This window comes from Zea mays, chromosome 5, assembly GCF_902167145.1.
Source record: "Zea mays cultivar B73 chromosome 5, Zm-B73-REFERENCE-NAM-5.0, whole genome shotgun sequence".
Lineage (NCBI taxonomy): Eukaryota > Viridiplantae > Streptophyta > Magnoliopsida > Poales > Poaceae > Zea > Zea mays.
In genome coordinates, this window is record NC_050100.1 from 78,133,954 (window position 1) to 78,204,102 (window position 70,149).

The 70,149-nt window shown below is 47.8% G+C and overlaps 3 protein-coding genes, 1 long non-coding RNA gene and 1 pseudogene across 10 annotated transcripts; 1 reads left to right on the forward strand and 4 right to left on the reverse strand.

Annotated features, from left to right (window-relative positions):
- Positions 1 to 20,947: 20,947 nt before the first annotated feature.
- Positions 20,948 to 22,085, reverse strand: LOC111589318 (chaperonin-like RBCX protein 1, chloroplastic; annotated as a pseudogene).
- A 1,495-nt stretch (positions 22,086 to 23,580) lies between these two features.
- LOC103626587 (uncharacterized) lies at positions 23,581 to 23,996 on the reverse strand. Its single transcript, XR_553016.2, has 3 exons — positions 23,905 to 23,996; positions 23,735 to 23,796; positions 23,581 to 23,631 (listed from the first exon to the last, which is right to left on the reverse strand). It is a non-coding gene; the product is annotated as an uncharacterized lncRNA (long non-coding RNA).
- Positions 23,997 to 50,290: 26,294 nt separating this feature from the next.
- Positions 50,291 to 53,368, reverse strand: LOC103626588 (uncharacterized). Its single transcript, XM_020537684.2, has 6 exons — positions 53,271 to 53,368; positions 52,420 to 52,547; positions 52,125 to 52,205; positions 50,809 to 50,886; positions 50,538 to 50,668; positions 50,291 to 50,463 (listed from the first exon to the last, which is right to left on the reverse strand). Exons 2-5 carry the CDS (start codon positions 52,543 to 52,545, stop codon positions 50,543 to 50,545), a joined length of 411 nt encoding a protein of 136 aa, XP_020393273.1. The 5' UTR covers positions 52,546 to 52,547; positions 53,271 to 53,368; the 3' UTR covers positions 50,291 to 50,463; positions 50,538 to 50,542.
- A 525-nt stretch (positions 53,369 to 53,893) lies between these two features.
- Positions 53,894 to 58,814, forward strand: LOC100273833 (Phosphatidylinositol/phosphatidylcholine transfer protein SFH8). 2 transcript variants are annotated; one of them, XM_008683263.4, is made up of 15 exons: positions 53,894 to 54,279; positions 54,409 to 54,520; positions 55,493 to 55,790; positions 55,902 to 56,001; positions 56,102 to 56,368; positions 56,459 to 56,536; positions 56,617 to 56,718; positions 56,801 to 56,850; positions 56,937 to 57,036; positions 57,161 to 57,259; positions 57,367 to 57,483; positions 57,651 to 57,777; positions 57,862 to 58,265; positions 58,452 to 58,526; positions 58,622 to 58,814. In XM_008683263.4, the coding sequence occupies exons 2-15, from the start codon at positions 54,487 to 54,489 to the stop codon at positions 58,649 to 58,651; spliced, it is 1,881 nt and encodes a 626-aa protein (XP_008681485.1). In that variant the 5' UTR covers positions 53,894 to 54,279; positions 54,409 to 54,486; the 3' UTR covers positions 58,652 to 58,814. The 2 variants fall into 2 exon arrangements, with proteins under 2 accessions (XP_008681485.1, NP_001347392.1); NM_001360463.1 differs by having other exon boundaries at positions 54,064 to 54,279; positions 57,868 to 58,265; positions 58,622 to 58,813.
- Positions 58,815 to 59,708: 894 nt separating this feature from the next.
- On the reverse strand, positions 59,709 to 63,363 carry LOC100502156 (uncharacterized). Of its 6 annotated transcripts, none has more exons than XM_035958781.1 (8): positions 61,951 to 63,355; positions 61,778 to 61,855; positions 61,579 to 61,680; positions 61,433 to 61,482; positions 61,261 to 61,354; positions 61,054 to 61,155; positions 60,224 to 60,934; positions 59,709 to 60,110 (listed from the first exon to the last, which is right to left on the reverse strand). In XM_035958781.1, exons 1-8 carry the CDS (start codon positions 62,632 to 62,634, stop codon positions 60,093 to 60,095), a joined length of 1,839 nt encoding a protein of 612 aa, XP_035814674.1. In that variant the 5' UTR covers positions 62,635 to 63,355; the 3' UTR covers positions 59,709 to 60,092. The 6 variants fall into 6 exon arrangements, with proteins under 6 accessions (XP_035814674.1, XP_035814673.1, XP_035814672.1 ...); XM_035958780.1 differs by having other exon boundaries at positions 59,709 to 60,128; NM_001363206.1 differs by having other exon boundaries at positions 59,853 to 60,113; positions 61,951 to 62,551.
- Between the last annotated feature and the right edge of the window lie 6,786 nt (positions 63,364 to 70,149).

The window sequence follows — 70,149 nt, forward strand, 5'->3', positions numbered from 1 at the left end:
ATCGCAGTAGGCCTCCATCTTCGGGTCGCGGCAGTGGGAGTTCTTCATGACTTGGTCGATGACGAGCTGCGAGTCACCGCGAGCGTCGAGGCGTCGGACCCCTAGCTCGATGGTGATCCGCAACCCATTGACCAGAGCCTCGTACTCAGCCACATTGTTGGACGCTGGGAAATGGAGGCGTAGCACGTAGCGTAGGTGCTTCCCGAGGGGCGAGATGAAGAGGAGGCCCGCGCCGGCTCCTGTCTTCATCAGCGACCCGTCGAAAAACATGGTCCAGAGCTCCGGTTGGTTCGGAGCCGTCGGTAGCTGGGTGTCGACCCATTCGGCTACGAAGTCCACCAAGACCTGGGACTTGATGGCCTTCCGAGGGGCGAACGAGATTGTCTCGCCCATGATTTCCACTGCCCACTTTGCGATCCTGCCTGAGGCCTCTCGGCACTGGATGATCTCCCCCAGGGGGAAGGATGACACCACAGTTACCGGATGAGACTCGAAGTAGTGTCGCAACTTCCGCCTCGTCAGGATCACAGCATACAGCAGCTTCTGAACTTGTGGGTAGCGGATCTTGGTTTCGGACAGTACCTCGCTGACGAAGTAGACTGGCCTCTGAACGGGCAATGCATGCCCCTCTTCTTGCCTCTCGACCACAATCGCGGCGCTAACCACCTGGGTGGTCGCGGCGACGTAGACCAAGAGGGCTTCTCCATCAGCTAGAGGCACCAAGATAGGCGCCTTTGTGAGGAGCGCCTTCAGGTTCCCGAGAGCTTCCTCGGCCTCAGGGGTCCAAGCGAAGCACTCGGCCTTCCTTAAGAGGCGGTACAGAGGCAGACCTCTTTCGCCGAGGCGTGAGATGAAGCGGCTCAGGGCCGCGAGACATCCCATGACCCTCTGTACGTCTTTTAAGTCCTTGATGGGCCCCATGCTGGTGATGGCTGCGATCTTCTCCGGGTTGGCTTCGATGCCCCGCTCGGAGACGATGAACCCCAAGAGCATGCCCCGGGGCACTCCGAAGACACACTTCTCGGGATTGAGCTTGACGCCTTTCGCCTTGAGACATCGGAATGTCACTTCAAGGTCGGAAAGGAGGTCGGAGTCCTTCCTCGTCTTGACTACGATGTCATCGACGTAGGCCTCGACCGTGCGGCCAATGTGTTCGCCGAACACATGGTTCATGCACCGGTGGTACGTCGCACCCGCATTCCTCAAACCGAACGGCATGGTGACATAGCAGTACATGCCGAAGGGTGTGATGAAAGAAGTCGCGAGCTGGTCGGACTCTTTCATCCTGATTTGATGATACCCTGAGTAGGCATCGAGGAAAGACAGGGTTTCGCACCCAGCAGTGGAATCCACGATTTGATCGATGCGAGGCAGAGGGTAGGGAACCTTCGGACATGCTTTGTTGAGACTAGTGTAGTCTACACACATCCGCCATTTCCCCCCTTTCTTTCTCACAAGCACAGGGTTGGCAAGCCATTCGGGATGGAATACCTCTTTGATGAACCCTGCCGCCATTAGCTTGTGGATCTCCTCGCCTATCGCTCTGCGCTTCTCCTCGTCGAATCGGCGCAGAGGCTGCTTGACGGGTCGGGCTCCGGCCCGAATATCCAGCGAGTGCTCGGCGACATCCCTCGGTATGCCGGGCATGTCCGAGGGACTCCACGCGAAGACATCGGCGTTCGCGCGGAGAAAGTCGACGAGCACTGCTTCCTATTTGGGGTCGAGCCCGGAACCGATCCGGATCTGCTTGGAGGTGTCGCCACTGGGGTCGAGGGGGACGGCCTTAACCGTCTCCACTGGCTCGAAGTTGCCGACATGACGCTTCACGTCTAGCACCTCTTTGGAGAGGCTTTCCAGGTCGGCGATGAGGGCCTCGGACTCGGCGAGGGCCTCGGCGTACTCCACGCACTCCACGTCGCATTCGAACGCGTGTTTGTACGTGGGGCCGACGGTGATGACCCCGTTGGGGCCCGGCATCTTGAGCTTCAAGTAGGTGTAGTTGGGGACGGCCATGAACTTCGCGTAGCATGGCCTCCCCAGTACCGCGTGGTAGGTTCCTCGGAACCCGACCACCTCGAACGTCAGGGTCTCCCTTCGGAAGTTGGAGGGAGTTCCGAAGCAGACGGGGAGGTCGAGTCGTCCGAGGGGCTGGACGCGCTTCCCGGGAATGATCCCGTGGAAGGGCGCAGCGCCTGCTCGGACGGAGGACAGATCGACGCGCAGGAGCCCGAGGGTCTCGGCGTAGATGATGTTGAGGCTGTTGCCCCCGTCCATAAGGACCTTGGTGAGCCTGACGTTGCCGACGACGGGGTCGACGACGAGCGGGTATTTCCCCGGGCTCGGCACGTGGTCGGGGTGGTCGGCTTGGTCGAAGGTGATGGGCTTGTCGGACCAGTCTAGGTAGACTGGCGCCGCCACCTTCACCGAGCAGACCTCTCGGCGCTCTTGCTTGCGATGCCGAGCCGAGGCATTCGCCGCATGCCCGCCATAGATCATGAAGCAGTCGCGGACCTCGGGGAACTCTCCTGCTTGGTGATCTTCCTTCTTGTCATCGTCGCGGGCCCTGCCACCCTCCGCGGGTGGCCCGGCCCTATGGAAGTGGCGCCGAAGCATGACGCACTCCTCCAGGGTGTGCTTGACGGGCCCCTGATGATAGGGGCACGGCTCTTTGAGCATCTTGTCGAAGAGGTTGGCACCTCCGGGGGGCTTCCGAGGGTTCTTGTACTCGGCGGCGGCGACAAGGTCCGCGTCGGCGGCGTCGCGTTTCGCTTGCGACTTCTTCTTGCCTTTCTTCTTGGCGCCACGCGGAGTAGACGCCTCGGGAGCATCTTCCGATGGACGGCCCTGGGGCTGCTTGTCCTTTCGGAAGATAGCCTCGACCGCCTCCTGGCCAGAGGCGAACTTGGTGGCGATGTCCATCAGCTCGCTCGCCCTGGTGGGGGTCTTGCGACCCAACTTGCTCACCAGGTCGCGGCAGGTGGTGCCGGCAAGGAACGCGCCGATGACATCTGAGTCGGTGATGTTGGGCAGCTCGGTGGCGCTGCTTCGAGAATCGCCGGATGTAGTCCCGGAGAGACTCTCCCGGCTGCTGCCGGCAGCTTCGGAGGTCCCAGGAATTCCCGGGGCGCACGTACGTGCCCTGGAAATTTCCGGCGAAGGCTTGAACCAAGTCATCCCAGTTGGAGATCTGCCCCGGAGGCAGGTGCTCCAACCAGGCGCGAGCGGTGTCGGAGAGGAACAGGGGGAGGTTGCGGATGATGAGGTTGTCGTCGTCCGTTCCACCCAGTTGGCAGGCCAGGCGGTAGTCCGCGAGCCACAGTTCCGGTCTCGTCTCCCCCGAGTACTTTGTGATAGTAGTTGGGGGTCGGAACCGGGTCGGGAACGGCGCCCGTCGGATGGCCCGGCTGAAGGCCTGCGGACCGGGTGGTTCGGGCGAGGGACTCCGATCCTCCCCGCTGTCGTAGCGCCCCCCACGCCTGGGGTGATAGCCTCGGCGCACCCTCTCGTCGAGGTGGGCCCGACGGTCGCGATGATGGTGCTCGTTGCCGAGGCGGCCCGGGGCCGCAGGCGCGGTGTTGCGCATGCGCCCGGTGTAGACCGAGGCTTCCCGCATGAATCAGGAAGTCGCGGCATGAGGTTCCGAGGGGTATCCTTGCCTTCGGGAGGCAGTGCTCTCGGCCCGTCGGACCGCGGCGCCTTCCAGGAGATTCTTGAGCTCCCCCTGGATTCGCCGACCCTCGGTGGTTGATGGCTCCGACATCGCGCGGAGGAGCATCGCTGATGCGGCCAGGTTCTGACCGACCCCACTGGATGCGGGTGGTGGCGTGACCCTGATGTCATCGGCGACGCGGTGCTGGAGACCCTGGGGCAGGTGACGTATTTCTCCGGCCGGGGGTTGGCCCGCCCATACCTGCCCGACGTCCCGGCGGATCGGCTCAAGCGCTCTTGCTCCCTCATCGAGCCTGGCCTGCGCCCCGCGGACTTGCTCGAGCTGTGGGTCGTAACCCCCCGCCGGAACGGGGACCACAGCTAGCTCCCGCGGGATGTCAGCGCGAGGCACCGGCCTAGGGAGATCACCGTCCTCCGGCATGCCGAGACGATTGCCTTCGGAGGGACCCCCTAGCTCGACGTGGAAACATTCGCGGCTTGGGCCGCAGCCCTCGTCGTCGAGGCTGCGGCTACCGTCGGAACAGTCGGAGAGGCAGTAGTCGCATGCGGTCATGAAGTCCCGCATGGCACTGGGGTTGCCAAATCCAGAGAAATCCCAACAGATGTTGGGATCGTCGTCTTCCTTGGAGCCAGAGGGCCCGTAGGTCGAGACGTCCGTCAACCGGTCCCAAGGCGACCGCATGCGAAACCCCACAGGGTTTGAACTCGCCTCTACGAGAGCGCCCGCCAAAGCAAGGTCGCTAGGCGGGTTGAGGCTGAGTCCAAATGACGTAGGATGGGAATCGGTCGGTACCTTTTGGTCGTCGAGTGGCGATGAAGTCACGTCGAGGACTGACTGCACCGTCGCCTCAGGTACGAGGGCGACGTCCTGCAAGCTTTTCGCAAGCGCGCTGGCGTCGTCCACTTGCTCGGGTTTGGCGTGTCGCGGGGAGACGGCGCTCACCTTCGTCTCAAACGCGAGGTTGACGCCCGACGCGCCCCCCGTTGGGGCGCTAGGGACGTCGACTCGCTCGACAGCCGACGAGGCGCGGCCTCCTGCTTGGCCTTGGTTGCCCCGCCTCCTCCTCCGTTGGCGGGGGAGAGGACGGGGCGAGCTCGAAAGTCGTTCTTCCACCACGCGGGGAAGACGTCGTCGATTCCGCCGCCGGAGGGCGGGCTGTCGGCCGCCATTGTCGTTGTCGCGCGGCGGTGGAAGGAGTATCATGTCGTAGCTGCCGTCGAAGGACATGAACTCAAGGCTCCCGAAACAGAGCACCATCCCGGGTTGGAGAGGTTGCTGGAGACTGCCCATCTGGAGCTTGACGGGAAGCTGTTCGTCAACACGCAGCAGGCCCCTACCTGGCGCGCCAACTGTCGGCGTTTCGAGACCGGGGGTCCCTCAGGCCGACGAGTGAGTGTCGCGTTCCCCAGCCCAGATGGGTCGAGCGCGTGGGCGAGCACAAAGGGGGGAGAGAGCGAGGCGGCCGGAGTCCGGTGTGAGAGAGGTGGGAATCCCGCGGCCTTCGTGTTCGTCCCGCGCCCAGGTCAGGTGCGCTTGCAGTAGGGGGTTACAAGCGTCCACGCGGGAGAGGGAAGCGAGCGGCCCCAAGAGAGCGCCTGTCCCGTCCTCGTCCCCGCGCGGCCAACCCTCTCTAGGAGGGCCCTGGTCCTTCCTTTTATAGGCGTAAGGAGAGTATCGAGGTGTATAATGGGGGTGTAGCAGAGTGCTACGTGTCTAGCGGGGGAGAGCTGACGCCCTAAGTACATGCCAATGTGGCAGCCGGAGAGATCTTGGCACCCTGCTGGTGTGATGTCGTGGCCGTCGGAGGAGCGACGGTGCCTGGCGGAGGGACAGCTGTTGGAGCGGTCGAGTCCTTGCTGACGTTCACCTGCTTCCGTAAGAGAGCTGAGAGCCGCCGTCGTCACAGAGCGTGCGGGGCGCCATCATTGCCTATCTGGCGGAGCTGGCCAGATGGGACACCGGTCTTGTTCCCTGCGGCCCGAGTCAGCTTGGGGTAGGGTGATGATGGCGCTTCCTGTTGACGTGGCTGGCCTGCGCCCTAGGCTGGGCGATGTGGATGCTCCTCCGAAGCCAAGGTCGAGTCTGTCTTCCATGGCCGAGGCCGAGTCCGAGCCCCTGGGTCGGGCGAGGCGGAGGTCGTCGGCAGAGGCCAGGGTGGAGTCCGAGCCCTGGGGTTGGGCGGAGCGAAGTTCGTCGTCTTCTAGGGCTGAGCCCGAGTCCGAGCCCTGGGTCGGGCGGAACAGAGTTCGCCGTCTTCCGGGTCTTAGCCCGAGTCCGAGCCCTGGGTCGGGCGGAGCGGAGTTCACCGTCTTCCGGGACTTAGCCCGAGTCCGAGCCCTGGGTCGGGCGGAGCAGAGTTCGCCGTCTTCCGGGACTTAGCCCGAGTCCGAGCCCTGGGTCGGGCGGAGCGGAGTTCGTCGTCTTCCGGGACTTAGCCCGAGTCCGAGCCCTGGGTCGGGCGGAGCGGAGCTTCCTATGGTGCCTTCGGCAGGGCCTAACTGCCTGTCAGTCTCACTCTGTCGAGTGGCACTGTAGTCGGAGTGGCGCAGGCGGCGCTGTCCTTTTGTCAGACCAGTCAGTGGAGCGGCGAAGTGACGACGGTCACTTCGGCTCTACCGGAGGGCGCGCGTCAGGATAAAGATGTCAGGCCACCTTTGCATTAAATGCTCCTGCGATTCGGTCGGTCGGTGCGGCGATTTAGTCAGGGTTGCTTCTTAGCGAAGGCAGGGCCTCGGGCGAGCCGGAGATGTGTCTGCCGTTGGAGGGGGGCCTCGGGCGAGACGGAAACCCTCTGGGGTCGGCTGCCCTTGTCCGAGGCTAGGCTCGGGCGAGGCGTGATCGAGTCGCTCGAATGGACTGATCCCTGACTTAATCGCACCCATCAGGCCTTTGCAGCTTTATGCTGATGGGGGTTACCAGCTGAGAATTAGGAGTCTTGAGGGTACCCCTAATTATGGTCCCCGACAGCTGTGTACATGAGTTTCTGATCCTGGCACGTACATGGTTCGCATTCGGTTTGCCTTCCAAAACCGGGTGTGACACAACCCATGTTAGTCTTAGCAATTAAGCAAGTATATAGTTCAACTTGATTACCATTAAAATCCACTAAGTATAGCTAACCATCTTGATGAGGACATCACTTCTATACATACAATGAATGGACCGATAACACGATCTCGTGCACGACAGCTAAATCTCCAGGTACGTTCTACCCTAGTCAATTGTGTTTCAGAGCTTACGCTTGGGGCCATAGATGTTTTGATGATTGGGTACCTTGGAGAGGACCAGCAAGGACTTGAGAAAGGCCAAGGTATTGAGGAGGAGCAGCAAGGGCGGCCACAATAGGAAGGAGATCAAGTCCGACTCGGCTGCGACTCCATCTCGAGTTCCAGGACCAGTCTGCACTAAAATGGACGCCCAGGATGCATCCGGACTCCGATTGCGACGGACTTGATATGGTTGGAAAGATAAGGAGATTATCTAACCAACCCAATTGGTTCCACCTTAAAATTCATCTGGAGTCAACGGCAATCGTCGAAACAATTCAGCGTTCAGATTCTGTTTTGGTGTTGCGACACCGTCTGTTGGGCCGTGTATCGCGTCGAAGCCCATTAGGGGCGAGTCCAGGGGTCACGCACACCCTAATACTCTATTTGTTCAGCAGCCGCCGCCACATTAGGTTTTGGGGTTTTTCTTAGATCAATTCTATCATCGAACAGTGTCACCGTCATCGGTTTGTGAGACCCCATCCCGTGATCAATACAATTTTGGTTGTGTTTCTTTCCTGTTCTTGCTTGTGTTCTTGATTGCGCTTGCAGGGATAAGCCTTCGTGGCGAGGTCACTCGTGTGTCACGGGTCATAACCAACGGAGCCGTGGTGTAGTGATTGCGAGGAACCGTTCGCTCGGAGCCTTGGATCATCAACGTCGAGATCTCCATTCAATCAAATTATCGCATCTCACGGAAGATCGGGCCGCGTCTACTATCAATTGGTATCAGATTTCCAGGTTGCCCGTGAGGTATAATCCTACCTTTAGATTAGTTTTGTTTCATCCCATAGTCCACAAAAAGTCAAAAAAATAAAATTACGATCAGTTTATTCCGACCTAAAACCATCGCCTTAGCCTTTGCACAATTCAGTTTTAGAGTCCGCAGTTCTGAGTTCGTGTTCTAGGTTGAGTTTGGTTGTTGGTTTAGATTTGTTTTAGTTCAGTTTGATTCTGTCCATCCGCTTTCATCCTACAAAACCGACCCTATCTACAAAACAGATCCTATCTCTAAAACGACCCTATCCACAAAACAGATCCTATCTCTAAAACCGACCATATCCATAAAACAAATCCTATCTATAAAAACGACCCTATCCACAAAATAGATCCTATCTCTACAACTGACCCTATCCACAAAATAGATCCTATCTCTAAAACCGACCGTATCCACAAAACCGAACCCCCACCCTTCCAACACCTCGCTAGAAACCCTGATTCGGAGTCCAAACTTAAAACAGCCGTAACTTTCGCCTCGAAACTCGAATCGGGCTCATTTTTTTCAAATCGCACAGAATTAAATTTCGCATCCGATTCTTTCCGGCATTGCCGGATTCGCTGTTTTTAAAATTCCCAAATTCGGCTTGGAAATAGGACTTCTCATTTTCTAAACATTTATTCCGATTTTAGGGCAAACTTGTAGAAATTCTAGAGGACGCGTCATTGCACAAAAAAATCTAAAACTTGGTGTGTTTTCTTCTTATATGTTGCTGCAAAAGAGAAAAATATAAAACAAATATTTGAAGAAAAAATCAAAAAAAGAGAAAAAAGAAAAAGAAAAGAGTAGCACATAAACAGAAACGCCAGTGTTCTGTGCACCTCTGTCATTATTTTGCCCCAAGCCTGTTTCTTGCTGCACCTAGATACTTGTACCTCCTTTCTTGTGCCTTGGTCCAACTGTTCTATTACATTTTCTAGGCCAGCAACTAGGACGAGTACTTGGAACACTTATTCAGCATTGCTATATGTTACTGACTTGTGTGCCACATATATATATATTTAGTCAGCCTTCCCAGAGCCCCAGCTTTCTCTCGAGCAGAACAGGTACTCCTTTGCAATCACACCCACGCTCGTTGGACAGTCACACCGGTCACTGTTTGCCACCTGCAGTGCTGGTAAGAACCTTGTAAGAGCGGGGTAAGACACTTCATAATTTGTATTCCACCACCTCCACCACCATCCTGAGAGATAGTTGTAGGATTCACATTGTTTGTTGCCTTTTTGTCTCTGTTTTGTGCTAACAATGATAGGACCAAAGAATCAAATGGACAAGGACAAGGGGCCTAAGCTTAACGACGATGAGTGTGTCTCTCAGATGGAATTGAAGGAGATGATGCGCGCGATGACTGAAGCTTTTAAAAAATACCAGGACTCTACGGCGACATCCTATGAGTAGCTTGATCGATGAGTTGCTGAACTTGTTACACGCATGGACGTACTGGAGGCTCGTCCCCCACCACCAACTCCAGCCCCAGCTCACTCTACTGTGGACGACGACGACGATGTTTATGCATCGTTGCGACAACACCTCGCACGTAATCGACAAGGTATGGGAGGTAATGGTAGACGACGTCATCATAATCCTGAACCATACCATGATCCATTTGCTAAGATTAAGTTCTCTATTCCACTGTTCATGGGTTCTTATGATGTTGAAGCTTACTTAGACTAGGAGATGACGGTAGAACAAAAATTTAATTCCCATCTTATTCCTGAGCAGCATAGGGTTAGACAAGCCACTAGTGAATTTAGAGATTTTGCTATCATTTGGTGGAATTAACTTGTTAACACACGTGCTCACAAACATGGAATGCGTTAAAAGAGGAGATGCGAGCTCGCTTTGTTCCCCCTTCTTATAGACATGATCTTCGAAAAAAATTGCAACGCTTAGATCAGGGAGACATGTCGGTACAGGAATACTACCAAGAGCTTCAGAAAGGTATGCTACGATGTGGGGTAGTTGAGGATCCAGAGGATCAAATGGTTAGGTTTTATGGGGGATTGAGAGGCAGAAGATTCAGGATATTGTTGATTATAAAGAATATCATTCTATACAACGCTTGTTCTATCTTTCTATGTTGGCAGAAAAAGAATTGTAGGGTCGTCAACAGCAGAGGAGCAGCACTTTCACGCCACACCAGCCACCGGCGCCAGCCAAGGCGTCATCCTCTTCGGGCGTACGGACGTCCACATCTTCCTCCACCAGCGGCACACGCAGCACCGCACCTTCGGCATCACAGGGACACGACAACAACAAGTCCTTGGTGCCTTCGGGTGTTGCAGCAAAACCTGCTACGACCACCTCTTCCACAGGTCGCTCCTCCGACATCAAGTGCCACCGCTGCCAGGGACTTGGCCATATTCAGCGAGATTGCCCCAGCAAACGGGCATACATTGCTACTGGTGATGGTGGGTATGTTAGTGCTTATGATGTGGAAGATGAAGATACTGTTGGAGCTAACATTGCAGAGACTTATGATGGTGATGAAGAGGTTCTTGGTACAACAGCGACCGAGACCTATAAGGCCTTGATTGTGCAACGAGCTTTGAGTGCCACCGCTAGTGACGACGACAACAGATAGCGCCACAACCTCTTCAACATGTTCCTCATCGTCAAGGACTGTCGTGTACATACCATCATTGACGGTGGTAGCTGCAACAACTTGGTGAACGTTGAGGTGGTCAAGAAGCTTGGCTTGACCACACGACAGCATCCCCACCCTTATCACATTCAATAGTTTAACAACAGTGGTAAGTTCAAGGTAACAAAAACAGCAAGGGTGCATTTTTTATTGGCTCTTACCATGACTTTGCTGATTTTGATGTGGTGAGTATGGATGCTTGCTCTCTTTTACTGGGACGTCCTTGGGAGTTTGATACTGATGCTATTCACCATGGTAGATCTAATAAATATACTTTCATGCATAAGGGAAAGAAAATTGTGTTGCTTCCTATGACTCCCACTGAAATGGTCCACTTTGAACATGAGAAAAAGACTAATGCTAAGCAAAAAGGTGTTTTGAACTCTGAAAATCAGCAACCTATTAAGTTAAAAACTCCTACTTTGCTAGCCACTAAATCTGATATTGATGAGTTACATGCCTCTGTTGGACTTTGCTATGCCTTAGTGTGCAAAAATGTTTTCTATTCCATTGATGATACGTCTATTGCTTTGCCACCGTCTATTGCTAACCTTTTGCAAGACTATATGGATGTGTTTCCCTCTGAGATACCCCCTGGATTACCACCTGAGTTGCCTCCAGATTTTCGAGTTAGTTCCACCTTTAACATTTCAGATTTGAAGCCATATATGGGTGACGAAGATGAGATCGAGTCGAGGACGAATCCAATTCAAGAGGAGGAGGATGATGAGGACATCACTTCTATACATACAATGAATGGACCGATAACACGATCTCGTGCACGACAGCTAAATCTCTAGGTACGTTCTACCCTAGTCAATTGTGTTTCAGAGCTTATGCTTGGGGCCATGGATGTTTTGATGACTAGGTACCTTGGAGAGGACCTGCAAGGACTTGGGAAAGGCCAAGGTGTTGAGGAGGAGCAGCAAGGGCGGCCACAACAGGAAGGAGATCAAGTCCGACTCGGCTGTGACTCCATCTCGGGTTCCAGGACCAGTCTGCACAAAAATGGACGCCCAGGATGCATCCGGACTCCGATTGCGACAGACTTGATATGGTTGGAAAGATAAGGAGATTATCTAACCAACCCAACTAGTTCCACCTTAAAATTCATCTGGAGTCAACGGCAATCGTCGAAACAATTCAGTGTTTAGACTCTGTTTTGGTGCTGCAACACCGTCTGTTGGGCCGTTGGGCCGTGTATCGCGTTGAAGCCCATTAGGGGCGAGTCCAGGGGTCACGCACGCCCTAAAACTCTATTTATTCAGCAGCTGCCGCTACATTAGGTTTTGGGGTTTTGCTTAGATCAATTCTGTCATCGAACAGTGTCACCGTCATCGGTTTGTGAGACCCCATCCCGTGATCAATACAATTTTGGTTGCGTTTCTTTCCTGTTCTTGCTTGTGGTCTTGATTGCGCTTGCAGGGATAAGCCTTCGTAGTGAGGTCACTCGTGTGTCACGGGTGATAACCAACGGAGCCGTGGTGTAGTGATTGCGAGGAACCGTTCGCTCGGAGCCTTGGATCATCAACGTCGAGATCTCCATTCAATCAAATTATCGCGTCTCACGGAAGATCAGGCTGCATCTACTATCACATCTAGCACTCCCTTAAATGTTATTGAATCATCACTTCTTCTAAAGATAGTAACACCTATTTCAGTAAAAAGACAGTTGTAGCCCATTTTGCATAATTGAGAAACAGAATGCAAATTGTAATCTAAAGAATCTACAAGAAAAACATTAGAAATAGAATGGTCAAAAGATATAGCAATTTTTCCCAAACCTTTGACCAAACCTTGATTTCCATCCTCGAATGTAATAGCTCTTTGGGGATCTTCATTTTTCTCATTGGAGGAGAACATCCTTTTCTATCCTGTCATGTGGTTTGTGCACCCGCTATCGATTATCCAACTTGAACCACCGGATACATAAACCTACAAAACAATTTTAGGTCTTGATCTTAGGTACCCAAATGGCCTTGGGTCCTTTTACATTAGAAACAAGCACCTTAGGTACCCAAACACAAGTCTTTGAACTCTTGTGTTTGCCCCCAACATATTTAGCAACTACTTTGCCTGATTTGTTAGTTAAAAGATATGAAGCATCAAAAGTCTTAAATGAGACATTATATTCATTTGATGCAGCAAGAATTTTCTTTTTAGTCATTTTAACATGAGTTGTATGCCTAGAACTAGAAGCATTATTTTTATACATAAAAGCATGATGAGAAACATTGTGAGGTTTTCTAGCATGAATCTTCCTAATTTTATGTTCGGGATAGTTTGCAGGATATAAAATGTAACCCTCACTATCTTGAACCATGGGAGCTTTGCCCGTGACAAAATTAGATAGTTTCTTAGGGGTATTAAGCTTGACATTGTTCCCCTATTGAAAACCAATGCCATCCTTAATCACAGGGCGTCTCCCATTATAGAGCATGCTTCTAGCAAATTTAAAATTTTCATTCTCTAGTTCATGCTCAACAATTTTAGCACTTAATTTAGCTATGTGATCATTTTGTTGTTTAATCATGGCAAGGTGATCATCCATAGCTTCAATGTTAACATCTCTACATCTAGTACAAATAGCAACATGTTCAACAGTAGATGTAGAGGGTTTGCAAGCATTCAATTCTTCTATCTTAGCATTTAATATGGTATTTTTATTTCTAAGACAGGAAATAGAATCATTAGAAGCATTTAACTCTTCAATCGTAGAAACTAGATTATCATTCTCAATTCTAAGACAAGAAATTGAATCATGGCATGTGCTAAGCTCTTTAGACAGATTTTCATTTTTCTCTACTTCTAGAGCATAAGCATTTTTCAACTTAACAATTTTTTTGTTTTCTTTAATAAGGAAGTTGTCTTGGCTTTCTAAGAGGTCATCCTTCTCATTAATGGTTTCTATTAGTTCATTTAATTTTTTCTTTTGGTCCATGCTAAGGTTAGCAAAAAGAGCAAGTAAATCATCTTCATTATCGCTAGAGCTACCCTCATCACTAGATGTATATTTGAGGGTGGCTCTAGAGTGTACCATCTTCTTATTGCCGTCCTCAGCCATGAGACACTTGTGGCCGACGTTGGGGAAGAGGAGTCCCTTGTTGATGGCGATGTTGGCGGCATACTTGTCGGAGGAGTCGGTGGACCTCTCATCGGAGTCCCATTCCCGACATATGTGTGCATCACCACCCTTCTTCTTGTAGTATCTGTTCTTCTCCTTCTTCTTCCCCTTCTTGTCATCGTCCCTGTCACTTTCACTAGAAATTGGACATTTAGCTATGAAATGACCGGAGTTACCACAACGGTAAAACACCCTCTTAGAGCAGGACTTGTAGTCTTTCCCCCTCCTTTGTTTGAGGATTTGACGGAAACTCTTGATGATGAGCGCCATTTCCTCGTTGTCGAGCTTGGAGGTGTCGATTGGAAGCCTACTTGATGTAGACTCCTTCTCTTCTTCCATCGCCTTGAATGCGACGAGTTGCATCTCGGGTGTAGAGTGGCGCCTTGCTCCAAGTTGACAATGTGTTTGGAGTCTTTGATCATTAGTTCAAAGCTCACAAACTTACCAATCACTTCCTCGGGAGACATTAGTTTGTATCTAGGATCCCCACGTATTAATTGTACTTGAGTAGGATTACAAAAAACAAGGGATCTTAGAATAACCTTGACTATTTCATGGTCATCCCATTTGGTGCTCTCGAGGTTGCGCACTTGGTTGACCATCGCCTTGAGCCGGTTGTACATTGCTTGCGGCTCTTCCCCTTTGTTGAGGACGAATCGACCGAGTTCTCCCTCGATCGTCTCGCGCTTGGTGATCATGGTCACCTCATCCCCTTCGTGCGCGGTTTTGAGGACGTCCCAAATTTCTTTGGCGCTCTTTAACCCTTGCACCTTGTTATACTCCTCTCGACACAAGGAGGCGAGGAGTATAGATGTGGCTTGGGAGTTAAAGTGTCTAATTTAGGCGGCCTCGTCTGAGTCGTAGTCCTTGTACCCCACCTTTGGTGCCTGCGCACCAAACTCAACAATATCCCAAATGCTTTCATGGAGTGAGGTTAGATGGTGCCTCATTTTATCACTCCACATACAATAATCTTCACCATCAAAATATGGTGGTTTGCCTAGGGGTACAGAAAGTAATGGAGCGCGCTTTGAAATACAGGGATAGCGTAGGGGCATCTTACTATACTTCTTGCTCTCATGGCGCTTAGAAGTAGTGGACGACTCGGAGCTTAATGTGGAGGGTGACGAAGAGTTAGTCTCATATTAGACCACCTTCTTCATCTTCTTCTAGTCACCTCTCCGATGCGACATGATGGAGGAAGAGGATCCTTCCTTGTATTTGTTGCCGGACTCCCTTGAGAGAGTCCTCCCCGAGCTTGCGGCCTTTTCGCCGGTCATGATCTCCCTCTTGGTGTGATCTCCAGATATCACTTCGAGTTTGTTAGACTCTTAATGAAGCACTGGCTCTGATACCAATTGAAAGTCGCCTAGAGGGGGGTGAATAGGCGAAACCTGAAATTTATAAACTTAAACACACACTACAAGCCAGGGTTAGCGTTAGAATTAAATTCAAGTCCGAAGAGAGGGAAAACAAATCAAACAAGAATCAAGGCAAGTGAACACGATGATTTGTTTTACCGAGGTTCGGTTCCAAAGAACCTAGTCCCCATTGAGGAGGTCACAAAGACCGGGTCTATTTGAATCATTTCCCTGTCTCAAACGGTCACTTAGACCGAGTGAGCCTTCTTCCTTAATCTCACGGGTCACTAAGACCTCGTAAGGACCACCACACACTTGGTGTCTCTTGCTTCGCTTACAAAGCACTTGAGAATAAGAATAGGAAAAGAAAAAGGCCAATCCAAGCGACATGAGCAACAAAAGAACACAAGTCCCTAATGGAATTGAGTTGATTTGGAGGCTTAGAGAGGATTCGATCTATTTGATGTGTCTTGGAGTGGAGTCTTTTGCTCTTGTATTGAATGAGGTGTTTGGAATGCTTGGATGGATATGAATGAGGTGGTTGGGGGTATTCATAGCCCCCAACCACTTCCATAGCCGTTGGTGAAGGATGCTGGCGATGGGCGCACCAGACAGTTCGGTGCACCATCGGACACCCACTGTTCATTATTCGGTGCTCTGCCACGTCAGCTAACCGTTAGGGTTCGGAGCTGGCCGGCTGTTGGAGCCTTTGTCTTCTTGCGGCACCGGACAGTCCGGTGCCCTTTGACTTTGCTGCTCTAACTCTGTCGCGCACTGTTCACCGTGGCAGGCGCTTTTGCAGTCGACCGTTGACGCGAGCTAGCCGTTGCTCCGCTGGCTCACCGGACAGTCCGGTGAATTATAGCGGAGCGCGCCCTAGAATTCCCGAGAGTGGCTGGTTTGGAGTTGTACAGTCCTGGTGCACCGGACACTGTCCGGTGGCACACCGGACAGTCTGGTGCGCCATTTTTCAGCACACTCAAGTTCTTTGCTCCGATTAAATTGTGTCCCCAACTTGATTTCTTTCTTGATTTGTGTTGAACCATATGCACTTGTAATACATGAATACTTGACAAACTAGTTAGTCCACTTGTTTGCGTTGGTCATCAACCACCAAAATTAATTATAGGAAATGGTTAACTCTATTTCCCTTTCAATGGGCACATAAGAGTTAAAATAAGTCACCTTTAAGTATGGATAAAATTGGTTGTCACCATGAATTTTAGGATGAACTTGATTGGAAGGAGGCTTTAGGAACCACATGCTAAGGCCAGGGATAACAATGTTGAAGAAATGTTTTGATGACATGGTGAAATGTATCATTGCTATGACCAAAAAAGACTTGGAGATCTTCAAATGTCACAATGTGGCTAATCATGTATAGGAAGAACCCAAGTTTTCCCTCAACTTTGATTCTTGTATCTTTAACCAATCCTTCCATTCTAAGATAGTCGGCCAAGGATTTGAAAATGAAAGGTTCCATTCTAAATGATACCCTGCAGTTGTTGATATGACCTTCAAGTAGCTCTCGAACTTTTTCCTCCCCGGTCAGCACTGATGTATACCTCAATTACTTTTTATTACGTCCAAGATAGCCCAAGAGATGTAGGGAAGGGAGAATAAAAAGGAAGAGGTCATCATCATCCTCCTCCCTCCTCCTAAGGTGATCTCTATTGCTCATGTCCATAGCAAAACTAAAAGTAGCATCAAGAGAAATAAGAAAAACTAATTACTAAAGCTAGTTATGTAGTTTATATAATTCAGTTTCTTTAGGTTTTGGCTAGTACCTTGATAAAATGAGTCAGGCACCAACACCCAGGATGGGGGAGGTTCATCCTCGCCTACTCTTGCTAGAGCAGGGACAATCTAAAAATAAATAAATTATTTGGTTCATATAAGCATCAGTAAGAACAGATTCCATGTACTAGTTACTAGTAGCACACAATACTAATAGAATGCAGGACAAACATACAACGATGTTTAGAAAAGAGGGAAATTCCATGTACTAAACTACTGAAGTGAAAATAAATAAATTGTATATTCACCTTCTCTGTATGGACCTACGCATTCCTCTACAATCTAATTTCATTAGCTTCTCCCTCAGCTATCTACTTTATTCTCCGTGGGGGCCGTGGCACAGCACGGATGGGGCAGGGCAGGCAAGCAAAGAAGCAAGCAAGCAAAGAAGTCATCAGGCAGATTTGTACAGAAGCAAGCAAGCAAAGAAGCAAGCAAGCAAGCAAATACACAGCGCAGGAGCAGATTTGTACAGATTCCCCATTTGTTTAACCCGTACTTACGAGCACGACGTAACCGAGGGGGTTAAACGTGCTCTTCAACACCCCTCCCCAGCTAAGCCAGAGATTAAAACCCTGTTCAACAGCATTGTGTTTCACTTTTTCACCGCGCAACACCGCCATCCTTTTACTACTAGCAGAGCAGTCATCAGGCAGGCAAGTCTGCTTGGCTAGCGCCGCACACCCCGCCAGTCCGGCTGGCTCCGCGACCGCGTGCTTTGACGGCGCCGAGGACAATCCCAACGCGCGGTGCTGCCTGTGCCTGTCCAACGCCGAACAAAAGAGAGGCAGAGAGCAGATATAACGAAAGAGAAGGGATCCTACCGGAGAGAAGCTCGCCAGTGGGTAGAGGTCGCCGACGGCGAGGAGGATGTTCCAGACCCTTAGAGACTTGGCTCCAATCCAGGACCTTCTCTAGCTAAAAAAAATCTCAAACCCATGAGCTTGAAATCCAGTGGGCTTAACCAAACTCAAAAAAAAATTAGAATCCAGATTTTTTCCTGGGCTTGGAATATAACCTGGATTGGGCTTCAATCCAACCTCAACCTGGTCTGGTTGGGTACTTGGGTAGAAACGAACGAGCTAAGTGAGGACGAGGCGGGGAATTTGCTATTTTGTCACTCTTAATTGTGAACTTCTCTATTTTAGCACAAGGCACATAAATCATAGACACAGATGGTCCACAAGTCATAGATAGAGGGTCACATAATAGCATTTAGCCCACGTTAAAAGGGTTAAAATAGCAAAATTTTCGGACGAGGCAGGGTTGGGTTGGGTTGCGGCATGTCTCTCTTCTGTACTAGAAATCCGGTGTTATCCTGCAGCTACACGCCAATGACACCCTAATCATTGGCAAGCATGTCTGTTATACCAACCATCAGCAGTTGGGCTCCCTGCAAATATGAATGGAATCATCAATTGTGGACGGACCGCGTCAATCAGTCTGCACGCCTCGACCAACGGGCCCAGCTTTCACTTCACTGCAATCCAGAATAGTCAGTCGTCCGTCGGTGACAAATGGCAGGGTTGGGCGAAGCTGTATTGTTGTATGCTATAGCTGTACTTTGTCAACTAATAAGGTTCCTTTTAAAAAAGAAAAATAGAGAGAGTTATCTTAGATCAAATACATGCATGAACAGTAGAGCTGGCTCGCCTAATCAAGCTAGCTAACACTAGATCGTACTTTAGCTAAACTGCCAACCATGACTCGCCAAACCCGAGTATTGTTTACTGTAAAGCGGTGCTAAGCTAGCAGGCTAGCAGCAAGGCTATACTGTAAAGAGATTACTTTTCCTTCCCAGCTTGCCATCCTATCTTTTCAATACTTTGTTCAGTGTCTTTCTCTACCTTCGCTATTAAGTTTTCTACAATGCATGGGTGGTCGGACGTAGGTAGCGAAATGGGTAAATTCCAAAAACAGATGTGCGGATTTGCGGCTTATAATTCTCGGCCCGGCCAAAAGCAAAAGACTGAAAGACCATGTTTTTACTGCGATGTATTATTATCTTTAGACCCCGCATGATTGTGTATATGGGGCAATTGTGCCATGGCTACCTTTTTTTTAGGTGTAAGGGGCTGTTTGGTAGCACACCTAAGCCGCCACGTCGCGCCACAGTTTTATCGTTGCAGATGTGGCGGCTGATTCGGCCGCCGCGACTTAGACGTGGTGTGGCGCCTAGCGTCACACACCAAACTAGCCTAGCCTTAAATACCCTGTGTTTTTAGACTTTGCGTATTGCTGGTAATTTTTTTCAAAACGAACCGTCGTATACCCCTACGTCATTAGTTATACTTAACGGTGTTAAGTCATGATAAAAATACAATTATACGCTTTTACCGTTTGAATAACAATTTGATTATATTTCAAATATAGTAATAGATATGATGAGAATTTGAATTATTTTTAAAATTTAAAAATTATTAGCAATTTAACTATGTTTTCTAACACGATAACAACATGACACCTGCACCATGTTAAGCATAATAATAAGATATTATATGCTTAATATTATAGGGGCAAACACGAAAGTCTAAAAACATAGGGCCACTGTCGTAATTGTCCCTTGTTTTTTTTATCAATGCTTAACATTGCTTTGTACAACTAAACGGAGTAGGGGCATACAACAGTTTTATTTCGAGAAAAAACGAGAGTAAACACGCAGAAGTCTAAAACATAGGGGCAAATATGTAGTTACACACTAAAACAGAGACACTGGTGCAATTGTCCCATTGTTTAAAAACACATAGCAGTAATTTCATAGCCATTGCCTGTTGAATACCATGAACTGGGAAAATCACGATATCATATGCATATTGCATCATAGACATGTCATATCACTATAGGCGCGACAGTGACACCTCCCCTTCTACTTTCTCACTAGGTATATGCCCGTGCGTTGCAACGGGGGCACTTGTACACAAATATGTCATTGTTTAGTGATGCTATCAAGAATCAACTCAACAATCATAACAAGTGAGTTGATCTAGGTACTTCACTAAATCATAGTTACATGCCCGTGCGTTGCGACGGGAGTAAAAAATAGATACAGATCGACAGACATCACTATGATATACAAAATGCAGACAAGTACATAGCTTCTGTTCATAATCGTTTGTGATGGACGTCAAATACCAAAATCGACTATAGAAAATATTGGATCCTTTTCCCTTTCACAAACTATGTCTTAACAAAGTTTCAAGTCACATGCACTGCATGAGAAAAAATAAGTTACCACAGAAAAAGATGGTACAAACATTATGCCATTGTAGACCTTATACTTGGACAAGAACATCACAAGAGAAGCAGAACAAAGCTACACCGCCAAGATCCAGAAGTAGACAATCTTCGTCGGGCTTCCACCGAAAAGTTGATCACTATACCAAACTTTTAATTCTCTGTATCATCAATATCCTCTTCCACTTGATCGACAACACGAGCATCCAACGTTACGCTCGGTGCCCAGACCAGCAGCTTTGCACCTTCTTGAATCAAGCCCTGTAGGCTGCAACTCCCTTTTGCTCAAACCTGCCCATGAAATCATCAGAGCGCTCGCATGGCAGATAATTTCATTAGGTGATTTAATTAGAATATTCTCAAAGCATATTCTATTCCTTGATTTCTAGATGGCCCAACATATGGCCGAAACGGCCACGATATGAACATGTTTGGTTTGTGGCACAAGCTTCTGCAACCACAACCAGCACTGGTTCACATCAGAAATGTATGGTCCGGTTGCATTTTGGATACTATAGACTTGAATGCTTAATGGCCTATAGCTGAGAAAATGTTTAAACTGGTACGATTCTGAATTCAAATAACATATGTGCTTTTATACAACCACCTAAGTCTAGTACACTATCATAGAACTCCATAAGTAGCACCTTGAATGAACTTAGAACATGCTAAAATGCACAGATATGATTATCAAATTTCCTAGGCAAAAGTACATCAATTACCTAAAAAGAAATGAAAGTCATAATATCATTGTCATATCAAAGCTATATTCTCATATCAAAATTATCTGATACCGTAATCTCTAATCCAAAAATATAAACAGAAAATGAATGCTCAAAAATCATAATTACAAATATTCAAGCTTAAGCAACTTCCCAATGGCAGCTGGCAATGGACCACCAAGATATCTGTTTGAGCCAGATCTCTGCAAAGCAATGCTCAGAAAGTGAGTGATTGAGTCGTAGTGTAAACTGTGAAACATAGAAGCATCTTTCAAAAGAAAAAGTTACATTATGGCGATACTCACAAGATCTTTAGCTTAGTCAGACTTCATATATCATCACTCAGACGTTTTAGTTTTTGTCTTCAATGTGGCTAACCTCCACGACATAATCCCTCATGAGCTTTGTATTGGCCTCATCAACAATCTGTAGACAGTGGAAAGCATAACAAATTGCGACACTAAACAATGTTGTTTTTTCTAAAAAATTATTGGATGTGATCTGTCTTTTGGAGATAATTGACACGATTTTACTGAGCAACAAATAGTAGATGGGGCAGAAGATTAATAACTCAACCTTGAATGATAATTTCTTCAAATTGTTCCACTAAAATTCGTTCTTCACATATGCAGATTGGACCTACAGTCGCACTAATACATCACCCAACCCCTGTTAGGGTTAGGGTTTCCCATTCTAACTCATTTGAATCCCTTCCAAACATAGGCAGTGAAAACTAAGTTGAATTAGAATATGGCACCAGTTACGAATGCTCTCTGATCAGTACACACCTCTAGAATCCTCATGGTTGTTTGCTTCCAGGACGAGACGAGAGATGAAACCACATATGCCTCAGTAATTTCATACGCTGTTTCACCAAAGGATCGAAGCCAGTAAAACAGCATGCGGTTCAAGAACTGGACTTACCGAGTCCCTTGAGCCTTGGAGACTCGTGTATCATCTTTTCGTAGAAAATCTCAGTGTCATTCATAGAGGTACCGGTGATGAACTCATTCAACTTGAATTAAGCTTCCCTATTGTAACTTTTATTGATGATCCAAATAAACGAGTGAAAAAGTAATCAAAGTACCATTTGGAGTCCCTTTGGCGATCACTCGGGACATGAAATCTCAAATTAATTTTAGTATACAAATTAATTTTCAGAATAAAGAATGCCAACCTCAAGCTGAGCAAGGACAATGCGGACATCGATGTAGTTAAAGAAGTGGCTTGAGGTTGATCGTTGCCTTCTGCTCCAGTGAACCCTCCCCAAAGACTGAATGATCACCAACCACAACCATAATATATAAGTGTGGTGACTATGCAGTGCAGTTGCTGAATGGATCAAGGAGGAGCAAAGTAGATGCAGATGGAGAGTCGAGAAGCGAACGGTTAGGTACCGAGAACGTACATCTTGTTGCACCTCCACTGGGAGGAGGACGCGCCCAACCTAGGCACCTTTGAGCGAAAGGACGGCGACACTGCACTCCATGACCAAGAAGCGCACGCTCACTCTGCTCTAGCGCTCTTCACTGATGCAACATGGACCTGAAAGTATGCCAGATAGGCGTCGCGTGGATATAAAGTCAAAAATGGCGTAGGAGATATTTGCTGGGTACTGGGTCTGTTCCTACATATAAGTACATAGCTTCTTCTAACCTAAAATGCACAATAAGGATTCATTTACCTTGAACGCGACCTGCTTGTTTGTGTTGTTCGTCAGCGGTAGCGTGCAAGAGATCTGCTTATTTAATTCGACTACATGATTTAGAGAAGAAATCAGGAAACTAAAGAACAATATAGGATGACCACGAATTACCTCAAAATGATTAGAAAACACATAACAAATATTGAATTGAACTCCAAAAAGGATAAAAAACGATGAACCCTAGAAACAACCAATAGAGAATTATCGAATGAGCGCTCGACACAGTGCATTAAATTTTCCATGAATACCTGTGAAGCTATGGTGGGTGCTAAAAAAATTCAAGGAAATCAATAGAATCATTGAGGAAGGAAATATAACAAAAATAAAAACACATACATGGGAATAGGAGCTCGATGGGGTCGAACTCGAGCAGCTCCACTGGCTCGGTGCTCATCCTGGAACAAAAACTCCTGCCATTCAAAATTCGCGATGCTGGGAGCGGCGAGGTGGGGAACTGGGGATTTGGAATTTTGATGCCTCCCCTCCGCTCATTTTCTGTTTTTTCTGACTATCTATATTCCTGAAGCATTGGAGCAGAGGACGAAGCAGAGGAAAATGAAGGGTTGAAATCAAAGGAAAAAAATCGGGATTTTGGAAGGGGCTCATGAAGTACCTCATGTCGCCGGTGTGCCCGTGGTCCCGTCCCCGGTGTCGGTGGTCGTCGATGCCGCTTTGCAGGTCCACGGCGAGCGTCGTCCTCGGTAACACCACGGTCACTTTTTGGCGACCTTGTTATATTCTCCAATCATCAGGCATCCTTTGCTCTTTGGGGCTGTCGCAACATCTGGGCTCATACCCTATAAGAAAAAAGAACAGGTAATCATAGGAGTGCAAAGAAAGCAAAACTTCAAAACAAGATTTTTAATGTGCAAAAAATTGATGAGAAAAAATTGGCTATTATTTTTCCCTTGTTTGGGACAACTCGAGTTGAAATTGAAACCCACTAATGAATTTCATGTGTATGACCTGTAACAAAATTATTTATCTATTTTCAGCTGAAGAAAACAATAACCATAACAATGCTTCATCTATCTATATAAAATAGAATCGCAAGTTTAAGCTTCACGATTTTACTTTGTTGTCAATGCACACAGCACAGCACAGTTCAGCTCAGACCTTGAAACTATGCTAACTAAAGAAAAATATAGTGGAACATCATGAACTGTATTTAGTGCATAGCCTTACGTTCGACAGTTATTATTCTTTGATGTTTTCCAGATTGATTTCCAGTTCACATATGCAAATAAACCAGTACCTCAGTGGCACCATCATTGGCAGCAAGTAAATGAGCCCTTGCCATTGTATCATCCTTCTCCAGACACACAGCACGCTGTAAAACATAGCATGAGGCATAACCGCGTAAGGGAAAAAACTGCAAGACTGGTCAAGCTATCCTGGTGATGAGAATGCATTTTGAGAAAACAAACAAGAACCTCATGAGGGTCATCCATGGTAGCAGTTGATTTGAAGAACAAGTCCAAGCATGAATTCTCCACTACAAAAGACCAGATAGGTTAATTCAATTTAGAAACAAGGAGAGAACAAGAAAGATTGCAACCATCTTATAGAATTCTGTGTGCTGCATATAATCGTTTCAGGTCACCTAAATTGACTTTGGAAGATGCATTTCCAACAGCATGGAGTAGAGCAATAGTTCCACAAACATTTCCCAATGATTCGATCTGTTTTATAAAGTAAATCTGGTCCTATGTTTCCTGTGTTACACAAGGCAGCATGAAACACCATGCACAGTAAAGGGATATGGGCAACTTGATATAAAACCATCAGAGATTTGGATGATGGTGTCGGTGTTTTGGGTCCGACCGCACACCCGGGGTTGCCCCTCAAGGTGTTTTTAGGAGTAGGACGGTGTCGACAACTGTAGCAAAATGGTTTGTGCCGATTGCACGAGGAACAGTGGACAAGGTTTACAGGTTCGGGCCGCTTAGAGATGCGTAACACCCTACGTCCTGGTGAGTATGCTTGGTGAATGTGGTTACAAGAGAGCTCTCTGGATTGAGAATACAGAGAGTTGACGTGGGTGGCTAAGTAATAGGGTCGATCGTTCTGAAGGGGTGCCCCTAGGCCTTATATACTCGACCGTGGGGCAATACATGTGGATATGATAACAACGAGTAGCTAAAAGATAGTGAACTTCTTGAGTTTATCTCCGTGTAATCCTGCCGACTTATCCTCGCATGGCTCCGTTGCATGGGAGCCCCAGCGCGGGAAAGTCGGATCTCTGTTGTGGTCATTCGCTCGACGTTGTGGGTCATCCAGGTTTACATCAATCCTGCCTCATGTCGATCTGCTCTGCTGGTTGTCTCTCCCCAGGCCCACGAAAGAATGACCTTATGATTTATTGGGCCCTTGGGCCTTTCGTGAGGTCTTTTACTCTTTAGTGGACCCGGGGGATATCTATCCCCCACAAGCCCCCGATCTTTGGGTTAATTTAGAGGTAATCAGCCCAAAGATCCCAGGTCCAGCTTGCAGGTGATTTGAAGAAAATGACTTCCTGTTGTCTTCTCCTGCTTCGATCACTTGTTGACCGGAGCTTAGTTTCGTGCTTGTGCCTTAGAGGTCGGCATTTCAATTTGTAGGATTCTGAACTTTATTGGGTGCACCGGAGGTGCACCCAATGGGTGTAGCCCCCGAGCTTCGAGTAGATTTTTAGAAAATAATCTGCTTGAAGGTCTTCCCCAGAAATTATTTCCATTAGTGCTCCTGCGTTTTGGTTGAAGGTTGGCCTTTTAATCTTGTCCCATGCCTTAGAAGTCGGCACTATCTTGGTTTGGAATGATGATCCATGGGATGCACCGGAGGTGCACCCAATGGGTGTAGCCCCCGACCTTCAAATGGATTTTTGAGGATAATCCGTTCGAAGGTCTTCCTTTTGTGTCTCTTTGCTGAAAATTATCCTTTCTGTTTGTAGGAATTGGCATGAAGCTATTCGCATTATGCTTTGGAGGTCAGCATTATGTCATCAATATTTTGCTTCAGAGGTCAGCATATATTTTGTCTTTAGCAGCCGAGTTCGCAATCCATCCATATCTTGCTAGGTAGTGCAATTTATTTGCTCTGTGACTGATTGGACGTTTGACGGACGTACTCTGTCTAGTCCTCACGTCGCTTCTGTCGGCCATATTTTGTACTTCACTGGCTATATTTGGCTTTCCTCTGATCCTTACTGATATCTCATTTTTGTCTTGAGGTATTCACTGCGTGCCCTGCACAGATGTGACCGTTTTGAAAAATATACTGATAATTCCTGGGCGTCCCCCCCAATGGGTGTGGGCAAGGGACGGCTTGGTACGCTGAGTGTTTTAGCCGGCTGCTTCTGAGTAGTAATGTGATGTGACGTCGAGTGTAATCATATCCTCCGCGCTGTTGACTGGAGTCCCAATGGGTGTTGTGTTGCGTGAAACGGCGTCAGCCGCCTGACGTGTCTTCAGACGGGTTGAAGTGCTTATTGAATGCTTTGCGACTGTTCAGTGACCGCGGTTGGAGGTGAGCGGTTGCCTTCTCCTTCTATAAATAACGCTGTTGTCCCTTTGGCTTTTCCACATCCTTTGCTGTTCTCTGCTGCTTCCCTCTCTTCTTTCCCTTCTGCTTCCACCATGGGCAAGAACAACAAGCGCAAGCATGAGCCAACTCCTCCATCGGAGGAGTTTGGTGACTCGGAGTACTCAGAGGTGGAGTTCTCCTCTGAGTCTGAGGGGTCTCCGGCTCCCGTCCCCCTGCGTGAGTCGTCTGACGACTCAGACGACTCCCAGGGGCTTGCGGCGGAGGTCTGGACGTACATCCAGGCCGTCGAGCGCTCCGGGCTCGAGGGCTCGGATGAGTCGGAGTACTCCTCGGATGAGGAGGACTCGGACGGCGGCGGCGAGGACGAGGACGACGACGACGACGACGGCGATGACGACGATGGCGACGGCGACGGTGACGGTGACGGCAGCGGCAGCGGCAGCGGCAGCGGCGGCGGCAGCAAGGACGGTGACGGCGACGGCAGCAAGGACGGTGACGGCGGCGGCAGCAACCGGGGCGGCAGCAGCAAGGGCAGCACCAGGGGCGGCGGCGGCGGCGGCAGCAACAGGGCCAGTGGCTAGATGCCACTGGTCTTTTAGATATTAGTATAGTATAGTTAGAATAATGTAGTAGTAATGTGGAGTAGTATAGCGTAGTGTAGTAGTAGTAGTAATGTAATGTAGTAATAGTAGGGAAGTATCAACTCGTAAAGAGTTGATTTGTAAGTTTGTTATCTTCCCTTTTAATGAAAGAATGACGTTGGCTTCTCCTTGATAACTCGTCTTGCTTGTTTGTAAAAATGATTCCTTTGAGACAGTAGATGAATAACTTGGGGATCAAACTGATGCTTCCAGAAATAGTTGCCGAGTAACTTGTAGATGGTGTCGGCGTTTTAGAGGTAACACCGAGCAACTGAAGACTGTATCAGTGTTTTAGAAGCAACGCCGAGTGATTGGAAAGCGACGTCGGCATTTTAGAGGTAATGCCGAGCGACTTGAGGTGATGCCAGAGGGCAACATCAGCGTTTTAGAGGTAATACCGAGTGACTGAAAGGCGATGTCGGTGTTTTAGAGGCAACGCCGAGCGACTGAACACTATATCAGCGTTTTAGAGGCAACGCCGAGTGACTGGAAGGCGACGTCAGCATTTTAGAGGTAATGCCGAGCGACTGAACACGAAATCGGCGTTTTGGAGGCAACGCCGAGTGATAGCAGGCCGCGCGAGCCACTTTGAGGACGATGGCCGAGTGATGAGGTGGCGCACCGGTGTTCTGGAGATAACTGCCGGGTTTCCACGTGGCATGCTGGGGTTTTGGAAATAACCGCCGGGTGATGACTGGGCACTTTTTGAAACGGTGTCTGGCTCGAGAATATCCCATAAGAGCTGCGCTTTTAGCCGCCTTTGCTTTCCGTGCCCTAGTTCTTGCTTTCTCGCTTCCGAATCCTCTCTGCCATTCGCCTCCCACTCTGCTCGCTGGTAGAATCGAGATGGCACCCAAGAGGAAGACCGCGAGCTCGTCTGCTGTGGTGATTCCTCCAATCGACCCCAACAGCCAGTTGCCTTTCGCAGGTAACCACATGTCCATCATTTCTGAAACTGAACTTCTCCACCTCATATCTATCGGGGTTCTTCCTCCGCGAGAACTCTGTTCTTGGCGGATTTGCCATGGGTTTACTGTTCCGACAGAGGATACCCATGAGTCCGTTGTTTACGCCCCTTTCCTTCTCCGCGGCCTTGGCCTTCCCATCTCTCCCTTTTTCCGCGGCCTCCTTGATTTCTACCACATTAACTTGACCCATTTGAACCTCAATTCAATTCTGCAAATCTCCATTTTCGTTCATTTATGCGAGGCCTTTCTTGGCGTGCTGCCACATTTTGGTTTATGGAAATACTTGTATCATTGTCGCCCTGGGATGGCTGGGGGACAACATCAGTTGGTCGGGGGTGCCAGCTTGGAGATGCGTCGCGGGAGGAAAACTGAATATCTCGAGATCCCCCTCAAGGACAGTATTAAGGGATGGCGCCTGGAGTGGTTCATAGTTGAGAATTATGGGAATTCTCTCCCCTCCCGGTCGGGAAGACAGCCGGACGTTTGCATCCCAAGCTGGACCGAGTCTCCCACAGATCAGGAGGTAGCTGAGGCAGGTGTGTTGCTAGCTGAAGTTGGACTGCTGAAAGAGAGGGGTCTGACTGTTGAAGCTGTGGTTACTGACTTTGTTTTCAAGAATATTCAGCCACTGAAAGACAGGGCCTATCCAGCTTATCTGTATCGAGGGCTAGCCGACTCAACTCGGGTTACCAACAGGAGAATTCCTTCTGCAGACTTGGTGAGCCGACTTGAAATGATACTCAGGGGCAAGGTGTCAAATGTTGGTGCTCCAGTGGCGTACTCGGCCTGGAACTTGCCTCCTCCCAAAGCCTTCACCCTTTTCGTGTCGAATCCACCCATTACTGATGGCAGTTTGGGCCTTAGAGTGCGACCCTCTGCTGAAGAAGTCAGTGCTTTGGTTGCCTCGCTTGGGGAGATTCCTGATGACGAACGGCAGGTTCATTTTGAGGTGCCCCTGAACCCTAGTGATGCAGAGATAAGCGCTATGCTTGATTTGCTAGCTGAGGATTCATCTGATGCTGCTCCTGCTGGGACGTTGGTAGTGGCGCCTCCCCCAGAGGCTGATACGACTTTGGATGTTTAGAAGCCTGTCAGTGCTCGCCCGAGGCGCCCTTGCCGAACCAATCAGCCTGATCCTTCTGTTGATGAGCAGAAGAAAAAAAGAAGACGCCTCCGGCGAGTATCCAGTTTTGATCAGGACGCTGGTACCTCAGTTCCTACTATTGAAGAAGTGCCTGCGACTGGATTTACTGACGCTGACCCCAATGGGTGTACCCAATCCGCTGTTGATCCCATCGTGGGTGCCCCATCTGTTGCTGGTCCCAATGGGGGTGCTGCTTGTGTTGCCAATGTGGATGATGAGGAAGAGGAAAATGAGATTCCTTTGACTCGGAAAAATAGTCGGCAGTTCATCGCCAGTGGTGAAAGTAGTGGAGTTCCCTCTCCTGCTTTGTCTGCCCTCATTGGTCTGCAAGAGCTGTCCCTGGCCAACTTTGATCAGACTCTTGAGGATATGGTCCCAGAGGACTTGTTATCGGAGCCAGTGGATGATGGTGCAATGGAGGTTTGCGCTGATGTGCCTGATGCTGGGTTGAGGTCATCCCGTGCCTCGTCGACCTTAGAGCGCGATCTCGAGGGTCGAGAGACTGACTTGGATCATCTTGGTCCTATGGAAGTGGCTGAGGGCCCGTCAACCTTAGAAGTGGTTACTGCAGAGAACTTGGGCCTCAAGAATGATGCTGACACATGCCCAGCCCCCGAGGGTGCTGCCGGGGATGACTTGGCTCGGTTGAAGAGTGTAAGCCACTGCCCAGCCCCCGAGGGTGCTGCCGGGGATGATCCGGCTCAAGTGGGCAGTGCAAACTATGACCCAGCCCCCGAGGGTGCCCGAGCGGGGTCTCCCTCCTGTACTTCCATGGACGTTCATGTGGGATCTCCTCCACACTCTGGTTGTATGGTGGTAGCCCAAACCTTGGACCAGGGAGTCGCTTTAGAGGGTAGCGTCCCCGCTGATCGAGTGTTCGGCTCTGCTGAAGGCACCGAGCTGATTCCTACTGGTTCTTTGCAAGCTGCTTCGGGTGGTGGCCTTACGTCTGATTATCAACTGATCTCTCCTGATTTGGGGATCCCTTCGTTCTTTTCCAACCTCCAGGTACTGTGATGTAATTTAGCTTGATTTTCACATTATATGAACTGCTGTCATTACACTCATCTGCTTTCCTCATCAGGCTTTGGTGGATGGGATGGCCAGCCAGCTAAGATTGCAGGGTGCTTTCGGCCCAGAAGTGGCTTCGTCTCTTGCGTGTTGGAATCCAGTGTCACTTCAACATCGTGTCTCTGAATTGGAGGCAACCAATGCTAGTTAGTGCTTTTTTGCTTCTCTCTGCCTTCGTTGTGGACTGCTTTACCTTCTGACCCCGTTTTGTTTGATTATCTCTTGCTAGGAATCACTCGGCAGATTTCAATTCTTGAGGAAAAACATTCCCGAGATCAGGCTGAATTGGTTCAGCGGTGTGCTGACTTCGAGGAGAAGTACTCTCAGGGCCAAACTGAACTGGGTCAAGTCTCTGCTGCCTTGGATGACGCCAATGCACTGAGTTCTTCTCTTCATGCTCAGCTCGACTCTGAAAAGGTAATTTACAAAACTGTGCTTTGCCTTGCTGTGTTCCTATTACTTGCTTGGTTTTTGAAGGAGTTGATTTTTGCTCGCAGGAAGAAAAGCGTATCCTTGCTGCTTCTCGTGATAATCTTGACAGATTGTATCGTGATTCTAGCAACTCGCTGACCATCTTGGAGAGGAGTCACCGCTTTACAATGGAGGAATTGGACAATCAACGTTGTAAGCTGCAGGAATCCGCGGACGAAGTGACCCGCCTCAAGCAGCTGATATCAGCAAAGGATGCCACCATCAGGGAACTCTGAGCTTCCAAGAAATCCATTGTCCAGGAGCCAGAGACTGCTCGACTGGCTGCTAAAGTTGCCGAGGAAACTTCTGTTACTCTCAAAGCCCAGCGCGACAGAGCCATGGACAAGGATATTCGGGCGGGACGAATCTTGATGAGGAGACCCGGCGTGGTTGTTCCTGAAGACATAAGGGCTGATGTGAATGCTGCCCCTGATTCCTCGAGTCGCCCTTCTTCGTCGGTCGCTCCTGAGAAAGACATTGTGAAATAGAGAAACATTTTGCGTGCTTTGAGCGCGCGGTTAGCATGATCGAGTATTTGTTAGAGGACATCAGTTCAGCATTCGAATGATAAAATTACTCTCTTATTGTATCAGAATTCATCAGTTCGTAAATCTGTAGTAATGAAATGACGCACGATGATTATGAAATTTGTTTGCGGGATATAGAAGTCATCCCCTGAATTGCATAGGCATGAGCATGTTGCACCGGCTCAAGTCGCCACTGACTTTAGCCGATTGCTCCATTAGTAGGGCATAGTGGTCACCCCGAGTTAGGTAAGCGTGAGCATGTTGCACCGCCTTAAGTCGCTGCCAACTTAAGTCGATTGCTCCGTTAGTAGGGCATAGTGGTCACCCCGAGTTAAGTAAGCATGAGCATGTTGCACCGCCTTAAGTCGCTGCCAACTTAAGTCGATTGCTCCGTTAGTAGGGCATAGTGGTCACCCCGAGTTAAGTAAGCGTGAGCATGTTGCACCGCCTTAAGTCGCTGCCAACTTAAGTCGATTGCTCCGTTAGTAGGGCATAGTGGTCACCCCGAGTTAAGTAAGCGTGAGCATGTTGCACCGCCTTAAGTCGCTGCCAACTTAAGTCGATTGCTCCGTTAGTAGGGCATAGTGGTCACCCCGAGTTAAGTAAGCGTGAGCATGTTGCACCGCCTTAAGTCGTTGCCGACTTAAGCCGATTGCTCCGTTAGTAGGGCATAGTGGTCACCCCGAGTTAAGTAAGCGTGAGCATGTTGCACCGCCTTAAGTCGTTGCCGACTTAAGCCGATTGCTCCGTTAGTAGGGCATAGTGATCACCCCGAGTTAAGTAAGCGTGAGCATGTTGCACCGCCTTAAGTCGCTGCCAACTTAAGTCGATTGCTCCGTTAGTAGGGCATAGTGGTCACCCCGAGTTAAGTAATAATGCAAGTCAATCGTGAACAAACTGAGTATCTTTGAAACCCCTTTTTATTGATGACATATTTCCACTTTACAGAGTACATCGTCGTCCCGATAGCTTCTGAAATATAGCTAGGGATAAAACTTCCTGAGGTGTTCTATGTTCCAGGAGTTCCCGACTTCTGTGCCATCCATCTGAGTGAGGCGATATGATCCGGGCCGAGTGACTTCTGCTACTATGAAGGGTCCTTCCCATAAGGGCGATAACTTGTGCCGTCCCTCCCCCGTTAGAATTCGGCGGAGGACGAGATCTCCTACTGAGAAGAATCGTTGTCGCACAGCCTTGTCGTGATAGCGCCTTAGAGTCTGCTGGTACCGTGCTGATTGGATTACTGCGTTAAGCCGTTCTTCTTCAAGTACATCAATGTCCTCCAGCCTGGTGGCCTCAGCTTCTGCTATGCTTTCGAAGATCAACCTTGGCGCCCCAAACTTGAGATCGGCGGGTAGCACTGCCTCCGACCCATAGACCATGAAGAAAGGAGTGTTTCCATGCTGGGCTCGGCTAGGTTGAGTTCTTAAGCTCCAAACGACATAAGGCAATTCCCTTATCCACTTTCCTGCGAATTTTGCATTCTTATCAAAGACCTTTTTCCTGAGTGCCTCCAATATCATCCCGTTGGCTCGCTCAACCTGCCCGTTGGCTCTTGGATGTGCTACAGATGCATACTTGATCTGAATGCTCTTTTGCTCGCAGAAGTCGAAGAATTCTGAACTTGTGAAGTTGGATCCTAAGTCAGTTATGATGCTGCTTGGTATCCCGAATCTGAATATTATGTCTTGTATGAATTCCACGGCCTTAGAAGAGGTTAAAGAAGCAATGGGCTTGAATTCTATCCATTTAGTGAATTTGTCGATCGCCACCAAGACATGAGTGTATCCCCCTTGAGCTTTCTTGAAAGGTCCAATCATATCCAGTCCCCAACATGCGAAAGGCCAAGTTACTGGTATGGTCTGCAGTTGCTGTGCTGGCAGATGTTGTTGCTTTGACAAGTATTGGCAAGCTTCGCACCTCTGAACTAACTCGGCTGCATCATTCTTTGCTGTTGGCCAATAGAATCCTGACCTGAAGACTTTCTCGACTAGTGTTCTGGAGGCTGCATGTATTCCACATTGCCCAGCATGGACCTCCTCCAGAAGTTGCTTCCCAGTGGACGGGAGAATGCACTTCATGAGGACGCCTGACGCACCCCTTCTGTATAATGTCTCCCCAATGAGTGTATAGTGAGTCGACTGTCTGGCGATGCGCTCTGTCGAGTTCTTGTCGCCTGGTTCTTCTTCATTCTTTATATACTTGATGATTGGCCTTCTCCAGTCATCAGAGTCTGACTCGGGTTGATCTATAATGTTGCACTCTCCTGTTTGATCCATTGAGATACTCGGCTGCAGTACTTCTTGCATAAAGACTCCGGGTGGGACCTGAGCTCGACTGGATCCTAGCTTGGATAGTACATCGGCTGCCGTGTTCCGATCTCTTTCTACATGATGAAATTCCAGACCTTCAAATTTATCTTCCAGCTTTCGGACGGCAGCGCAGTATTTTCCCATTGAATCGCTTGAACAATCCCACTCCTTGTTTATCTGGCTGATGACCACCAGAGAGTCTCCGTATACCATCAATCTCTTGATGCCCAATGAAATGGCGATGTTCAATCCATGGATTAGAGCTTCATACTCGGCTGCATTGTTGGAGGCCGGAAATAGCAGCTGGAGGGCATATTTGAGGTGCTCGCCTCCAGGTGCGGTGAAGAGAATTCCTGCTCCGGCTCCCTGCAACTTCAGCGAGCCATCAAAATACATTCGCCACACTTCTGCAGTCTCTGGGTTATCTGGTACTTGCTGTACAGTCCACTCTGATACGAAATCAACCAGTGCTTGAGTTTTGATTGCAGTGCGAGGTCGGAACTCGATGTCATGAGATCCCAGCTCGCAAGCCCATTTGGCTATTCGGCCAATGGCTTCCTTGTTGTGCAGAATATCCCCTATTGGAAAACCAGTGACTACTATGACTTTGTGGTCATCAAAGTAGTGACGTAGCTTGCGGGCAGTTAGAAGTACTGCGTATAATAGCTTCTGAACTTGAGGATACTTCTTCTTTGAGGGGCCTAGAACTTCACTGATGAAGTAAACAGGATGTTGTACTGGATAAGCATGTCCTTCTTCTACTCGCTCGACTACCAACGCGGTGCTTACCACGTGAGTCGTGCAAGAGATATACAGTAGCAAATCTTCAGCTAGTTGAGTTGACGTAGCTCGCCGGGGTGGTTTCAGTACTGGTGGTGTTGTCAAGAATTTTTTCAGTGCATCTAGAGCTTCTTGTGCTTCTGAAGTCCATTGAAACTTATCCACCTTCTTGAGTAGCTTGTAAAATGGCAAACCTTTTTCTCCCAACCTGGATATAAATCTGCTCAGAGCTGCCATACATCCAGTAAGTCGCTGAACCTTCTTTTGTGATCGAGGAGCTTCCATCTTCATGATAGCTTCAATCTTTTCTGGATTAGCCTCAATTCCTCGGTGGCTGACGATAAACCCGAGCAACTTTCCTGCTGGTACCCCGAAAACACATTTTTCGGGATTAAGCTTCCATCTATATCGTCTCAGGCTGTTGAAAACCAGCTGTAAGTCTTCGATGAAGTTTTCCGAATTCTCCGTTTTGATTACCACATCATCTACGTAGGCCTCCACACGCTTACCCCAGTGATCGGCTAAGCATGTTTGAATGGCTCTCTGATAAGTCGCTCCAGCGTTTTTGAGGCCGAACGGCATGGAGGTATAACAGAAAGCACCAAACGGAGTGATGAACGCCGTTTTTTCCTCGTCTTCCTTCGCCAAACTAATCTGATGATACCCGGAATAGCAATCTAAGAAAGACAGCACGGAACATCCAGCGGTGGAGTCCACCACTTGATCTATCCTTGGGAGCCCGAAGGGATCCTTCGGACAGTGTTTGTTGAGATCAGTATAGTCGACGCACATGCGCCAATCCACTTTATTCTTTTTAGTAAAAGAACAGGGTTGGCTAACCACTCGGGGTGTAATACTTCTCTAATAAATCCAGCCGCGACCAAGCGAGCTAACTCGGCGCGAATGGCCTCTCTCTTATCGGGCGTGAAACGACGTAGCTTTTGCCGAATCGGCCTCGCCTGGGGGTAGACCTTCAATTTGTGCTCGGCCAGTTCTCTTGGGACTCCTGGCATATCCGCAGGTTGCCATGCGAATACATCCCGGTTATCTTGCAGAAACTGGACGAGCGCGCTTTCCTATTTGTCGTCCAAGTTGGAGCTGATGATGGCAGTCTTGCGTTCATCAGCGAACCCCAGGTTGATCCTCTTGGTTTCTTCAGTCGGCCGCATAGAAGTCGCGGCCTGAGCTTCGTTTGCCGGTACTGCAAGGTCCTCTTCAGGCTTAGAGTTCGCCAGTGTCGAAGAAACCGTCGACGGCTTGGTAGTGAGGGCTGCCTGGATGGCCACTCGGAAACACTCTGCGGCGCCTTGGAAGTCGGCGCGCACAGTTATGATTCCTTGCGGTCCTGGCATCTTCAGTATCATGTATGTGTAATGCGGAATGGCCATGAATTTGGCCAATCCCGGTCTTCCGATGATGGCGTTGTACCCGCAGTCAAAGTTCGCCACTTCAAACCTCAGGAACTCGGTTCTGTAGTTCTCCGGAGTTCCGAAGGTGACTGGCATGTAGATGTGGCCCAGCGGGTATTCCCCTTCCGTCGGCACGATGTCGAAGAAGGGAGTGTCCGACTCGTGGAGCTCTTTGAGGTGAACTCCCAAGCCTTGGAGTGTCCGGGGGAAGGTGACGTTGATGCTGCTTCCCCCGTCCACTAGCACCTTCTTCACCCGGCTCTCTCGGATCACCGGATCGACGAGGAGCGGGTATTTGCCTGGATGGTCGAAGTTGAGCCATTGATCCTCCCGAGTGAAAGTGATCGGGTGCTCCGACCACCGGTATGGGGCGGGAGGACCGGTGGTCGCCACCAGTATCTGGCGGTCGTTGAGATTTTGTTGTCGTTTGTTCTCCTGCGATCCGTGTCCGCCGAAGATGACGTTGACCTCTCTGTCCACGCGCGGGAAAGCTCCTCCTCCTCCCCCCTCCTCCTGCTGATGGGGTTGTCGTGGTTCATCTGGTCCTCCCCTCGGCGGAGGAGGAGGTAGAGGTTGGAAGGGTCGGCCGTGCCCGATGGAGTGCTTGAAGTCCCGGCAGTTACGAAGAGTGTGGCGCATGTCCTTGTGGTACGGGCACTGGGTGTCGAGGATGTCGTCCAACGTGTGTTCGCCTCCGTGAGGTCCTCCTCGGGCGCGAGAGGCAGGTGGTCCGGCAGCGTGCACTTCTTCGCGAGGCCTCTTCTCCCAGCGTTTGTCGGGTTGCTGGTTCGCGTCGCGTCGTGGTGCTGCCGGTGCGGGTTTTGCTCCTCCGATGAGGTCCTGAGCTCGCTCGTCGGCGGTGATGTAGAGATCGGCTTCCCGGAACAGCTCCTCGGAAGTAGTCGGCGCCTTCTGCAGTATGGCTCGGACGAAAGCCGAGTCATTGGATCCTCTGTAGAAGTCCTCGATCACGGCTGCCTCCGTGACCTCGGGGATACGATTTGTCATGGTCTGGAACCTTTTGAGGTACGACCAAAGAGTTTCGTCCCCTCGGCGCTTGATGGATTTGAGGTCCCATGGTTGCGCCGGTTTGTCGGAGAGGGACTGGAAATTGGCGGTGAAGCGTCGACTGAAGTCGCCCCAGTCGTCGATGCAGTGTCGGGGTAGATGTTGTAGCCATTGCAGCGCGTCTTGCCCAAGGACGATGGGTAAATATGCGGTCATCACGTCTTCGGACGCCCCGGCAGCTCGAGCAGCGGTGGTGTAGACGGCTAGCCAACCCCCTGGATCCTGCTTAGGTTCATACTTGTCGACATTGGATACCTTGAAGTTGGGAGGCCATTGGATGGCCCTAAGGCGCGGAGTAAGGGCAGACACTCCGCAGGTGTCCTCCTGTCGTCGGGGATGATGCCTGTCCCGGGGAGGGGAGTAGTGGTGGTGGTTCCTCGACCGTCCCCGGGTGGTACCGCCAGTTGAGGCCGTTGCCGACTCAGTTCTGGTGGCCTGGCTCTGAGCTGGGATACCATGATCCCTGTCGTACTCCTCCCGGCGGCGGATCTCGTTTTCATGCCGCCGTTCGCGCGAAGCATTGATGGAGCTTCACGCGTCTCGGCGACTGTTGATGGCATGTCGTAGATCGTTCGGCGGGTGAGCAAGCGGTAGAAGATGGTTGGCTGCCTGGGTGAACAGTCGTCGGTAGCCCTCGGCGTTGGGAGTCCAAGGGAGTCCATCAGCTATCCGAGCCAATACTCCTCCGACTTCGCTCGGCGTGTTCATGGCTCGGGCAAAGTCGGGGTTCAGGTTGCGCCCGAAGAATGGATTCTCCCGACGTTGCCTTGCATCCTGCTCGGCTTGTTCCTGAGCCCGGCGGCGATCACGTCGTCGGGAGTTCCTTCGTTCTCTGAAGACACGCTCTTCCGGAGTTTCTCCTATCTCCGAGACCTCGTCTCGTGAGACAGGTTGCTCCGGATCCCGTTCTCCGGCCGCGTGATGTCGTCGAACGTTCCTGCGCCGGTTTCTCCGTCGGCGGGATTCTCGTTGAGGCGGTTCTTCTCCGGGTGCAGTCGGCTCGTCGTCGGAGACGGTAGGTGACTCCACTCTCCCGATGAAGAGGACGTCGGGGTAGAATGGTGCTGCTGTCGTGGCGATCTTCTTTCCGTTCTCCTTTGAGGGCGGAGGAACGGAAAGAACAACTTGCTTCCCCTTGGTCTCTTTCTTCCTCGCGATTTGTGTCCATTCTTTTGACGGAGAAGTAGACAGTGGAGTTCTCCGGGTCAGCGAGCCCTCGGCCCCCGACTTTTCGGAGACGATCTTTTTCCGGAGAGCTGGAGGTTGCGCTTCTCCGGCATTTTCGGAGTTTGTTGGAGGAGACTTCTTTTCCAGCAGATCCGCAATGCGGTGTAGAGTTCCCTCTTCACCCGCTACGGATGAGATTGTTCCGAAGCAGAATACGGATCCGGGACGCAGGGTGATCTTGCTGTGGAAGGTGACGGCCATTGAGCTAGCTTGGATCGTCGACACACCCCCTACCTGGCGCGCCAGCTGTCGGTGTTTTGGGTCCGACCGCACACCCGGGGTTGCCCCTCAAGGTGTTTTTAGGAGTAGGACGGTGTCGACAACTGTAGCAAAATGGTTTGTGCCGATTGCACGAGGAACAGTGGACAAGGTTTACAGGTTCGGGCCGCTTAGAGATGCGTAACACCCTACGTCCTGGTGAGTATGCTTGGTGAATGTGGTTACAAGAGAGCTCTCTGGATTGAGAATACAGAGAGTTGACGTGGGTGGCTAAGTAATAGGGTTGATCGTTCTGAAGGGGTGCCCCCTAGGCCTTATATACTCGACCGTGGGGCAATACATGTGGATATGATAACAACGAGTAGCTAAAAGATAGTGAACTTCTTGAGTTTATCTCCGTGTAATCCTGCCGACTTATCCTCGCATGGCTCCGTTGCATGGGGGCCCCAGCGCGGGAAAGTCGGATCTCTGTTGTGGTCATTCGCTCGACGTTGTGGGTCGTCCAGGTTTACATCAATCCTGCCTCATGTCGATCTGCTCTGCTGGTTGTCTCTCCCCAGGCCCACGAAAGAATGACCTTATGATTTATTGGGCCCTTGGGCCTTTCGTGAGGTCTTTTACTCTTTAGTGGACCCGGGGGATATCTATCCCCCACAGATGGAGAAATCAACTGCAAATCATACATGAGGAGGGGGGAGGCATCTACAAGGAACGTAATTGTTCACCTTTTCTCCAGAAATTAAGAGTTGTTCTGAAGGGTAACGTGCATCCTGCAGTGGAACAATAGTGTATCTCAGTAAAAAAACTGAACTTGCTTACTGAGCTCATAAATATGAAAACAAGTTTTATGTGCATCCCACATTAAGAGAAACATTCGTATTTGGACGAGTTGGGTTACATATGCAGCATGGTAAAAATTGTTTAGGCACTAATTGGTCATTACTCAACACTACCAGCAGTCACTACGGTTACTTCATCTGAGGGTTACAAACTTATATTGCACGATCAAACTTATATTGCACAGTCAAATCTGAGGGTCATCTAGAAGTAGATTTCGGCTCTATAACAAAATAGGTAATCACTTATTAAAAGCAAGGCATTCTGAAGATTATGCTCTAGGTTTTGACTCATAATTTTCAATGACTCTGAAAAGTTTATCTTTCGTAAAGAAATTGTTTTACTACTTTATATTTCCTTGTTGCTCCAAATCAGACGATAGCACCTCCATTGTGCCGGGAGAATCCTACAGCTCTAGCAAACCATGAGTCGCAAGGAAGGGAGGTCACTATCATCTAATCTGCCATGCCCATGATAACAAATCATTAAGTCACATGTTTGCAATCAGACTATCGGAGGATGTAGGAGAACTAACCTGCAGACCACGTCTAAGACTTGTTGTGACAACAGGGCGCCTCTTCAGTCCCAGCGATCTAGCACCACCACCACCAGGAGGTCACTGTCGTCTGATTTGACATGGAAACAACTTAATAAGTCACTCGCCTCTAAAGCTAAAGAAGGCCATGAGTTTATCCATATCAGTCTATGCACATGTTTGTGATCAGACCATCAGAGGATGTAGAAGAGGACTAACCTGCAGACCGCATGTAAGAACGATTGTTGTGATAGCAGGGTGCATCTACAAGCCCACCGATATGGCACTACCGCTGTTGTGGCAATGTCATGTCTCTACAGCTATCGTCTCACGCCTTTCTTCATGTGGATAGCAACAACATTTGGATCATCTGCAACAAAAGTATTCGACAACCTGTAGATTGAAAAAATATGAGCGTCACATAGAGGTTTTAAGAAAAAAGTCTTATGGTGAATTGGACTTCCCCTGACATGTCGTCATCTATTAGCCTGATTGGATCGACCCTTTCCTGCTGCCGCGATCTCGTCAGTTGCCACCGATGTGGCGGCCATGGCACGGAACAACATCCTCTTGGCGGGGATGATGCCCTTGAGCGCTCTCTGGTTCTCCATCTCTGCACCAAGCACGAAACAAAACATACTGACATTAAACCATTTTGGACACTAATCAGTTATAAAGAGAACTCAGTAGTTACAAATGTCCAGACGTGGCGAGGTATTAGACAGGAATAAGAACATGCAGATTGCTCATGGTCTTATATTTTAAAAATTGAGGTAGTTTCAGAGTTAAGGCAGTAAAGGTACCTTCGGGTCTTGCACCACAAGAGCTGCCCTGTCACAAGTCAGCTCTGCAGCTCGTAGCCATCTATATAGTTGCTCTTCCAAAAAGCCAGCAACCATGTCGAAACCTGATAAAAGTGCATGTACATACCATGAGATGTAGTTCAAATGAAGTGTATTTAGGTACATAGCCCACCAATCTAATGAGATTTCAAGTAGTCAGATGGTCTACCAGGGACAGTGTATGCTCCCATTGTGAGTATATTGGCAAAAGTGAGCCAAACACCATGATCGCACTTGAGGTGACCCAGCTCATGAGCCAAAACAGTCTAATTGAAACAAATCCAATATGATGAGTAATCAATGCATTCAGGCAGTAGGTAAGCAAATAATAATTCTTGTTTTGATTGTTCATCTAGGCAATACCAGCCGATGAGTTCGTTTAGAGTAAACAACATTACCTGCAATTCCCTTGGAGTAAGCAGCTCCACAAGGCTTGTGTGAACGACAATGAATGGTTTTTTGCCGTTGATTGCTAAGGTGTAGGCATTTGGAACAGGATTCTGCCTTATGTACAAGTCAGGAGCTTCGGTGTTCAAGAGCTGCAAACATATAAGAAAACGATATACAACATCAAAGAGCCAGCTATGTCCATACACTCCAATCTATATCAGAACAGAACCCTTAAGTCTTAAACCAATAAGTGCCTAACAATCGATTAGGTCGCAACTCCCAATGCAGTGGTCCAACAATCATATCGAATGTACCAAAACAGCATAACAAATGAGCACCTACAGTTAGTGAAATGATCTTAGTTTGTTTTGTTAGTTTAAATATTTTCAAAATTAAGAGAAAATAGTAGTGTTAAGTTGTAAGTGTTCAGAATTGATAGTATAACTGAAAATCTGGAAAAAAATCAACAGTGAAGTATCTCAGACTAAGTGTCTTTATATTTCACATGCCAAGTAGGTTACAAAAAAATAATTCAACATTTAGTTTTTATAAATCGCTTTACCATTGCAGTGGGATCGAGACCTTTGAGACCTTGATAGTGATCGTCTTGTGTTCTTCCGTTCATGTACCTACCACTACATCAATGAAAGCACAAATTTATTTCTTTTTAGTTTTTCAAGTATAAGTTTACAAAATGTTCAGATCTGAACCAATAGAGTATAGTATAATAAACATTTGTAGAACAAGCCTCACAAGCAAAATAAAAAAATGACGATCCAAAAAAAAGTCAAGTGTCCGTGCGGGTTTTAGGGCTCGATTAATTAGGAATTTCATGGCAAGGAACTTAAAGATGTGGTTTTTGATGACCTGGAGAACATAAACCAAAGATATGACATTAACTACTACACATTATCAAAGTATAACCCCTTGTTAAGGCTACAACAACACCACAATACACACACGTACATGATAAGGCAGTACATAACACATTATATGTCTAAAGTTTGGGTCACTTGTCCTCTATTCACGATAAGAAAGTACAGAACACATAATATGTCTAAGTTTGGGTCACTTATCCTCGATTCACCATATCATCTAACTATGGAAAGAAAAAGAGCAACCAATCACACATCCATACATGAGAACAACTTTAATCTGCTATTGTTTTTTAACCATGGGAAACCTTTTTGGTATATATGAGCTGAAACATCCATCGGAAAAGGACAATAAACCTGCAGATACTTCTACTGACAAGACTGTCACAAGTATGTTTCTGTTTTTTATAGATAAATATAAATTAATAGCTGGAAGGTCGGCATCATCCAAGCAGTCCATTATGGCATAGCAACAAAGCATATGGGCTTCAATGACAAAAAAAAATACAAGTGCCAAGAAGTATCTCAAAATCTCGTGTGAAATTAGAGCACGGTAGCCTATGCAAACATAAGTACAAATAGAGTTCTGAACTGAAATCAATAAATGCATCATCAAATGCAAAAGAAAAATGGTTCCTAAAATATCAAGACAATTATGAAAATTGCCCCAAGGGAGGATATGCCACTCTGTGCTATCTATGTGGTCGCTTTTGATCCATCAAAAGCATGTGAATGACGATGATACCTGAACAAAGCCACAAAAATGATAGGATTCCCGAGATTGTTACAGGCGGGCCGGGCTGCTCGCTGCGACGACGCCCGTGTATAATCCATGCAGTAGATGCAGTTGAAAAGGGTCAGCTTCAGCTAGTAGCTCACAGTAAAAAACAGGACCGAGGCCACATCTCGATCTCGTCATGGTTTGCTCACTCAGAAAACCTGTTAAGTTTCAGTCAATATAGAGAGATTCTTGGGCCCAAGAACAGGTTGCATAAAGTTTACTTTCGTTCATTCCTTCATTCACCGCCATTATTAAGCAATAATCCTGCTGCACGGGGTCAACAAAAGCAGTTTCGTTTCGTATGCACCATCTATGGTGATATTAGTACTAAGGGCATGTACGAGAGGTAAGGAATGAGGGCAGACATACCTCACCACTTTTTTTGGAAGGGGAGCTCGTCGGAGGGGATGGAGAAGCCTCGTCGATGGTACTACCTCGCAGACCTGCAAAGAGAGAGAAGAGGTGAGGAACTAAAGGCAGAGAGGATCCATGCGGCAAGTGGAGGGACAACTCTAGTTTCCATGTCGACGGTGATGGTGGCCATCTCCATCCCTAGCACCCACTCTCCTGCTCCCGGTGATCTGGTTCACCGTTGTGCACCTCGCCGTATTCCCCCTGTGCTTCCAGGGATCGTCCATGTGCGCGTCGACGTCCACGGGTCCGTGGAGAACCACCGCGCGTGCGGCCGCACCGTCCCCAACAACAGGAGAAGGAAAGGCGAGGTGCGCGCGTGAAGAGCTCCTGCGTCGAGCGCAGTGGATCCATGGAGGAGGGCGACACGCGTGAAGAGCTCCTGCGCCGAGCGCAGTGGATCCATGGAGGAGGGCGACGACGGGCGGGCGGAGGAAACGAGAAGAGTGGATCCTGCACCGTGCACCGTGGATCCGCGGGAGGAGGACGACGGGGGGCGGACGAGCGGGCGGGTGGGGGTGCCTCCTCCACGTCGCGCGCAGTCGCTACCCACACGCGTGAAAGAGCTCCTGTGCCGAGCGCAGTGGATCCATGAGCGCAGTGGATCCATGGAGGAGGGCGACGACGGGCGGAGGGGACGAGAAGAGTGGATCCTGCACCGTGCACCGTGGATCCGCGGGAGGAGGACGGCGGGGGGCGGATGAGCGGGCGGGTGGGGGTGCCTCCTCCACGTCGCGCGCAGTCGCTACCGCCCGCCGCAAGCAGAGCTAGGGTTTCGGCTGGGAGTCCGTGGAGGGGCGGTGCAGATGAGGCGGGCGGTTGGTGCGGGGTGGGGAGGGGGCGGGCACAGCTGGATCTTGCGTGGACAGGGAAGGGGCGCTAGCGGCTGGATGACATAGACAATAGAAACGGACGGTCCAGATAGATGGGAGGCAGAACGGTAGAACGGCAGAACGAGGGGAGGCAGACTACTATTGTTTACTTAATAAGTAGTACAGATTTGCTCTGGCTCCTGCAACTATGATATGCATCATGCCCAAAACTATACATTAGATAAAATCGAGAATAAAATCATCGCCTAGCTTGCCTTAAATCGTTTTCCTCTAAAAATATGGGTCAATGGTCGAATCATTTATTTGAACCCCGGTGTTACCTCCCCGTGCATACAAAGGTCTTGATCCAAGAACACCGAGTTGTGCTTGTACCATGGCACAAATGGTCAGGTGGTATTCAAATTTTGGAACCTGTGAACGATAATATATGTGTGGGAGTGGTATGGTTTAATAAGGGCATGCGCAGCCTATTTGATATGTGGTCTTAAGGGGTCTGCAGGTGGTTCATCGAAAAAAAAATATAAGAGGGACTCTCCGTACATATATGTTTCTTAATTGTTTTTTATGATTCAAATGGTAAGCGTTATATTCTCTTATAATTGGAAAATGGATCCAGGATCTCCGACTTGTATAGTTGTATACGAGCGGAAGTTGGAAGATAGAGTAGTAGGGCAGTCGACCCGTAGCTAGCAACGTTTGACCTGCAGAAAAGTGGCAAGCAACGTTTGACCACCCACCCAGTGGGCAGTGGCCTTGCCGTTTTGGATGGTCAAGCGGTACGGTTCGTTATTGAGACGGCGGCGGCGGCAAGTACAACGACTGAACGACGCCCGTTCGATCAAATGATTGGACCGAGCCTTGAAAGGCAGGACTTGGGAGGGTGGGTGTATATTTGATGACTTTTTCCATCGCTCAGCAAGGTTCGATCCCAGCGTTTGTGTGTTCCTCTGTGTGTTTGTGTGTCCCAGCGCAGAGAATCCCAGGCTCGCTTGTCGCCGCCTCGGCCAGCTGGCTGCACTGCACAGCACGCCTGCTGCTGCCACTTGTGTGCCCGGCTGCCCGCCCCGACAGAATGGTGGTGATGCCTAGTAGTACCCGTCCTAGCGACCAGGCTAGGCTCTAGCAACAGGTACCGGTAGGAAGCCTGCACCGTGCAGTGCTGTAGTACTAGTAGTACAATACTCCGTGCTCTGCTAAGTGCTACCCTCCTATGCTCTCCTACTGGCCGTTGCTTGTGCTTGCTGCTCTGCGGGCTGCGGCTGCCCCCGCGCCAGAGCCACCGACGCACCACGGGTCCACGGCGCGCCATCATGGTCACGATCATGATCATGGCATGGCGGCGTGGTTCTGCCTGCCAAGTGCCATGCCACGGGCCTCGGCGCAGGAACCGGCATCGGGTGCCGGGTAGCCCCACACCCCGCGCACCGGGTCAATGCTTCCCGATTTTTTTTTAAAAAAAGGAAAATCGTTCGGGACAGGCATGATGACTGCTGCGCCTGCGGCGCGTCCTCGATTTTTTCCTTTGATTTGTTTATTATTAGCCCCTGCCGAGTGTTCGAATGGCGTGACAGCTGTCTACGAGACGATCGAGATACTTATTCGGATGATGTTAGATTTTTTTGCTTTCTTTTTCATTATTACAAATAAATAGTATGTATAGAATTTTGTATAATAAATTATATTCTTGTTTTTAGCATTAAACTTACTAAAATTATAAAGATTAAATATAAAGTATGTTCTATATCTTTTTAAAATAATTGATATAAAATTCGGATATGAATATGATTGGAGGTGTACATTTTGACTGAGTCTCGTGGGTTGGTCCGAAGCACAAAAAAACACGGAACGCTCCAAAATAATTCGGGTCGGGCCAGCCCGAAATTATGCATTTCGTGTTCTTTGTTTTTTAAAATTATAAAGCTTGGAATGTTAAATATCTACTAAATGATATGTGTGTTTTGAATTTCGGGCTTTCATGTGAATTCCAGGCTTTGATATGAATTTTGGTCCCTGTACGTATTTCGGGGCATAATTTGAATTTCGGGCTTTTTAACAATTTCGGGACGTCCACAATAAGCCCGACACGTTTTACAATAACGTGCCGAGCCACGAACCGAGGGATAAGTCCATGGCCCGACACGGCACGAACCATAATAATTACGGGTCGGACTGGACCAAAATTCAACCGTACTGGTCATTTTCGGGCTTCGGCAAAGACGGCCCGAATGTACACCTATAGATATGATTCGGATACTATCGGCGTTTAGACTCGTGGTCCTAACCAACTAGTGAAGTGATGTCGCGTGCCTCGGATCTAGATGGTGATGCGAGTTGACACAAGTGATTTATCCTGGTTCGGGCAACATAAGGTCCTACTTCCAGCTAGGGATGGCAACGGGTACATACCCGTCGGGTAATACCATTCCATATTCGTACCTATTAAAAAATCCTACCCGTGGGGTTACCCATATGCGCTTGAGGGTATAAAATCTTACTCGTACCTGTACCCGTGCGAGTATTTTTACCCGTCGGGTAACCCATACCCACTAGGAAAGTCTTAAATTCTAATATATCAATCAATCGTAATATTAAATAAACATACAAACACAACTTTAACTTCACATATAACAAATCATATGATTACATAACTTGGTATCTAGGAAAATGATAGCTAGAGAAGGGTTTTATTTTAGCTAAGATGGGCTCTATTACATGGTTATAGTGGTATTGATGCGAATATATTTTACACATGGGTTGACGGTATGGGTAGTGCCAACCCGTACCCGTCTACCCAACGGGTAGAGGTTTTTACCCATTAACATACCCGCGGGTAGATAAATTATCCCGTACCCGCCTTCATATCGGGTAAAACCGTCGGGTATTTGGGTTTCGGGTACCCATTGTCATCTCTAACTCCAGCAGAGGGGATGTAACTTATATTACTCGCACCGAAGTGCATGTAGTAGGGGTTATAAGTTGAGCAGGAGAGTGGAAGGTCCCAAGTCCATGGGAATGATTGAGGCAAGTGTCAATATCGGATGTCAGTATAAGATTGAAGTGTTCGCCTTGTCACTGGAAGAGTCATAGACAACCCTATTTATACACCTTGGGGTGTATGATATTACAGTCAGGGACTGTCGTGCTACTAAGGAAAGCGTCCTCTAGGTCCTGCGATCGGTATGGCCTTGTACTTCATTGTTGACTTTAATCTACTGGTTTTCCGCTGAGAGCCGAGGGCGAGGTCGAGGGTTCGGCTACACGCCCGAGCCTCCAGGGGAGGGGTTGCCCATACCATAGTGGTTGTAACAGGACTTAGGTACGGAGAAAAACCGCTTACGGGATGCGTCAGCGCTTCTATATTTGATGACGTTGGGGTATCCTTTGCTGCAGATATCGAGATCGGAGTCGAGCTCGGGCGAGGTAGAAATCTTCCCGAGGGGATGGCCGAATCGATAGATAACATGCACATGTAACGATCCTGTCGATGCATTCTCATGTATACTACGATAACTAGTGCATGTCGCCTTAAAAACGTTTCGGTACGAGAAAGCAAAGAGACTTAACGAATAAAAACAACACCACCCTGATCGCAAGACGCGAACAAGGTGGCATGTCACTTACCCGTGAAGAACCCTAAGAACAGGGGCGGCGAAGTGCCAAAGCTTGTGGTCGCAAAACGTGTGTACATTTACGACCCCACTATTGAGTGTTTACATATACATTTTTATAGTCTAGGGAGCTCTCCAACCATAATGTAATAGACGAGCTCTATCTTCCTATTCTTAAGCTAACTTATTATTGCTGATTTTGTGGCTGCTTATTCCCCAATGTAACAGATTTACGCCCTTTCGCTCCTTCGGACCGCTCTTCGCGACCCATCCTGCGTTGAGGCCTATCTTGGGCTCGCCTGAGATCCGGTGATAACAGGTTCATGGTGTTAGGGTTTGTTCTTTACTATGTAATATGGGCTAGGACAAAAATATACACTATGGATCGATTTCGGATATCGAATGGATAACCCGTGCGTGAAAGGTAATATCCTAATCCGTGCCCACCCAACTTTGGGTCTGCCCGATGAGTCAAAGCATGTATCATTACCCGACTCCGTCGGGTCAGATATCCGACAGATATCCTAATCCGCGGGTCAAATTGTCATCCCTACTGCTAGGACCTAGGAGTCCAAGCCGACAAGTGGGATGGAGAACATATCTGCTCAAGAGATACACGCGGCAGGAGATCCTCGCCGCAGTTGCACTTATAGCTCAATGTTATATATGTTTAAGACTAGAACACTGGGCCCACCTGTCGGGGTCCAGCTCTCTTTGTATCGTGTCTCCCTTGGACTATAAAATGGGTGGCACATGCGATGCGGGGGGGTGACTTAGATCCAAGCTATCAGCAGTACAACTCAAAGTGGTGTAGGGTATTACGCTCCAGCGGCACAGAGTACTCTAAATTCTTGCGTGTTCTTTTGTTCATCCTTCTCTACATGCTAACTTCAAGCCCCCTTCTCATCTTAGGATTAGGGTGGATGTTATCCGTCACCCGACTGAATTTTATCTCTGACATACTCCAATATGATATGGATTCTATAGTGATAGAAACCATGGATTTCGTAATCATCATAAAATAAACTAGAGGTATTGAATGATATAGAAAGGGAATTATAAGTAGACATTTAACATTCTCTATTATTGTTTTGTGTAAATACATTTGACATTTTTCCTCCAGCGCTAGCACGTGTGCTAGTCCAAACAATATAAAAAAAATACTTCACCCGTCCCAAAATATGAGTCATTTTACCTCTTAGTTTTATTGTTTATAAATTAAGATAATACTAGACTCATATATAAAAACTAGGTATGTACCCGTGCATTGCCACAGGAGTAAAAATTTAGTGTGAAACATCGATCCACCACTCGCCCAGCCATGCTCCTCCCTCCGTTGTCACCTCCAGTTTAGCCATGATCGGCGCTACCATAGGGCACCCTACAGCCGTCGTCGCCTCTAGTCTAACCATGATCGTCGCTGCCATAGGGCACCCTACAGTCGCACCATCCTCCTCCCGCTCGCGGCGACCAACGTCCTCACTCCTCCGGCCCTCCACCATCTTCCTCTCCACTGCCGTCAACGCACTCAGGCGGTAGGCTGACATCAACCTTGTCATCTAGTCCAATGTTTTTCCCACGGTCGTGACTGCTTCTTCATCCGGTACCACCGGCATGCCAAGGCGGAGCGCGCGAGCTGTAGCGACAGAGAGGAGCATACGACAACGACGGTGTGGGGCGGCGCAAGGAGTTCCACAGCATGCCCTGTTAATAGAAGGTTACTGTGGCTTGGGAAGGACTAGGGACATAGAGAAGTAGGGGCGACAGGTGCAAATGGCTAAGGTCGTCGTCATTGACGGAGAAGAGAACACTGCATCCGTAATTCCCTTTTTGGTCTGTGTCTGCTCGACTCTCTGGAAATATCTCGTGTGGGGGTGAATTTCTCGATGCATATTTATTTTCCTCTCGAAGATTCTGGCGGCTGATAGAGAACACGAAGGACACTCTCATGAGCGCTTTCTTTAGCTTCACATGACCGCTTCATATGACCGCTCTGACGTCTGATATTAAATACGACAACATGGACATCCTGGTAACGCGATTTTGCGTCGCGCTCTATCTTCATCTATTTTAACTACGTGAGTGCTCGTGCGTTGCAACGGGAACATATAATACCACGATAACATATGTATGTCCATATGTTGTGCCGTTAATCAGAATTTAGCAATCTCTAGAACTTTGTGGTAGTCATACTACAACAACAAATTAAGCTCATGAAACAAATATAGTAGACGAGCTCTATATAAGAAATATTTTGATACATCTCTGATGACCACTCAATTTTAAAGCAACTTGCAAATATTGCAAAGAAGGTTGAGCTAAAAACCACCAAACTAGAATGCTACCTACATTACATTTCAACAGGCTTAATAAATCACTACCCTGGTTGAACAAGCCTAATTGTGATGACTGCAGCATCAAACAGAACACGAGCCTTCCTTGGAACATGGACTGGTAGCCCAGCCCATTTAAGACCCCAGCCTCTGCACCCTAGCGCTGAGATTAGTGGAGATGGACGTTGTATCCAAGTTCATAGTCAACCTGAAACCAAAAAACAAACAAACAAATTGTTTAGGTTCTTTCCTGGTATTTTTAAAAACACGTTATCGCACGTTTAACCTCATAGTTCTTTATACAACCAAACAAACAAAGGACACCAGATGCAGTTTCTGCAGTGGAGTCTCTTCTTTGCCCCACCAGCACAAGGTTCATTTCATATGAAGAACTGAAAGTGGCAACAAATAACTTTCAGGCGTGCTTATAGAAAAAGTTGATGGCAACATAGATTTCAGGCATGTAAGCTTCAAATACCCATCCCGCCCAGACGTCCAAGTGCTCAACAACTTTACTTTGGCCATTCCAGCAAGAAAGGTACTGCTTGCTTGATGCTTGTCATCGTTAATTCATAAGTTGTTTGACTGGAGGTGGAGGGGTAGTTAGTTATTCATTGATCATTGGGAGTAACAGGGGATAGGAACTTGGGTGGTTGATCTTGCTAGGTTAGTACCAAGTTAGACCATGCTAGACACTTCACAAAAGCGTTATGGCAATTCTTGGGCAGCTTAAATAATAGGAAATTATCAGATATTGGCTACAAATACAGTAACTGTTTGCTACTTTGCTCAGGTAATCAGTGCTCATTACTCAATTCATCTTACCTTAACATAAGTTTCAGAAAAGTTGTGTACAGGTGCTACGAAATTCATTAAGCCTTCTGCAAAATTTTAAGTTCAAACTCCATTTTCACAAGGAGTAGAAAAGGCAGACAATATGATATGAAAGTAAATAAAAAAAGATTTACTATGAATTAAGGGTTTTCCCATGCTATTTTATCTCTTTAGAAAGCTCAATTGCCCGCAATACCTGCTTTATACTCTAATTGAAAGTAAGAGCTCATGCAATTTGTGTTAAAAAAGGTTGGATACTTCTGGTCAATAAAAATGAGCCTGAAAAACAATCAAAATTAGTTCTTGTTTTCACATTTTCCTCTATGTTTTGTACTGCTGAAACATATATACAGAATGACAAATATTAATATAATATGTAAAATCCATGTGACAAAATATCATCGTAACACTAATATTATATTAACGATATAAATATATAACATTATTATAAATATGCCTCGAGGAACTCCACAAACGAGGGGCGCTCTGCCATGAGCCCATGACCAACTCCGAATGATGACCTGCAAGTCGTGCCTCCAGACATGTGAAACACCGAGCTAGCCGTTGTGTGGCATGATCTCCTTCAGAAGCTCACCTGCTTCATTCAGATTGTTTAATTGCCCCCACCTTAGCGCATCGCCTGTTGCTGCTCCTCTTGTTTTTCTTCTCTACACCATTGTTGGTCATGGCAATACACCTGTTACCCCTTGTCCGAAAAAGGTTTGGCTGACAACCCCATAGTACAAAGCAGAACACATGCAAGATTTATTTAAAAAACAAAGGGAGGAGAAACAAGGATAGAAACGTCAGAAATATTATGACCATAATATGAACAAAAGTGAAATAATGGGCACACCAACTCATACCTTCATCTTTCCATCATCTGAAAAAGCCATCCTCTTTTGAATGAAGAAGAATGATGGAAGCTTTTTCCCAAAATCCAACTGTGAACACATAATTTAATGGAATGAAAACATGCTAAAATCATCATGGCTATAATAGTAGCACCAAAGGTAAGAAACATAGACATGGAATTCTGATACGGAATATTATAAAGGGAGCAATTGTATAGAATCTCGACTTTTTTCAAGCAACTTAGAAAAATATATAAGCAGTCTGCTAGATTAGTTGTTCTTAATTTTGTTTAGAAAAGCAAAGGCAATAGATTTAGTCATCGAGAAAATAGAGACCATGCAGTCAATACTCATCCATCCGTAATTAGTAATTTATACAGAATGAAGAGCAATCAAGGAAGAAAAATAAGACTATTCAACAACATGCAACAAGTGGACTGCGATGCTTGATTATAGGGTAGTAGGGAACCTAGTTTGCTCAATCGATCGGCTAGGAAGAATACTACTGAGTGCTACTGCTTCTGATGAGACCGAAGCCTGAGTGGTCTGCTATCTTTTTTTGGTGACAATGGAGTTCAAAGTAGCACCCAATAATTGTGTCAGTTGGATGAAAATGTAGTTCAAACTTCAAATCCTGACAGCAACCAATTCATAGCAGAGAACGACCAATCAAACTGACAACATTATTATGTTGAACTGGATGTATGAACCCGTTGGTATGTTGCTGTTTCAAATCTGTGTACAAGTAAATCTGTGCAAGCTACCTGTTGGTAAGTTGATATTTTGCTGTCAAAACTGAAAAAACAACAATCTGTGAATCTATGTTAAAATGATGTTGCCTATTACTAAACACATGTTGCTGTCAAAATTGAAAAATGGTCAGTTCATGCAAAACAGTTAGTTGGCTGGTTTTGCACTGAAGAATTGTTGACAGCAACCTATTTGTATGGCTGACAACAAGTTGTTCACCAAACAAGTAGTTAGTCAGTGACAACAACATTTGTCTTTACGACATTGTTCACCAAACAAGCAGTTCCCTAAACAACATTGTTGAGAAATCAACGGGGAACAACTTCGATCATGGTCGGCGTCGAAGAAAGAGAATCAATAATTTTTAAGAGGAGCTGGTCGGTTGCTGCTCACCACTTGGTAAGCCAAAAAAATAAGAGAATGAGACTTAGGAACGAATACATCTATAAACGGTACTCTAGGTTTGTAGACAAGAATGTAATGAATAAAGGTGGAACTACTCACTGCATGTGAAACTGCAAAAGTCCGATGGGAAGAGAGGAGGGCATCAGAGATTGAAGAAGACGTGTTACCCTTACTTCTGCGTCAACTACGCCACCATGGTCGCCTTCGCGCTGGTGGCCTTGCTTCTGGCACACCCGTTCTCGCTCCTCATCCTCCTGGGCCTCCTCTCCATTGTTATGGAGAAACAATTAAAATTTTTAATAGTGCAAAAACATTGCATATTATACAGTAAAGGCAAATTGTATCACCATTAGATGCCCATAGCCCACATTACAACAAGAAACTGATGGGGCATTTTTAGGGCTAGATAACCAAATTATAGCGGCCATCAATACTATTTGTAGGGACATAATACCATGTTATCCTAACCTCTGAGTCCCATATGCGAATGGTAGCATCCTCCCTAGCAGTGACGATGGTCCTGATTAGTGGCCCCCAAACAGCCCTGTTGATCCTTCCATTGATGCTGGTGATGGCGAATCCAGACTCCTCCATCTCTGCATACACACAGGATCAGATCTCAAGGTCAAGGGTGACATTGGAACAAAACAACAGAGGAGGCAGAAACGAAAACTGGTCTTGGAGGTGTGATTGGACAACACAAGTTTGATGTTTTCTCTAGAAGGAACAAATGGTTTTGTACTTAAGGAAATATGGTTCCAGAGCCAGTAGAAGTATCTATGTCAGTTGTTTACTAACTTCACCGTTGGAATTATGGTATACTGGTTCACATTGGTGTGTTTGGTTGCACGCGGAGGTAGTATATTCTCATGTCAATGTTTTTTATTAGGAATCAATGCAAATAACAGTTCCAACAAAAGGTTATATTGGTATGCCATTTTGTTTCATTTCCTAATCCTGATGGGGTGTAGTCAATGCATGCTGAAGGACCCAAAAATACTTCTACTCGACGAGGCAACAAGTGCTCTGGATGCTGAAGGAGAGCACATTGTTCAAGATGCACTGAACCAAGTGATGGTTAGCAGGACCACCATTGTTGTGGCACACCGACTGTCCACGTTTAAAGGGACAGATATGATCGTAGTCATGAATATTGTCCTGGAGATATCAAACCCTATGTTTCAATCAGTTCACTCGGGTTCACAGGCTCGTTGGAGATCATCCGGGTCCACCCGACACGGTCCTTCTCGAGATCGACGGTGGCATATATCTTGGTGGTGACAGGAAAGCGAGAAGGTGAAGGGGAGACCGGGGAGTACCTTACGGATGAACTTGGGGGCGCCGCCAGTGGCGCGGTGCGGGTTGGAGAGCGACTCGGCCTCGAAGATGGTGGCGTGGAGCGTGCCGTGGAGCAAGATCTGAGTCGAGGAGGCGGCGACTCACCTCCTTGGAGTAGGGACAGCGTCAAAGGGATTCATAGGGACCTGCGACTCACCTCGATGGCGCGCGGCGCGGGATCGACGTCGGCGGCCGGGATTCGTAGGGACGGCGCGTGCGGATCGCGAGCGGCAGATTGTTGACGCACGCGGATCCACCACGGCATGCCGTCGCCAAGGGAGGGGAGGGGAGCGGGGGCCTGGTATGGTCTACACCCGAGAGGTTCGGGCAGGGGGATTCGCCGCGGGTGGGAGGGAATCGCGGCGGGGGGACGGTCGTGCGCGTGATTTGCCGCGGGCAGGAGGGGAATCGCGGCGGGGGCGTTCGTGCGCGGGATTCGCGGCATGCGTTGGCTGCTGAGGCGGGGGCAGTCTACACTGTCCCCTTAATAGTATATAAAAATATATATATCAAAATTATACGAACCTATTAATTAACTAAAATAAATTTTAATTTGGAAGTTAGGAGCTTATAAATAGAGTTTTTATTTTCTCCTATCCATCCTGAGCGGCAGCCGGCGAAGTAGAGTCCCGATTCTGCTGAAACCCAGGGGCTAGAACGTAAACGAGCCGGACGCATCCATAAAGATATCCCGCACCGAATTTCCCCCAATTTCCGGAGGAGGACGCTGCCGGCTGCCCCACCCCGTCCCCTACCTTCGTAGTTCCTCCCTCTTTTTCTCTCTCTCTCCTTCATCAGCTTCGCCCTCCACCTCCATCCTCTTCTTTACTTTAAAGTTACTCCCACTAGCCCCAGCCCCCGCGCCGTCCCATCACCCCCAATCCCAGCCTTCTCCTCCTCGACGACACCACACGCCCCCAAAAAATCCCCCTTCGCCTCGGATTCCCACGCGGCCCTCGAGTCGCCGGCGCCCGCCGACGCCACAGCGAGGTACGAAGCGCGGGCAGATGGGAATCTCAGGCGCGCCGCCGAACCCCGCCCCGCTCTGCTGCCCTTATTTGTTCGATCCTCTTCGGAGTGGGCGATTCTAGGGTTTCTGACGGGCGCGAATGAATGCAGGTGGTTCCGTTCAAGGCTTGGGAGGCGGAAGTAGGGAGCGGGAGGATCCGTTCGCGTCCAGCGCCCGTTGACGCGCCCATGTCGGGCCACCTCGATCGCTTCGCGCGGCCATGTGAGTTCCGAGGCTCCTCCCCTCAACGTGGCCTTTTCCTCCTTAGATTTCTCTCGCGGCCGCATAGGCCCATACGCGTAGGGCGACCGCAATCTCTTGCGGCGTTGATTTTCCATAATCCGACTAGCTGATTGCCCCCCTAATCCCCCAACACCGGCGGCGCAGTCTACCTGGTTTTCCGTGATCCGGCTAGCTGATTATGAGGCATCGGCGAGCTCGCTAGCTAATCATGAGGCATCGGCGAGCTCGCCGGGTTAATTCGCCCTGGTCCTTTTTTGCGGCTCTCACGCGGCGTGTCTGTCTCGCCATGCGCTTTGACCGGTTCAGTGCTGCGTCGTATAGGTCTCGTCGGAGTTTCTTCGACCAGATAGATGGGCGCGTAGCTTCCTACGAAGGAGGGTGGCTGAGCCGGATTTGTCGGTTTCACAATAAACTTCGGGCCTTTGTATTCGTATTGGATTTGTCCCCAGGCAAGTTGTCAACCGTTAAGGTCTCAAACTGATTTCACCATTGGACAGCGCCTTGTTGTCTTGAGCCTTGACCTGTTCAATAGTGGCAAGCTCTGAACCAGTGCAAATCTAAACACCACATATTTCAAAACATGTATGTGCTTCCTTCTGAAACTTGCATACAAGTCGGAATACCTGGAGGCCGGAGTGTTACTGCTAACAGTAAAGTTGTAAACACAGAACCATTTAGTCAGGAACCTTGGCTGGATTCACTGCTAGAAATAATCACTTCGTTGGGAAGTTGTTGTGGCCTGTCACTTCACTTGCTAGCATGATGAGCTTCAGAGGAGCTGAAGGTTGTATATTCAGTTTCTAGAGCTGTAGTTTTCTTTTGAAGTAACTCAGCGTTGTAAGTTTGGCTGAGCTGACTTGGAAGTTTTTTTCCTGGGCAGAACAAGGAGCACAATTCAATTCAATGTCAAGCCCTATTCATTTATTAGTTACTTTCATTGCATCATATCAGGTTTTGAAGGGCGCTCAAGTCATGATGAATGCAGAGACCATAAGTCAGACTTTGAAGTCTCTGAAGACGAAAAGAAGACCAGAATGGGCTCTTTGAAGAAAAAAGCAATAGATGCATCAACTAAGATTAGGCATTCATTAAAGAAGAACAGGAGGAAGAGTGGTAGCCGGGTCCTTTCTGTGTCTATTGAGGATGTGCGTGATCTAGAGGAGCTGCAAGCTGTTGAAGCATTTAGACAAGCACTACTCTTGGATGAGCTGTTGCCTGCAAGACACGATGACTATCATATGATGCTGAGGTATATGTATCCAGTAAATTATGATGCACCTTTTGTTTAGCTTGATGTGTTAGTTTTCATTTTTCCAAATCACAAGTGCACAGCTCAAGCCTAACTAAATCTGGTCTTTAGATTTCTAAAAGCAAGGAAATTTGATATCGACAAAGCAAAGCAAATGTGGATGGATATGCTTCATTGGCGGAGGGAGTATGGCACTGATACGATTTTGGAGGTCAGTGTCTGAGCTTTAGTCAGACATTTTTTAAGTTTGTTTGGCTTATATGGCTCCTGTCTTAAAACAATAATCTGAAATCATTTTGTGTTTTTCATAGGACTTCGAATACACTGAGTTGGACGCTGTTTTGCAATATTATCCTCATGGTTATCATGGAGTTGACAAAGAGGGGAGACCCGTTTATATTGAAAGGCTTGGAAAGGTTGACCCTAGCAAACTTATGAATGTCACAACGATGGATCGATATGTGCGATACCATGTGAAGGAGTTTGAGAGGAGCTTCTTGATTAAATTTCCAGCTTGCTCTGTTGCTGCAAAAAGGCACATTGATTCCAGCACAACAATTCTGGATGTCCAGGGCGTGGTATGTTACTGAGGATTTAATCTTTCATGATGCTTTTCTTTGTGCAACTTGACAGTTGATGAGTGCTACTTTCATACCTATGTTTCATAGGGTTTGAAAAATTTCAGCAAAACTGCACGTGAATTAATTCAGCGACTGCAGAAAATTGACAATGATAACTACCCAGAGGTATGAGCCTCATTTTTTTTACACTCTCTTTTGTTGTTTTTTTGCTTGGAATATATTGGGTTAATTTGTTGCATCTCCAGACTCTATACCAAATGTTTATTGTCAATGCTGGTCCGGGTTTCCGGCTACTATGGAACACTGTGAAGTCCTTTCTTGATCCCAAAACTACCGCCAAGATACATGTAAGTTTCCACTGAGGCACAAGCGACAGAACTTTTTTCTTGATAACATTGCTTAATGTCTAAGGTATTCTTATGTTTTTAGGTTCTTGGGAACAAATACCAAAGTAAGCTGCTTGAAATAATTGACGCCAGGTAGATGTTCAATCTGCTACTTTGAGGGGATTTGTTTTCTTAATTGATCTCTTATGATTATTGTTTCATTTGTAAAAAATGCTCAGTGAATTGCCGGAATTCCTTGGTGGCACTTGTACCTGTCCTGAATACGGAGGCTGCCTTAAGGCTGAAAAGGGACCATGGAAGGACCCAAACATACTTAAGGCATGTATCATTAGATACTTTTTTTGATCCTCCTATTATTTGTTTTTTGCTAACTACAAAGTATAACCTTGTCATTCTCATGTATAATGTATTTATCATTTGTTACCCATTGTACTGATACCAGATAGTCCAAAGTGGTGAGGTTCATTGTGCTCGTCAAATTGTAACTATTTCCAATGGTGAAGAAAAAATTATTACTTATGCCAAACCGAAGCACCATTCAGTAAGTTTCAGAATCAATCGTCATTGATTTTGTTTCCAGAATTTTCTGTACCAGAAGTTCAGTAATTTGCAGCTTTGTTAAAACCATGTTTTAATGTGGAATGACAGATGCGAGGGAGTGACACATCAACTGCTGAGTCTGGCTCAGAAGCTGACGATGCTATCTCCCCCAAAGCTCTCAGAAGTTACATACAACATCCTAAGTTGACCCCAGTTCGTGAAGAGGTTGGTAGTTGATCTTTTTGCATATTTTCTGCAATTGTGTCAGGCTGTCAGCAAATGCCAGTCTATGTCACTAGAAGTGCAACCTAAATCCCATTCTCCTTTGCCCTTTGTGTCACGGCTATAGATTATGTCAGGTGAAATTAATGTTGTCTTTGTCTCTTTATTAGGTCAAAATTGTCAGGGCTACGAGCTTTTCTACTCGTCTCCCTGAATATGATGTACCTGTTGTTGACAAGGCTGTGGATGCTACATGGAGAAGAGAGCAGCCACGAAAGATACCATTCATGCCCCAAGGTTTGTTCTTGTTAATCTAATTTGTCGTTTGAAAAATCTGTTTGGGTTTTTTTCTAGTACCTGACATTTGATTTTTTTTGTTAGATGCAGACTCTTCTGTGAAAACTATGTCCAGGCCATCTGATTCCTCCTGGGATAAGATCGTTGCAACTCTGATGGCTTGTCTTATGGCTATTGTAATGTTGGTTCGATCAGTCAAAGATCTTGTCACAAGGAGATTGCCATATAAAGGCGGGTCAGAAGAAATCCACTCTACGCTGTACCCAGACCCCATCCAGAAAGAGGAATTCCGTCCTCCTTCTCCGATCCCTGGATTTGCTGAAGCCGACCTGTTCGCCGTGGTCTTGCAAAGGCTGGGAGAGCTTGAAGAGAAGGTTCAGATGCTTCAAGAAAAGCCTTCCGAAATGCCTTGCGAGAAAGAAGAGTTGCTTAACGCCGCTGTGCGTCGTGTCGATGCATTGGAAGCCGAACTAATTGTAACAAAGAAGGTAATCTTTTGTTAATTGCCGGACATGGTTTTTCTTCTTTCTTTTCCATATAATGCCAGCCTACTTTGCAAAAGCTCGTCATGTGCCTGTAGATTAAGTTCACTTAGGATTATTTTGCTTCTTGATTAGCTTTCAGCAGTTTCACCGTCCAGCTGCTCATCACATGCGTTTCTGAAATTTCCATAGGCTTTGCACGAGGCTCTTATCAGGCAAGAGGAACTGCTTGCGTACATCGACCGCAAAGAGATTGCCAAGGCTCAGGTTAGTAGCGCGATATATCATGATGTTATTCGATCCGTGTTATAACGCCGTGGCATACATCTTTATCAGTTTAGTGGTCTTGCTTCCTCTTGCAGAGAAAGAAGAAAGCAATGCTTTGCTACTAGGACAAGGAGGGAGATACTTCTGCTTCCTCAGAGGAGATGCCAAAGATGGCGCCTGAGATGTAACCAGCGATCCCCTTCATTTTCCTGACACTTGTGAATCTTCTACAAGTTTCCGTTGTAAATCGAGAATATTCTGACATGAATAAAGTGTTTTTTGGCATCATGAGCTTTGCTGCCTCCGGTCTTGCAATCTGGTTGTTCGTTGCAGCATAATTGGTTGGTTGGTTGGGTGGCCTTAGCCGAGCCGATAATATGGTGCGTGGACGGTTAGCTGATGCGTATCGTCGAGCAGTGGCTTGATTACCTCGGTGATTGATTGTTTTGACTTATGAGTGAATTATTGACCAGGCCAGCTGTTGACTCTAAGCAGGGGCATGGCTCGTGCTGGAAGAGCGTTGGTGTGATGGAGAGGTAAATCTCGATCGCATGTTTCTTGGCTGGGTTTGCTTCTTAGCTCCTGTACCAACAGCTAATAAGTGTTTAGTTGGTTTTATCTGGATGGTGACGGCTAATAACTAATGTCTATTTAAAACTTACAGATAATTTTAGCTGCTAACTATTAGGGGTGTTTGATGTTTTAGTCACTTTGACCCGGTTTGTTTACCCTCTAGATTATGGGCATGTTTGGTTTGTGGCTAAATGTGCCACACTTTGCCTAAGGTTAGTCGTTCGAATTGAATAACTAACCTTAGGCACAAAAGTTAGACAAAGTGTGGCAATTGAGGTAACCAACCAAACATGCCTTATATAATCCAGCTTAAATAAGTTTAAAGGTAAATAAAGAATTCAGATTATTAGATGGATTATGTAATCTAGATACATAGATTATGATAATCCATAAACAGCTCAATAGGTACTTATATAATTCATAAACTGGATTATATAATTCTGAAGAAAACAAGCACGTCCTTACTAAATTTTAGGTACTAAACTTTTCCTAGAATTTCTATTTGGAAGGCTTTATTGAGTCATACTGTTTAGCAGTTTAAGGACTAAAAGTAATTAACAACTTTAGGAGGTCTTATTATATCCAGTCAAGATACAGTACTCTTGCTTGTTACATCAGGACAACGAGCGGCTTGGCCCCCCTGTTTCTTGTCTGCATTTGGTTGTTATTATAGCGCAGTCAAGATACAATTGATTTGCTTGTTACAGCAGGACAACGAGAGGCTTAGGCCCCCTTCGTTCGGAAGGGAAATGTAGTTACAGAGGATTGAAATCTCATTTCCTATGAATGTCCTTGGAACAAAAGATTGGCTTTCTATAAGAAAAAAATCTGGAGGAAATTATATATTCAGAGACAGACAGACACAGGTATATGAGTGGAGAAGAACACTGACACAGTCTCACGACTACACGAGGATGCATACGTATTGGGGGTCCAAGGGCCGCCTGATCACTGGATCATGCACCGCGCCATCGCCCTTCCCCCCCTGGCGCGTCACCATCGGAACGGGTTCTGCTGTTGGAGGCAAAACTTTAATGAAATCAGCTCACACAAATCAACCGCGGAGTGGCAGCCAACGCCAAGATCAGAAACACACTGGACTGGACTGGACTGGACTGACTTACCATCCCTCGCTTCTTCTTCTTCTTCTCGATGTACGCCAGGACCTCCTCCTGCTGGGCGGACGACGTCTCGAGTAGCTTCTTGGTGGCGTCGAGCTCCGTCTCGAGCGCGTCGACGCGGGCGGCGGCGGCCTTGATCGACTCCTCCAGCTCGGGCGGCACCTCGGGCGGGCCCGACGCCAGCGCCGCCACCTTGGCCTCCAGGTCGTCCACGCGCTTGACCAGCGCCTGGTACTGCGCCGCCGACACCACGACGGCGTCGGGCCCGCCCAGCTGCAGCTGCTGCTGCATCTGCATCTGCCGCGTCTTCTTGGCCATGGCCTCCATGGTGGCGATGCCCATGGCCGCGTCCATGGCCCGCTTCGGCGCGATCTTGCCCACCCGGAACATGGCCACCACGCCCATCACCAGCGCCATGAACCCCGACACCACCTGCCGGTCTCCCGCGTCCCCCTGCTTGTACGCGTCCGGCAGCTGCGCGTACATGTCCCGCGCGATCTGCAGCTTCTCCTCGCTCACCTCGCCGCTCCAGTTGAAGTCCATGCCCCTGTCCACGCCGGGGAACAGCCCGCCGCCGTCGAAGCTGTCCTTGGCGGCAGGGTCCGGGTCGCTGGCGGTCTTCATCTCGTGGAGCGGGGACATCTGCGGGTGCTCGATCTTCTCGCGCGCCACCTTGGGGGAATCCACGGCGTTGCGGCGCATGGAGTCTTGCTTCTGCAGTGTGGATCGGAAACCGGTGTCACTGTCAGTGACACAGCGTTCTGTTCTGCGCGTTGCATGCTCCATGTGTTGCTTGCTGTTCAGGCTTGATGACAAACACACACACACCGTACCTTGGGAACGGGCACTATTTCGTCCTCGGTGATGAGCTTCTCGTCGGCGTCGCGAGGGTCCCCGCTGTTCATCCCGCATCTCCCCATGCCGCATTGGACCATCTGAGAAAGAACCGGATGAAAAACAGCATCGATCGTCTACCAGCTTCACATGGCTGGCCCTTCGTCGGAGTGGAGCGCAAAGTAATCTAGACAGGTAGACGGAACCTTGAGGATCTCAGGGTCCTTCCATGGCCCTTTGTCGGAGCGCATGCAGCCGCCCTCGCAGTTGCAAGTGCCGCCGAAGAACTCGGGCAGCTCGCTGCACACACGTCATCACAAAGAGGTCAAGAAAGAAACCTGAGCAGTGAGTTCAGTCCAGTTTGTTCAGCAAATAAACCTGGCATCGATCACTTCCAGGAGCTTGCTCTGGTACTTGTTGCCAAGGACCTGCACCGCCATCAGAGCAGAGCAGAGCAGATGATCAAGTGAGTGGAACCAACCAATGCCTGTGATGGGAGGGGGAGGAGAAATCGGTTTGGTTACATGGATCTTGGCCGTGGTCTTGGGGTCCAGGAACGACTTGACGGTGTTCCAGAGAAGCCTGAACCCTTGCCCCGCGTTGATGATGAACATCCGGCACAGCGTCTGCACAGGGCGAGCATGTAGCAGAAGGCTGCACTTGTTGCAGTTGCTTGGACGAACAAGTTCACTGGACGATCGAACAGGACATGCAGTGTGGTACCTCAGGGTAGTTGTCTCCGTCGATCTTCTGGAGGCGTCCGATGAGGTCCCTCGCGGCCTTGTTGAAGTTCTTGTACCCCTGGGCAACAATGGCGCACGCCATGGATGAGAAGAAAGCATCAAGCAGCAGCGAGCAGCAAGAGACGGATGGTGGTGGAGACTCGGGACACGGACCACGCCGGAGACGTCAAGGATGGTGGTGCTCTGGTCGACGTGCTTCTTGGCGGAGATGGAGCAGGCGGGGAACTTGACGGCGAAGGCGCGCTCGAACTCCCTCACGTGGTACTGCACGTAGCGGTCCATGCTGGTGACCTGCAGCAGCTTGGTGGTGTCGATCTGCCCCAGCTTCTCCATGTACACGGGCCGGCCGTCCTTGTCCACGCCGTGGTGGCCCTGCGGGTAGTGCTCCAGCACCTGGTCCATCTCCTCGAACACGAACTCGTCGATGATGGTGTCGGCGCCGAACTCCTTGCGCCACTGCAGCATGTCCGACCACATCTGCTTCGACTTCTCGATGTCGAACTTGCGCGCGCGCAGGAACCGGAGCATCATGTGGTAGTCGTCGTGGCGGGCCGGCAGCAGCTCCTCCAGCACCAGCGTCTGCCGGAACGCGTCCACCTGCTTCATATCCTCCGCGTCGCGCACGTCCTCGATCGACACCGACATCACCTTGCTGCTGCGCCGCCCCATCGACTTGCGGCTCAGCGAGCTCCGCAGCAGCTTCGACGACGCGCTCATCGCGCGGTGCCGCAGCGACGACGTGCGCGACGCCGACGCCGACAGCGCCGGCGCGCCCTCCACGCCGCCGTCCGCCGCGGCGGCGGCGCCGCCGCTGCCCGACACGGCTGCGGACGACATGTGGAACTAATCTGCCGAGCGCGCGGCCCTGCAGCTAGCGCCGGCGGCCTGAGCGATCCACCGTCAACACAACGTCCGTTAATTAATGGCCAGCCGGTGAGATGGAGGTACGTGCATGCAGATCGGGAATAATTGTTCTGAACGACATAATGGATGCATGCGTCATCTGATTCATTAGCGCCGCGCTGGTTGCAAGATCGATGGAGCGAGCGATCGACGGGACGAGTTTATTACCTCGGAGACGGCGGCGGCCTCGATCAGGAGATTGCGGAGGAGCTAGGGCGGAGACAAGGCGGATGGAGGAGGGAGGAGGAGGAGGAAGGAAGAAGGGTGGCTGGCGATTGCAAGCTGCTCGGGTGACGCATGCATGGCGGGCGCGGGTCTGGCTGTCTCATCATGCACTCGCCCTCCCCGTCGTCGTGAGGTGTCGTGGCCGTTCCACTAGCTATTTCTGGCAAAGTGGCAGCTGCGCCCTCCCAATTCTGTTCTGATATAAGTAGCCAATCAGCCAACTAATACTTGTAATGGTTTAGGCCCCGTTTCGATCAAGCTGTTTAGTGCCCGTTCTAATTTATAATTCATTTGACTTTTTTTTTGTTAAATTTGACAGGCTCATGTTATTTAAAAAATTTACGAAAAATAAAAATTTCAAAGCCATACTTAAAGTATATTATAGAGTAGATGATATCATAGTAAAAATAAAAATAACTATGATTTTTTTTGAATAAGACGAGCCAGTCAAACTTAGTGTGAAAAAGTTAAACAAATTATAAATCAGAACAGAGGGAGCAGTAGTTTGGAATAAACTCTAGAAGATATAACATATCCAAGTGTCTGAATTAAAAAAAACTTCTACACTCCTTGACCCCATGTCTTGAAGAAACTGATAATATTGTGCTTTCCTATTATAAATGGTGGATTTGCTGGGTATTTGATGGTACGCTGGATGGTCTCTAGCGATAACCTGTCGGCCTAGCCTAGATGTCACTCATTTTTGACGTATCAAATCTACCTAAAAGATGAAAAGTGTACCACGACGAATGTTTAGAGAGGTTCAGACAACAGAGCGTGTAATACCCTATCTTCCTTTGGCGTGATAAATTGATGAGCACAAAGATAGAGAAGATTATAAGTTCAAGAATCAACTGAGCACCATGACCTTCTCTCCATCTCCGTTTGGCTTTGATGAGAGTTCTAGCCCAAAGGTTCCTAATCAACCCGTCAGAGGTAATCTACGGGCGGGTAACGAAAAGCACCCGCATAATCCTAAGAATAAGAACAAGGGGGCTGCCTAGAGTCTAAGAAGATGGTGGAACACAAGAACACACGAGATTTAGAGTGGTTCGAGCCATCGAAGTGTAATACCCTACGTCCACTTAACTACTTGAGAGTTGTATTATTGTGAGCTTGTGCTTGAGTCTGAAAGTGTCTATCCACTTGCATCGCATGTGCCCTCCTTTTCATAGTCCAACAGGGCATGTATAAGGGTGTTGAGCCCCGATAGGTGGGCCTAGATTTCTAGTATTAAATATGTACAACATAGAGTGTTAAATGCTATGACAGATAGATATCCTCTCCCTCGGCCGCCGTGCGGACATTCTGACCAGGCATGCTTTCGTATCGTCTGTCGGCTCGAGTCAGCTACGATCATGCGCAGTGGAGTCTGGCGTATGTAGGGGTCGACCTTGCTGACGTGCGCAGGAGCTATTGCGATATATCTGAGTTGCCACTTCCGGTGGGTACTGCAGAGCGTGCCTAGCCCGAGCCAGCGGTTGCTCATGATGGCACCGTCCATGAAGGAAACAGGCGACACCCAAGAGGGGGTGAATTAGGGCTTCTAAAACTTTATCTAAACTAGGCTACAAATAAATCCTTAGAGCAAAACCTATGCAATTAATCAAACTAGAATGTGCAAACAAGGTTTTATCTAAGTGTTGCTATCTCTACCACAATAGCTAAGTTTCAATCTAAAACAATATAAGTATAAAAATAAGATTGAAACTTAAATGCTTAATATAAATGCGGAAGCTAAAGAGCAAGGTAGAGATGCAAACTCTCGTGGATGACGCCTGAAAGGGAAATAGGGTTAACCATTTCCTATAATTAATTTTGGTGGTTGACATCCAACACAAACACATGGACTAACTAGTTTGTCTAGAATTCATGTATTACAGGTGCATAACGTTCAACATAAACAAAAAAGAAATCAAGTTAGGGACACAATTTAATTGGAGCAAAAGGACTTGAGTGTGCTGAAAAATGGTGCACCGGACACTGTCCGGTGCGGCCAGCCAGGCACCCCCTGGAACCAGCCACTCTCGGGAAACTTCAGGGCAGCCTCCGCTATAATTCACCGGACTGTCCGGTGAGCTAGCGGAGCAACGGCTAACTGGCGCCAACGGTCGACTTCAAAAGGCATCTGCGGTGAACAGTGCCGCGACAGAAGTTAGAGCAGAAGTCAGAGGACATCGGACTTTCTGGTGTGGCACCAGACTGTCCGGTGCAGCTAGAAGACAAGGCGCCCCAACGGTCAACTGCTCCGAACCCTAACGGTTTGCGTTGATGTGGCGCGCACCGAACTGTCCGGTGCGCCCATCGCCAGCAAAATTCAACCAACGACTAGAAGTGGTTGGGAGGCTATAAATACCCCCAACCACCTCATTCACTCTCATCCAAGCATTTTGAATTCTTCATTCATTACAAGAGCAAAAGCCCAACACTCCAAGACACAATCAAAGCAATCAATCCACTCAAAGCCCCAAAATTAACTCTAGTGCATTAGGGCTTGTGAGAGGATCACTTATGTTCTTTGTTGCTCTTGTCGCTTGGTTTGGCCTTTTTCTTTCCCTTCTATTTCTCAAGTGACTTGTAATCGAAGCAAGAGACACCTAAGTGTGTGGTGGTCCTTGCGGGGTCTAAGTGATCCGAGAGATTAAGGAAAAGGCTCACTCGGTCTAAGTGATCGTTTGAGAGAGGGAAAGGGTTGAAATAGACCCGGTCTTTGTGACCTCAACGGGGACTAGGTTCTTTGGAACCGAACCTCGAGAAAAATAAATCACCATGTTCACTCGCCTTGATTCTTGTTTGATTTGTTTTTCCCTCTCTAACGTTTCCTTGCTAGTGTGAATTTAAGTTGGCTCCCATACGTCATCCACAATCCTTGAGCAACTCCTAGCAAGAGAGATATTCTTTTTGACTTGAATTTAATTCTAACGCTAACCCCCAACCTTAGTGTGTGTTTAAGTTTATAAATTTCAGGTTTCGCCTATTCACCCCCCTCTAGGCGACTTTCAATTGGTATCAGAGCCAATGCTTCATTAAGAGTCTAATCAACTCGAAGTGATGTCTAGAGATCACGCCAAGAGGGAGATCATGACCGGCGAAAAGGCCGCAAGCTTGGGGAGGACTCTCTCAAGGGAGTCCGACAACAAACACAAGGAGGAATCCTCTTCCTCCATCAAGTCGCATCGGAGAGGTGACAAGAAGAAAAAGATGAAGAAGGTGGTCTACTACGAGACTGACTCTTCGTCACCCTCCACATCAAGTTCCGAGTCGAACACTATTTCTAAGCGCCATGAGCGAAAGAAGTATAGTAAGATGCAGATTGGGTGCTAGCAATGCAAGAGGAACTCAACAAATTCACGAGGAACGAGGTATGACATTTAGTTCCATGTTCTAATCAAAATGTTGTCGGTACCAAATGGGTATTCCGCAACAAGCAAGATGAGCATGGTGTGGTGACAAGAAACAAAGCCCGACTTGTGGCCAAAGGTTATTCACAAGTCGAAGGTTTGTACTTTGATGAAACTTATGCACCCGTAGCTAGGCTTGAGTCAATTCGTATATTACTTGCCTATGCTATTTACCATGATTTTAAGCTCTATCAAATGGACATGAAAATTGCCTTCCTCAATGGACCCATCAAGGAAGAGGTCTATGTTGAGCAACCTCCCGACTTTAAAGATAGTGAGTACCATAACCATGTGTATAAACTCTCAAAGGCGCTTTATGGGCTCAAGCAAGCCCCAAGAGCATGGTATGAATGCCTGAGAGACTTTCTTATCACTAAGGCCCCGTTTGTTTCGTTGGAATTGAATTCCATTTTAATAATTGTAATTTAGACAAAACTAATTAAGTTTATATATTTATATATGTAGTATATTTGTATATTATCCTAAATCATTTGAGAGAGATAGTTATATACTATATTTATGGTATAGCGAAGCAAGTATAAAAATGTGCTATAAGTTGTACATCGGAAAATAACATGTAAATCTATAGAATCAATTTCCATATCTCACCCTATGAATTTGAGATAGGCTTATATAATAACGTTGGAAAGTGGTGGAATGTCACATTCTAAAAAATAGCCTATTCCATTAGTAAGATTCCAATTCCTCAAAATGAAAGGAAACAAACGAGACCTAATGGTTTCAAAGTTGGAAAAGTCGATCCTACTCTCTTTACTAAAACTGTTGCAAAAGATTTGTTTGTATGCCAAATTTATGTTGATGATATCATATTTGGGTCTACTAACAAATCAACTTGTGAAGAGTTTAGTAGGATCATGATACAAAATTCAAGATGTCTATGATGGGGGAGTTGAAGTATTTCCTTGGATTTCAAATCAAGCAACTCTAAGATGGCACCTCATCAGCCAAACAAAGTACATTCAAGACATACTTACAAAGTTTGGAATGAAGGATGGCAAACCCATCAAGACACCCATGGGAACCAATAGGCATCTCGACCTCGACACGGGAGGTAAATCTGTAGATCAAAAGGTATACCGGTCGATGATAGGATCTTTACTCTATTTATGTGCATCTCGACCGGATATTATGCTTTCTGTATGCATGTGTGCAAGGTTCCAAGCCGATCCTAAGAAAGTTCAGCTTAGGGCCGTGAAGAGAATCATGAGGTATTTAGTTTACACTCCTAAGTTTGGGCTTTGGTACCCCATGGGATCCACCTTTGATTTAATAGGATATTCCGATGCCGATTGGGCAGTGTGTAAAATTGATAGGAAGAGCACATCAGGGACTTGCCAGTTTCTAGGGAGATCTCTGGTGTCATGGGCTTCAAAGAAACAAAACTTCGTAGCTCTTTCCACCGCTGAAGCCGAGTACATTGTCGCATGCCATTGTTGTGCGCAATTATTTTGGATGTGGCAAACCCTCAGGGACTATGGCTACAAATTGAGCAAAGTCTCTCTTCTATGTGATAATGAGAGTGCAATCCGCATGTAGGATAATCCCGTTGAACACAGCCGCACTAAACACACAGACATTTGGTATCACTTTCTGAGAGATCACCAACAAAGGAGGATATCGAAATAGCGTATGTAAACACCAAGAATCAATTAGCCGATATCTTTACCAAGCCATTAGATGAGAAAACTTTTAGCAAACATAGGAATGAGCTAAATATATTCGATTCTCGGAACTTTGATTGAAACATTGCACACATAGCTCATTTACATACCTTTGATCATATCTCTTTCATTTTGGCACAAATGCATATTTCTTATTCTTATTATGCCAAAGCTATGACTAATGTGTTTTCAAGTGTATTTCTATAATAAGTCGTAGATTGAAAGGGAAATGGAGTATTTCACGAAGACAAGGCTTCCACTCCACTCTAATGGTATCATTTATCCTTCGTCGTCACTCCACAACACTCTCAATTGGTATAATCCTTCACTCGTATTTACTTGTACCAATGGGGAGAAAGTGTGAACAGCTCTCAAGGTCTCTGTTTATGACGATTAATGCCAAAGGGGAGAGAAATATTAAGCCCAAATCAAAAGGACCACACCACCAATTTGAAAATTTTTCAAAATAAAGCTTTAATTGATATTTTTCATTGGTATCTATGTCATGGAAATATATCAATTGATATCCTTATCTTGAGAAAGCAAAATCTCAATTGGTATCTTGAAATGGCAATTTCTTCAATTGGTATATTTGAAGGTAGATTTTTCAAAATCGGTATCTATTAAAACCCTCTTGAAAACTAAGAGGAGAATTTCATATAGGGGGAGTTTTATTTAGTCAAAGGAAAAACATTTGAAACAGGGGAAGAAATTTCAAATCTTGAAAATGCTTCTTGCAATCTTATTCATATACCTTTGACTATTTGCAAAAAGATTTTGAAAAGATTTTCCAAACAGAATTTGCAAAAACAAAACAAGTGGTGCAAATGTGGTCCAAAATGTTAAAGGAAAGAAAAGCAATCCATTCATATCAAGTAAAATTATCAATTGGTTTAATTCCAAGTAACTTATGCACTTACCTTATGCAAACTAGTTCATTTCTGCACTTTATATATTTTCTTTGGTTCGTGTTGGCATCAATCACCAAAAAGGGGGGAGATTGAAAGGGAAATGTGGTTAACCTTTTCCCACAATTAATTTTGGTGGTTGAATGCTCAACACAAATAAATGGACTAACTAGTTTGCTCTAGAATACATGTTCTACAGGTGTAAAAGGTTCAACACAAACTAATAAATATTCAAGTTAGGGATCCAATTCAAAGGAGCAAAATAAACCAAGTGTGCTGTGGTCTGGCGCACCGGATTGTCCGGTGTGCCACCGGACAGTGTCCGGTGCACCAGGACCGTACAGGGTCCAAGCAGACACTCTCGGGTTTTCACAGGCGCGCTCCGCTATAAATCATCCGACCCGTACCATTTTCTACATTTGACACGACCGTTTCCGTATTTACGGAAAAATATGGAAATGGGACGGAAACGAGAGAGGGCTTATTCTGTCCGTTTTTTCGGGATCCCGTTTTTTTCCTGGATTGAACCTGTATTTATTCCGTATTTGACAAATATGGGACGAGCCTAATATGCATTAGTATATAAACTAAATTCTCGTGTATTTAGGTGACAAATTATAGCACACTAGTCAGTTATCCGTGCGTTGCGACGGCTCACAACAATATCCACGTAAATTATCCACCAAAAAGATCTCAAGATTTTTTATTGATTGTCTCTGCTCTTCGCATGATATTTTTATGAACACACGGGTACCATAGACATCAAATCAGAGACCTACATCCCTCGCCTCCCCCACTTCCAATGTTTTGAGAGCAGGAGAGGAAGGAAAGAGGCGGACATACATGTTCGTTGCCGGAGAAGGACACGACGAAGACCTGGGCATCTGGAGGCGACATAGGTAGTATACCGCTAGATATACAGGAAGAGAGCACGCAAGTGGAGAAAGAAGCCCAGTCGGAGCAGCTCCAAACCGAGAGGCACCCGCACTAGGCGTCAATCCGGGAAGGGCGAGAGAATGCGAGTGTCTTCCCAGCCCTGGACCTGCCGAAGCGACACAACACCACCACCAACTCCGTAGCATATGCCGACTGCTGCCATGCTACGGGCCTTGGTTGTCCAATATCTCAGACCTGGACTCCTCATCGTTGAGATAACCTAAGCGTGGCAGGCACCACCATGTCCACCTCGACGGCACGCACGGAGAAAGGCCAGGAGCATGTCCGACTCGCCCC

Excerpts from the sequence above, each read along its gene's own strand:
- LOC103626588 (XM_020537684.2), bottom strand. The coding sequence starts at position 52,545 with ATGGAGGAGTCTGGATTCGCCATCACCAGCATCAATGGAAGGATCAAC. Across the intron at positions 52,206-52,419 it reads TTCGCATATGGGACTCAGAG|GAGGATGAGGAGCGAGAACG; the intron begins GTTAGGATAACA and ends GAGGAGGCCCAG. Across the intron at positions 50,887-52,124 it reads GTGGCGTAGTTGACGCAGAA|TTGGATTTTGGGAAAAAGCT; the intron begins GTAAGGGTAACA and ends ATGTGTTCACAG.
- LOC100273833 (XM_008683263.4), top strand. The coding sequence starts at position 54,487 with ATGTCGGGCCACCTCGATCGCTTCGCGCGGCCAT. Across the intron at positions 54,521-55,492 it reads CGATCGCTTCGCGCGGCCAT|GTTTTGAAGGGCGCTCAAGT; the intron begins GTGAGTTCCGAG and ends GCATCATATCAG. Across the intron at positions 56,537-56,616 it reads ACAATGATAACTACCCAGAG|ACTCTATACCAAATGTTTAT; the intron begins GTATGAGCCTCA and ends TTGCATCTCCAG.
- LOC100502156 (XM_035958777.1), bottom strand. The coding sequence starts at position 62,634 with ATGTCGTCCGCAGCCGTGTCGGGCAGCGGCGGCGCCGCCGCCGCGGCG. Across the intron at positions 60,935-61,053 it reads AAATAGTGCCCGTTCCCAAG|AAGCAAGACTCCATGCGCCG; the intron begins GTACGGTGTGTG and ends TCCACACTGCAG. Across the intron at positions 60,129-60,223 it reads AGAAGAAGAAGCGAGGGATG|TTTTGCCTCCAACAGCAGAA; the intron begins GTAAGTCAGTCC and ends ATTTCATTAAAG.